This window comes from Erithacus rubecula (genome assembly GCF_903797595.1).
Source record: "Erithacus rubecula genome assembly, chromosome: 3".
In the NCBI taxonomy this organism is placed as follows: Eukaryota; Metazoa; Chordata; class Aves; order Passeriformes; family Muscicapidae; genus Erithacus; species Erithacus rubecula.
This window is the reverse complement of record NC_136689.1, coordinates 98,417,086-98,478,033: the sequence shown is the minus strand read 5'-3', so window position 1 is coordinate 98,478,033 and position 60,948 is coordinate 98,417,086. Positions and strand designations below refer to the sequence as shown.

The 60,948-nt window shown below is 40.3% G+C and overlaps 2 protein-coding genes across 8 annotated transcripts in view; both read left to right on the top strand.

Annotated features, from left to right (window-relative positions):
* Nucleotides 1-8,274: 8,274 nt before the first annotated feature.
* Nucleotides 8,275-31,756, top strand: RAB12 (RAB12, member RAS oncogene family). The gene is made up of 6 exons (XM_079300135.1): nucleotides 8,275-8,713; nucleotides 20,191-20,251; nucleotides 27,986-28,124; nucleotides 28,654-28,743; nucleotides 29,649-29,753; nucleotides 30,027-31,756. The coding sequence occupies exons 1-6, from the start codon at nucleotides 8,470-8,472 to the stop codon at nucleotides 30,138-30,140; spliced, it is 753 nt and encodes a 250-aa protein (XP_079156261.1). The 5' UTR covers nucleotides 8,275-8,469; the 3' UTR covers nucleotides 30,141-31,756.
* A 28,317-nt stretch (nucleotides 31,757-60,073) lies between these two features.
* MTCL1 (microtubule crosslinking factor 1) overlaps nucleotides 60,074-60,948 on the top strand; it is a 101,956-nt gene continuing 101,081 nt past the window's right edge. For all 7 annotated transcript variants that reach the window (XM_079300114.1, XM_079300113.1, XM_079300115.1 and 4 more), the window contains exon 1: nucleotides 60,074-60,948. This exon is cut by the window's right edge and continues 134 nt beyond it. In XM_079300114.1, coding sequence (XP_079156240.1) covers nucleotides 60,210-60,948 — 739 coding nt within the window. In that variant the 5' untranslated portion in view covers nucleotides 60,074-60,209.

Below are 60,948 nucleotides of genomic sequence, written 5' to 3'. Positions count from 1 at the left end.
GCAACTGTGTGATCAGACACAACTCTGCTATTTATACACACATTTCTGAACAGTGACATTCACTAAGCAGATCCTTTGGTCAGGCTTGCCATGAATAGCTGAAAATAACACCATTAAATAACTGATGGTTTTCAGGAATTTAGAATTTAAAGCTTTGACCCCACACAGCTGGTCACTGTTCACTGGGATGGCACAGTGTCTCTTCTGTACCCCAAACATGATTGAAAGCCAGTTTTCTGGCAGATCTCTAGAGAAGGGAATGATGCAAGCCATTAGAGTGTTCCCCAAATCATTCTTTCTTTACTGATGGGAAAAGAAACGTGCAGTACAAAGCAGTGACATGGACCAGATGAGCTTGACACTTCCCACCTCCAGTACGTAACATTTTTGTTTTGACTCTATTTAATGAATATTACACAGTGCTGTCAGTATGAATAATGGATGCTCTGAAAAAGGAGAGGAAGTCTGCAGCAAAGACAGACTGGATGGCCCCAAACCTAGCAGTGGCTGTGAAAAACAAGGGTTTCAAAAACATGGATGGGAATATTGTGCCTGTTCCACACAACTGGTAGCAACCTGCACTTCCCAGCCAGTAGCTAAAATGAAACACCAATGGATTTTCACTGTAATGAAATTATAGGTGGAAAAAACTAACCTCCCATTAGCTTAAATGGATTTGGGATTTACCACTGAAAAATAGAACACTGAGAGGGTTTTGATTCATGTTAAATTTTCTGGATCATAACATCATTCTGGGATTGCACTTTGCAAATAAAGAGAGGGGAAAGAAAAAGCTGAACATGCAGCAGGTTCATGGTTTCTAAATTTTGCTTCAGAACCTTACCCATGCTCTTACCATGACATTGCTCCCTTGTGCTTTCTATCACCTAAATATATGTTCTCTCATATGACAATCTTTACACAAAGTATTAATAGAGAGATATTTTATAGAAGTGATGAATCTCTTCACCTAGAGTACTAATTTTCTTTATTGCATTGTTTATTCAAACATTACCTTTTTCCCCAGACCTTGAAAATGTGGGTACAGCTTCATTCTTAGAGTAATTTCACTGACACAAAGAGAACAATTGTACTTTTGCAATTTTTAATCTAAATATTTCCAAAACTTTAGATAACAGTCCTGCTTTTCAACATCAGTTTCACCTCTTTATGATTTATCTGTTGAAAAAAATGATCCTGAGTCAATGGAAAAATGACATTTCATCTCTTCTTCACTAGAAGAGAGAAAGTGGTACCAAACACACATAGTAACAATAACCCAGCTTTCTGCATACTGCATATTTTATTTCAATGTTTCATTTATCATAATATGCTAATATGGACAAACTATCAATGCTCTTTAATTCTATTTCTTGTCCTATATTTATTTCCAAACCAGTCATAGAATCACAGAGTGTCCTGAATTGTCAGTGGCCCACAGGGATCATGGAAGTCCAGCTCCTGGCCCTGCAGACAACACCCCGAGTCACACCATGTGCCTGAGAGCATTGTTCAGACGCTTCTTGAACTCTGTCAGGCTTGGTGCTGTCACCACTTCCCTGGGGAGCCTGTTCCAGTGCCCAGCCACCCTCTGGGGGAAGAACTTTTTCTTGATACCCAACCTAAACCTCCCCAGGCACAACTTCATTCCATTCCCTCGGTCCTGGCACTGTTGGAATTTCAGTCTTAAGCATTATTTTCAACTACCCTGGACAGGCTTGTTTAAAGGTAGAGATCTGCTTTTTTTTTTTTTTCTATTATAACCATGCAGAAAAGCTATTCATCTCTTCCTGTCTGTCCTTAATCTGCAATTGCATATACAGAATTAGCAGGTAATTAAATATATTAGGAAGGACTGACTGTTAATTGTAAGAAAACAGCTCTTCCCACGTTGTTTATAAAACAATACTTGTCACATTTAAGATGATAATGAGCATCAGAGCTAAAGTGAGATTATAAACTTTTAAGTGAACCTTAATTACATTTTTCAATTTTCAGTAATTGCCTGACAGTAAATCCCTCCTATGCCAGTCAGACTAGAATACGAGAGGCCTTTTTGTGTTCTCCTTTAAAACACTGGAAAGGCTTTTGTAGGATTTTCTTGATACCTTTTATTCACTATGTCAGTAATTGAAGGCTCAAAACTAAGTGGCCAAGAAAATGCTTCTCTTAATCACACAACATAAGCCCTCTACCACATTTTTAGCTTTATTCTCAGTTATTTGGATTACAGTGGGAAGCAAAAGGCCTCAAATTCAGTTTGATACTATGAATAATTCACCTAATGCCTCTAACTCACTATAAAAGAGACTGCAACGTCTGCTACAGTGAATAGGCAGCACCTAGTGGTCTTGAAATGCATAAACAGATCACTTTCTTAACAGTAATTTCTGACTTTCTCTGGGATCTAGATCTTTATCTAGAGTGGATTTAACCTTTAGTATTTCACAGACAAATACAAGACAGAAAAAACTCTTGAGTTTTCAAAAGTCATTGCTTACAATAAAGACAGCTCATATGAAGACTGCATTAAAGTCTGCTACTCCTTATAGCAAGCAAAGTATTTCAATGTCTTCATCTAATTGTAATCCTTCCATATTTAAATCAAGGCCTTCCAGTTAAAGGCGTTCAAATTAACCACAATAATTAGCAATTTATTTCTCTTTAAATGAATCAAAAATTTGAAAACTATCTAACAATAGGTCTCTGAAATCGCTAAGTGCATAACTACAAGTAAGAAGAAAACCTGGTCAGTCAAGTTTATTATAAACAACCTGAGCTCCATAAGATTGCATACTTTGAAGGTTTGTTTCACATCTTATCTCATTACAGTAGCCAGAGATTATTGTATCATTAGCTTTAATTTTAATCTAAGAATTTGTTTGTAGGTCCATTTATCTTCAGGATTTGTTTTTTGCATCTATCGAGTTTCTGATTTCAATAGCAAATACATTTTACCTGGATCATTGCCAGAAACAGGACTGGGGTAGATATGCTTGCATCAGGAAAACTGCTCTGTAAATTTTTTAGTATGCTTCAGAATTTTATTGGAAACTTCAACCACAAAAAAAAAAAAAAAAAAAAAAAATTTAAAAAAAAAAAAAAAAATTAAAAAAAAAAAAAAAAGCAAGCACCAGATGTACCAGTTTGATTCCATAGATGTCAATGAACATTTTTCTGTGAATCAAGGAATTCAGCAAAATACAGTCCTCACAGCCTCCCACTGGGAATAGGGAGCTGCTTACCTTCATTGGCAGACCAGAGTTCCTGTGGCAGGAAAGCCTCACAAACCCATGGCAATAGCTACAGGGTGTTCTGCATCCCCAAAATGGTTTAAAAATGTATCTGAGCGCTTCCTTCTCCTGCTTACTTCCCTCCAGTTCTCCCCAGAGTCCCTGCACACGTAGAAATTAATCCAGTTTCCAAGAAGATGTAGAAAGCTCCTCACTCCTGCCTGAAGAAAGGCATGGATTACAAGTGTAAAGGTGTTCTCTATGTGCAAGATGTGTCAAAGGAAAATCTACTCAGAAGTGAAAGTGATCAGAATGCAGCCAATTAACCCTCACACTAATGGTGCTAGTAAGAAAGCCCCTCCCTCACATAAAATCCTTTTATTGTCTTTGTTAAAATTTAAATGCAAAATCAAGAGGCCAAGCTCAGTGGTAAAATCAAAGAGATCTGCTTAAAAATGATAATACAATAAAGAATTTTCAAAGTTGTTTACAGTAGGACTTTTCCTGATTTTTATTTGCTTTCTTCTTGGATTTAGTCATACTCAATTTGACATATTGACACTGGATGATAAATATCCCACATATGTAAGGAATTTCTCAAAAATAAGACTAATATGGATGAAATAATTCTAGTCTCAAATTAAAAGGGGAAAAATATACTAAGGAACTAAAGCAGGGTGTGATAACACTCAAAATCACTATTTTTCAAATCTCAAAATGGGTTCTTGGCCTAGGAAAAAGTTTCTTTCAGTTCACTCACACAGTAATTAAAATATTCAAGCCTAGAAAGGAACAAACATTAAAAAGGAGGTTTCTTGCTCAGAATACAAGCTGTTCAGAGAGTACATACAAAACTCACATGGGAATCAGTTGATCACTGAACTGCAAGGGAAAAATATTCTAAGTTGATAAAGTTTCTGAAAACAGGAAAGAAAAAGTAATTGTTTCTTTTTGGGAAAAAAATATAGAAGAGGAAATAAAAGTTGCAGATAGATATCTTTTCACAAGCTAATGTGGTAAAAAGAGGACAATGAAGCTAACAAAATCACTGACTTAAATATATTTGATATGAGATTGTCTTAGGACATTAATTTGGGAGGGAGAATCTGCATTCTGCTATGTACCTTGAAGAATATCTATAAAATTTTGAGCTCTCTGGGAAAGAAAGATGTTGGCTATACCCCTGTGCTTAGCATTTCTTCCAGTGTAGGAAGAACAATATGTACTACGTACTATAGCAGAAGCCTTTGAAATCCCACTTTTGGACCACACTAGCATCTTAAGCTTCCAATTCCTGTCGTGTTCATTTTGACTGCAATTGTCTTAAAAATCCTTTTGCCACCCTTTTCAAAACAGCATATTCCAAGCAGTTTACAAAGGAAATCCTTGAGACTTAACACGAGATAACCATCTGAAATTTTTCCAATCAGTCTCAAAGAGTACACAACCAAAAATACCAAGGCCTCAGTTTCCCACCCACAGTGTGGATATAACAGTATCCCTTTAGATGTGTACTGAAAAGATAAATAAATTATAATAGTAACACAGCTCAGATGTGATGGCATAGGTATCACAGGAAAAGAAAGATTGATTAAAGAGACATTCAAATTAACCATACTGTGGTAGTCAATTGAGCAGCAAGAGTTCCTTCCACTGGAACAGTGGCCAGCCAGTCAATATTCCATCAATATCCTTTAAGCTTAGAGAGACTGGGTATGAAAGCCAGAAAGATCTATCTAAACAGCCCTGCTCTGCCCCCTCTCTCTCCAAAGGAATACTTCATGTATTTTCTTTTAAATAATTCTCTTGAAATAAATTCCACCTGAATCAAATCTAGAAGAGCACAAGATATAGCAGAAGGCAAAAAAAACCTGCATGAAAGGAAGAGTTTAGGCTGGGGCATGACAGGTGACATACAGGGGACATATTCTAAAGGCTGTACAGTGGAAACTCAATGTACAGACACAAAGTGACATCTCCAAACAGCTCCCCACATTGAAGCAAGCCTTCCTTCACATTTCTAAACAAAAACACATGTATTGGCTGCCCTAAGAGTGTCTAGGATGCAGAGGAGGGATGGAAATTTTAGGTACAGCTTGCCCTAGCAGCAGAGCTGAATCATGTATTAAAATAGCTCTTTTTTCCATACATAAGCTTATTAATAAAATGAGAGGTTTGGGGACCTTTTTTTCCTTTTTGCTTCTTTGCTTTTCAAGAGAATAGAAGCTGTTTTTCTATTTCATCCCTGCTGCTGTAGCAACCCTGTGAGTTCTGCTCCAACCTTTTTTCTGCTGGCCAATACCAATTTAATTTGTAATGAAAACATGGCAACTCAGACTACACTACCTACAAGCACATCGATTACTTTTCACCAAACAATTACAAGGAAATCAAAATCCCATCTCTTTCTCTGTTTTATGAGCTAGTTTTTGATTGGGGTTTTTTTTCCCATGTTCATCTTTTATTTGTGTTTATAAATGAGTTAAAGTGCAGGCCATAAAAGTTGTACAGCATCACCAAAACTTTTTGTATATTAATATCAATATATTCTTATGTATGTATGTAATAGTATATTCTTAGGTGTGTATGTTGCTAGGATTCTACTGATGCACATACACTTAATACCTCATTTTACAGGCTCCTATGTAAGGAAAGTATATGAACCAATATAAATCTCTTTATAAAACTAAGAGCAGTTACATAGTGAATGGTAACAGATGCTGAAGGAAAGCTCTGGATGCCAGGAAGTAGCTAACATATAAAATACATGCATGCTTACCAAGATGACCCCACCAAATAGCCAAAGACATAAAAGAGAACACTGGCAATGGCTGGAAACAGACTGGAGGCACAAAGCAATTCACTTCATGTTTGCAGGTTCTCCACAGCTGTGGACTATCAGGAAAAAGCTCTTCTGCTGAACAAATGATGCAAACTACTGGTATTCACAGTTCAGTTCATTTAAGGAAGGACTGAAAATTTTAATGTTGCTGAATATCTTGTGTGCAGGCACAGGAACAGGTGGTCAGAATTGCTTTGCTTGAATTACCTTGTTTGGAAGTGAATTGATAGTACACAAAATATTGAGTGGAACTGAAGCTACTCTAATGACTAATAATGAATAATGTGCAGGAACAGTCTGAAGTCTAAAACAAACCTAGTGACCTGCACCCTTTAGGAAGAGCAGAGCAGTCTTGAGGATCTATCCAAGTCAGAGATTTGGAAGAACATTATAATTCTAGATAATTCACCTAAAGGATAAAAAAAGTCCAACTCAAACCAAAAAGGTTATCTTATGATGCTGTACTTGCTAGATTAATTCACTCTCAGTGATTAATTACCCCTTCAAATACCTATTTAAAGCATTACAAATAAAGGAGAGGGTGGGCTGAAGGCAATGCTCAAAAAGTGTTTGGATTGATATGTTTTTTGTTTGTTTTAAGGTTTAGACCATTCTACTTGCTTGAAGAACTGCCAGTTTTTCTAGTACTGAAAATTAGTGGCATTTAAGAAAAATGTTAAATTGGTTCTAGTTCTCCTTTAGTTTGTGGATTTTTAAAATTTGCTTATTTGGGTTTTTTTTTCTGTTTGTTTGTTTGTTGTTCTTGGAAAATTAGCATCACTATCAAATTGCCTCACTTGGTCAAGAAAATGAGCTGTTGAGAAAGTCATTCCTGTATGGCAATGGGTTCCTAAATGTACCCCAAATTTCACATTCCCTTGACAAATTTTCTTAGGTTACAAATGGTAGTGAGAATCTAGTAAATGGGACCAAACATCCTCATATCTCCACCAGCTTTGGCTGTGCCTCTCAGGTTCATAATACTACATCTGACATGTAGATTTCAGCTTCTCTCATGAATCCCTCCTGTGTCTGGAAGAGAAGCTGTGGATGCCCCAGCCCTGCAAGTGCTCGAGGCCAAGTTAGATGGAACTCTGAGTAACTGGTCTAGTGAAAGTTGTTCCTGCCCATATTAGTGAGATTGGAATTAGATGAACTTGAAGGTTCCTCCCAACCCAGGCCATTCTACGATTCTGCACCCTTTACTGCCAGCTGTGTCTGAAATATCTGTATTCTCTGAACTCTGGGTCCTCAGAGCTTGGAGAGATAGACATTTCCTCAAGAACTACAATGAGCAACACTCATCCTGTCATTTTTCCCCTCATGAGTTATTACACTACTTCCTATACAGCCATATTTTCCTCTGCTTGGAATTTGAACAACTGAGCTGGCACAGGTGGTTGTTACAAAAAGGTCAGTGCCCAGGAGCAAGCCAGGTTCAGAAATCCATCCCTGGATGACCCACACACACAGCATCCACTCAGGGCTGAGGTCTGCTTGACTACCTGAAGGTAAATTTAGGTGGGACAAAATTAGACAGTCACAAAAATCGGTAATTACAGAACTGGTCATGTAGGCAAGGTCCAGAGTGGGTCCAGCCTCCTGCCCAAGCAGGATCCTGGAGCACAGCGCACAGGACTGTGTCCAGAGGGACTGTCTCTGCGAGGGAGACTCGCATCCCTCTGGGCAACCTGTTCCACGGCACGATCACGGCACAGTGAAAAAGTTCTTCCTCATGTTCAGTGGAACTTTCTGTGCACCCCCTTCCCTCTCTGCCTCTTGTCCTATTTCTCGACACCACGGAGAAAAGCCTGATGTTCTTCGGACCCCTCCCGAGATATTTACACACCCTCCCAGTCGTCTCTTCCTGAGGCTCAACAAGCCCACCTCCCTCGGCATTTCCTCGTAAGAGCAGAGCTCCAATCCGCCAACGAGGACGGAGACCCCGCCGTCCCGGCAGAGGCAGCTCCCACTGACCGAAGCACGATCTGGCCGGGCAGGGGAGCGCACCCCGGCCAGACCAGGAGCGGACGGGGGCAGGCTGAGCACCCGGGGCTGCTCTCCCCACACTCTTATCTGGGCACCCAGCGTTCGGCCGGGCCGGGGCGGAGCTGCTCGGGCGGGCGCTCCCGCCCCCGGCACTGCGGCGCGGCCCGGCCGCGGCTCCGGCGCGGCAGAGGGCGCTGCGCGGGCGGACGCGGGCCTGGGCGCGCCGCTCCCGGCGGCGGCGGCGGCGCAGTTCCCGTTCCTGTGGCTGTTCCCGTTCCCCTCGGGCAGGGCCGGGCGGCGGCCGCGTCTCGTCCTCGTTGCCCCCTCCTCCCCGTGCCTCGCAGTGGTCGGCGCCGGTGGCGGGGAGGGCGGGGAGGGAGCGCGGCGCCGCCGCATGCATCGCTGATGGAGCCGGGCTCGGGGCTGCCGCAGCGCAGGGCGGGGGGCGGCGGGCTGGACCTCGGGGCGGGCTCGGCGGCGGGGTCGCCGGCGCTCTCGGGGGGGCAGTCCCGCCGCAGGAAGCAGCCGCCGCGCCCGGCCGACTTCAAGCTGCAGGTGATCATCATCGGGTCGCGGGGGGTGGGCAAGACCAGCCTCATGGAGCGATTCACCGACGACACCTTCTGCGAGGCCTGCAAGTCCACCGTGGGTAAGGGAGCGCGTCCCGTCCCGTCCCGTCCCGTCCCGGGGGAGGGGGCGCTCCTCCCCCCGGTGCCCGCCGGGCCCGGCCGCGGCAGCGGGGCTCGGTGCGGCGGCCGCCCTTCCCCGGCCCCTGTCCCGCCTTCCCCCGAGTGCGGGCCCGCTCCCGCCCGCCGGGCATTCCCTCCCTGACCCTGTCCCGCTCCCGGTGCGCGGCGGTCCCGACCCCTTCCCGCCCCGGGCAGCGGGGTTGGGCTTCCCCGGTGGGTTCCTCGGCCGTGGAATCGCACGGGCTTGCTCGGTGCCGGACTTGAGCAGCGCTTCTTGGGAAGATCGTGCATGTCCTAGTTACCTTTGCGTGTTCTGAGAAGCTGCTGGCTGTGCTGTTTCGGCCTTGCTAACGGCAAGCAGTGTAAAGAAAAAATTAGGCATGGTTGGTAAAGCAGGTTTTTGTGCTTAAGTCTTAGATGTTGCGTGTAAAGAGACAGAAGTATTTCAGGAGTTGAAAAGTTGCAATGTGTATTCTGTGTACTCTTCCAATGTATTATTCAACTACTCTTCCAGACCGCAGTCAGATTAACTCCAGATGGCTGCTATGGCTTCGTGAAGAACCCTCTGTGATGTTAGATCCGAGGTTAATGTTTTGTTTCTTGAGAACATTGCGTGTTTGGCTCCTCATACAACTAACTAGAGAGCAAGCTCCTAGTTGTGTAGTGTGCTGTCTTATTCATAGTTTAGTCATCTGTGCGAGTCTCAGAGGTAATTTAATGCCTGCTGTCTTGTAATACACAAGTGTGTAAAGGGAGGAAAACAAGCTTGTTAGTCTGTGTTGTTATTAGAGTCCTATCCTTGGAAGTTGAACTCTTGAGTATTGCAGCAAGGTGGTTGTTAAAGTCTGTGTCACTGGAAAATATGTATGCCTAGCTTAATTGTAGCTTGGAATGTGAGGGAATTTATAGCATCTGATGAAAAGTGATTGTATTGCCTTTTAGAAACTGAGAACTGTAGCAAAATGATGCACAGTTACTCATACTTTTGTTTTAATGTGTGCTTTACCAGTTATTTAATTTTTTCCTAGGCTAAAAATCCAGATGTGGTAGTGCAGATTAGCAGTGTTGTATTGATAAGTTTTTTTTTGTTTGAAGTTGACAGCTTAACCTTGTAAAAGTTAGACGGTGATAGCATACCAGAGGTATTAATCCTCAAAGGATGAGTTGTAATGAAGAAATGTTGATGGCTTGTCTAGATGAACAGATTAATTGAATTTATGGTACAACTAAAGTACAATTAATTGAGGAATGTATTCTTTATAATTTCTCCAGGTCCAGACATTGATTTTAACTCTCCTGCATCTTCTTTAGGTTGACCCGCATTAAGGGTTCCATCAAGTCTGGGCTGCTCTCTATAACTGAGGTTAATTTCCTGCTGTGAATCTTGGGAAGTGAGGGGAGGTGGTCCAGACTTCCAGGCTGGTGCCTTTTGAACAAAACTGACTTCCTAAATAACTGAGACAGTGATTTAAGCAGAGAAGCTTCCTTATTTTAGGGAAGAAACAGGAAATAAGTAGTGATATGCTGCTAGACAGAAGGTTACGTAATGTTTGTTTTACAAAATGTGCCAACATAAAGCAGCATAGGGAAATCATCTTGTGCCAAAATACATGCAGAAGGACTTGATAGTAATGGCATTCTTTCAAGGTCCTCAGACTAAACTTGAGAGCTGTTGAGATTCCCCCAGATCTTTTGACTGCTAAATGAAAGAGCTTTTCACAGTCAGCTCGTACTCTTGATTTTTTTGCGCTATAAAGTAAAAATAAAACAACCTGTGCTATTTGCATTTCATATAGATTGAAAATAACCCACATTCCAAAACAACCAGAGTTCAGCCTCTAATGCACAGTTGTAATCATAAAGCTCTTCTTTTGTTACCACTTAACTGCAGTGGTTTTCAAGAATTTGCAAGTGGAGAATGTGTTGTGAAACATCAGTGAAAATGCTGTGACTGGTCCAGTTACGTAAACTGAATATACACCTTGATATTAAATTTGAAAAGGCCATGTAACCAATCAAAAAACTGCATGTTGTTGTATCTACCTTATATTAGCAAAGCTGTATTAAAAATGGAGAGCTAGAATACATATTTACTTCCTTACCTTGATATTAATGGTCTCAACCTTGCTTTCATTCTTTTATACTAAAACCTGTGGACATATAGGACAAAAAGAACAACATTTAGTACCTTAAGCTTTTGTATGAAAGCAGAGCTACTCAGAGGACTTCTCTGACAGTGGCAGAATTGCAAATGCCCAAAGACCCTTTCTGTCTCCTGTCCCTAAGAGCTGATGTTATTGTAAAGTGGAGCATTTCTGCAGAAAAGGGATGTTGTGGATTCAATTAAGAAAGATACAGTATTTAAATGCTAATTTAAGAAGACTATGTCTCCAGATTGGTAAAGAAAAATTCTGTAATGAAAACACATCAACATGTCTTCAGTCTCAGCTCAGATGTGGAACTTCTTTGAAAGTGTTCAAAAATAGCTTGGCAGGTTTCAGCACATTATTCATAACAGCACACAATGTGCTGTTGATCTAAAATTCTTTTGATGTATTTATTTTGGGCATTAAATTAGTTCCATGGAATATTGTGTCTCCTTAAATCTACTATTTACATAGCACTAAGAATACCCAATATGCTCAAATATTTACTGATATTTGAAAAATTTGTAAAATTTGTAAAATTACTCTCTCCATGCCAGTGTCAAATCCACTGTCTTTCTGTCATGGAACAATAACTTATTCAGGGGTAATATTTGGATCATATTAGCTTTGTCAAGAAACATAAATACACTTTTTCTTTTAAAGTAAAATTTGATCTCCATTTATTATTTGTTGCCTGCATTATTCATACAAGAGCAGAATTCAAAGCTATCACTTGAAGGTTTTCCAGACTTGACAATTAAAAAAAAATACACACCAAATATGGTGTGAAGAAGAATGATCTTTCCAAGGGTAGTGAATAAATGCTCATTGCCACATTCGTAAGAAGATTCAAGCATGGGGGTGAAGAAACTGTGTTTGCCTCTGCTTCTTCCACCCCCTTATCCCACCTCACTAAAAGAAATGCATCAGATCTCCATAGTCGTGATGTTAAAGTTATATATTAAGTTTTTTAAATATTGCTGTCTCAACCTCTTTTTCATCAGAGTCCCTTTATTAAATACTCAGTGGCCTCTGCTCTCTTCCCGGCATCTCTTCAGATACTGCTCAGGCTCATGGTTCTATGTCCTACCTAATCCACCAATTCTTAGTTCATTCCCAGTCTCCCTGCTGTTTTTCTTCCAGGACAGATCTACAGAATTCCAGTACTCAGCAGTATTTCCTGTTGATCTAATTTTTCTGCAGACATTACACTTCTCTCAGTGTTTTATTATCTGAACCTGAGGTTCCTGCTCTCTCAAATGTGAGGCCCTGCACTGACTCACCTCTTAGGATGCTGATTGTTCTGGTCCCTCAAATCCACTTGGGCTCCTCAGCTTTTCTTGTACATGCTGGCTCAGTATGTAAAGTCTCTTGAGACCTTGTCTAATCTTTCATCTCTTTTCCACCAGGTCTAAACTCTTGACAATGCCAGTGCAGTTGATGTGCATTGCTGGCTGTTTTAGCTGCTGTTCATAGGAAACCAAAGTATCACTTGTAGTAAACACTAAAGTTTCGTTCTGGCCTCATTTACAAGCAAAATAATAGAGGAGTTTGTAATGGGAAGGTTTGTTGTGGATCAGGATGGGAGTTTAGTGACCTGTGATCTGTTCTGGGGTAATTGTAACCTGAGGGATGCAGATCAGTGTCATGTAAATGCAAGACTCCTCTGACTTCACAGAAAGGCACTTTGCCCTTGTTTCACCTTCATGTGAAATGGTGTGGAAGTTGGAAACTCCTGAGATTTACAGAGGTCCATAGCTTTTCCTTTCAAGTGGTATTTTTCCAATTATTTATTTTTAAAATATCCATGTCCATGCCAAATTCCTAGTGTCCATCAAATAAACAATAGCGATAGTGAAAACTTTAGCCTTGTCTTCTATCAGAATGCTCTTAAGCAAGGCAACTTCTGTCTTTAATATATAGACATTTATATATGATACACAAATATATAGATATATGCCTTTTTATCTGTATGTATGCATATGTTTGGGGTTTTTCCCACAATTCAAACCTGTCTTCATTGTCTTTATCCTTAAAAAATGTGGGCTAACAACACAAATATTCTGTTTCATTCCCATAAGCTTGTCATATAACATAATGATTTTCACTTAAAAGTACCAAACTACTCACTTTTAAAGTATCTGTCTTTTTTCAGAACTGCCCTTTAAGTTACTCCTCAGTCTTTTTAGTTATGTAATCAGTATTCTCACAGGCACTGTAAACACAGTATGTGGATTACTAATGATTTTATTTTTTTTCAGTAAATCAAAACTGTGGCTTAAAAATTAATTTAGTAATTTGATGTGATCGGAGTTGAACAATCTATATAAAATTTCCAGAAAATCATTCTGAGTCAACTAAAAGAACATTTCTTTATTTGATACACTTGTGTGTGCCTGTGGGCTCTCTGACAAGTACAATTAATTTTAATTTTATCTTTAAAGATTCCCCCCCCTTCAATAAGATGGCACTGAAAGCTTACTTTTAGTGGGGAGAAGGGAGAAAGAGTAAAAATAAATATTTCTTAGTTCACCACATCATGACAAAGTAACAGTAAGATGTTCTTGCTTTAGTCAAGAAATGGCTCGTAACTCAACATGAGAAATTTCTGCTGTTATATTTTTTAAAAAAAACAAACTAAGTTTCTATGAGGGATGAGTAATTCTGTGAGAATTGACTGTTGTTACTTTTGCATATCCAGGGTGCTAATACATCTGGTTTTATGTCTTCTTGACTAGTGCAGAATAGTGTAAATAAACCATACCAATACCTTATTAATGGTGTGCTTCAGTTTCTTGCCAAACTATAAACAGAGAGAAGCAGGAGGCTGGAAACTCGCAGAGAAAAACAGTTTTGTCTTACACAAAACCTAAAGATAATTGGGGGCACGTATGAACCTCCTTGTTTGTCTTTGGAGGTGCAAATTTTATCAGAAACCTGTATCCCCTGGAAGCTGCATTTTAACTTCAGGAGCAGTGTAATCACATGTAATGGACAACATAGAGACTCCAGCAAGTGAAAACACCTGGCCAGTCATTGTTTGCCCCAGATGTGTCAACTAAGTGTATTTTATAGTGTTTAGTATAGTCAGCAATGGTTTCCTATGCATTATCATTTGAATCCTTATAGGTGAACTAAACTGTCATTTAAAACAGGAAAAGGTGGGTAGATAATATAAATTATTATGGTTTAGGAATAGGGTTTTGTGGAGATACAGGTATTTTAATTGCCAAGAGAGTACAAAGAAGAGTAAATTTGAAGTTGAACTTTTGGGTTTTTTTCATTTGTAAACTAGATGTTAACTTCAGCTGGTAGAAATATTCAGGCACTGGGTTATATCAACACTACAGGACTGTCAGAGAGCCTTGTCATCCCTAGTCAGGACATATATGAGAATACACAAATAAAACAACAGGCAGAGTGAAGAGGCCACTTGAATGGTGTCAAATGGGGAGTTAGGTTTGCAAGGAGAGTGGAATGCAGCTGTCAGACTCAGTCTCTGCTGTGAACAGCTGAGCGTGTCATTAGCAAAGAAAAAAAAAATAGGACCATAGAATTCTCAGGGACTTCTGGAAGTTGGTTAGCAGCACTTCTAAAGCTTATTTCTGCTGATATCCCAAGAAAAGGGAAACTTGATACCCAAAACAAAATTCTTATAGGTTCTGTCTTCTAAAAATCTGCATAGTGTTGCTCATGAAATAACATCTTTTTTTTTCCATTCTGTTTTCGCTTCAGGTCAGGTGGTTGTTGACCAGTAGCTCAGTGTGTTTTTCTGTTTTATAATCAGAAGTTTGAGGATAAGTCCTGTTCATGAAGCCACAGAGAGACTTATTCCTTCCAGTTTCCTCTTCAACCTCATTCATTTTGGTACCTGCTTTGAACTTAGTATCCTAAATAGTGTCAGAATCTTAGGTTTTCTGAAAGGCCTTATGATTTTATAGTCCACAAGAATGTAAAGAAATTATAATTTCCTCCTTTCTCACTGAATTGGGAAGTCCCAAGCCTCTGAAATGTTTAGAAGCTGTATATTGGACATTAAAAAAAAAAATCACTCAACTACACCTTCAGCATTTAGTCACTGCATGTATATTACACAGAAAAAAAAGAAAATTGGTATCTGTTTCATTCTAGTCTGTAGTCCAGTTGCCAGTTGAGGTATGGGTACACTTTTATTTTAGGCAAGCAGTCTCAAATGTCTGCATGCTAATCGTTCTAGAATTACACACTTGAAGTTCTATGGACACCGAACTTTACCTGCCTCTAAAGTAATCCCCAAACATACTTTTATCTGACTTAGCACTAAATTATTCCAAATTTCTTCTTTGACATTTTTAAATTTGTAACAGGCAGTTTAAAGAGGTATTTCCACTTTGGTGTCTTTTAAAAACTAACTTCTTGCCCTAGAGTTCGATTAAAACAGGTCAAAATGGTTTGGGGCATTTTTTTCCTGGAACAGTTTCTGTAACCTTTTCTTGTCCTCCCTGTGTACTTTTTGTTTTTGATTGTGTCCTCATGTCAAGCAAGATGATAGAAGTCAGAAGGTATGCTCTTGAGCATCGTTTCATTGACTTTGGCATTTTTGGGATAGGTGTTTGTGTTACAAACCAGGACTAATAAAGATGGTTGTTACCTCAAAACTTATATGACCTCAGTTATCAAATGTAGCAGAAGTAAGATTTTTTTTTTTTTGTGTAATGCTGTCAGATGCCCAAATTCAATAACCTGTCATAGTCTTCAAATTATATGTCTGTTTTAAGGGTTAATTGGTATATGACCTCTGAATTTTTAAATTGTGTTTCTTTAAGCGTGGTCTGATTATCTTTCACTGATTGAATTACTTTGATGCAAATCACTAATAGGCCTCTGAAAATTGAATCCATTGGAATTGATTTTAGTTAGAGGGGGTTTTTTGTGCTCTAGTTGCATCTGTTTTCCCAGCTCTTCCATTAACTTTGTTGCTGGATATCTTGTCCACTGAAAGGTCACTCTGTATGCATTTAGCAAAACTGTTTCCACTTTCTTTTTCTGTCTCTTATGAAAGGAAATTAAAGATTGCAAATTTGCAAACATAAAATGCATAGTAAGAAGTTGCTTTACTATTTTATTTCTAAACAAATACTTTTATATTTAAAGACATACACACAGCTGGGTGCAGCCTATCTGAGTTTGTGATTTAGCAGACAGCCTCCAGTTCCTGTTTGGGGTGAGAAATTAATGTGTTGTAGTCAGTTCTGGGCTAGGCTTCATTTTTATAGGATTTCAGTCTCAAGTTTGAAACAGTCTCAAGTTTGGTTCATTGACAAAAGATGTCATCCTTAGTAACTTGCCTTATCTAGAACTTCATCAGTGTGCTGCTGTTTTGATTCTCTGTTCTGTTTCTTTTAAGTCTGTTTAGTTTTGAAGGGAGTGCAGACAGGTTGGCTGTGTGTTTATTAATAGACTTTTAAACCCTTCTGTCCTCGTAGCACTTTGTTTTTCCTGGAGGAGGCAGAGCTTCAGTTGAGCCCATGTTGTAATAGATGTTCTTTGCATGAAGTATGTTTTTCATCCAAAGTTCACGTGCTGCTAACAGTGATGGTGTCCATTAAATAAAATGTTCCAAGTCCTTGACTTCACACACCAGGTTAGTGTTGCTGTCCTTAATGCCTTATTTGACATATATTTAGCCTGTGGGGAGAGGAGAGCCCCCTTGCAGATTTAAGTTGTAGGGGAAGTTCAATCGGTATGTTTCAAATGCAAAATTAGAAACCCAGACCTGAGGCTGAGATCTGTATTTGTGTGTCTTTTACATTAGTTCTTGGAGAATGTTTGTTTGGACTCCTGAGAAAGGCCTTTCCAGCAAAAAATAAGGGTAAAAATGTGACATCCAAAACACATACAATTTTAATCTGTAAAACCCATGAAAAGAGAGGTGGTGATTTGGATTTACTTGTTGTCTGAGTATAATAATTTTGGAAAATTATTGATTGCCTGTTGTCCATGCAAACCTGATATATAGAGACAAAGCTGACTTTTTGATGGGAGGGGAGATTGTAATAAGCCTTTTGGTTCCCCTTGCATCACTGTGACCTGGAAAATGGCATGCTTCAGTATGCTCATAAGCACATGCACTTCTTGGATTTCTTGGCATGTGTAAATTTTGTTATTCATTTGACAGTAAATTAGCCAGCAGGCCTTTAAATGCAAGCTGGGTAGCATGCTAGCCAATGATAGTTTGCTGGTATTGTCATAGCTAGAGAAAGCTTTTTTAAATCCTTTCTTTTTATAAGATATGTTATTCAGATTTAATGCAGTTGTCAACAGTAATTGTTAATTCTTCTATTTTATTGAACTATATATAAAACCATGCCAGAGTAATTATATGGATAGCAGAACTTTTAATTTAAATATTTCCATTAACATATGTCAAGTTAAATAATTTCTTTCATTGGCCTTTTTCTTAACTCAATGCAATGTTTGAAATTGAAGTGGAAAACAAATTATTGTGTTGTTGTTTTAATTGAATTACTAATTTGTATGTAAACTCGAAGCACTGGCTTTGGCAGTCTTTGGTGAAACATGCTAATGAAACCTGACAGGCTTAGGAATTTGTTTCTTCATGTGCAAAAGGAAAGCTGCCAGATTTTTTCCTTCAGTATTGGCAGGCATGAAGCTTTTGGTATTGTGTTGATGCTTACAGAGCATTACTAATTATAAAAAGTAGTTGAGCAACCTTTGCAGAGTTCTGGCAGTCTGTCTGACTTAAGTATTAAATGATTCAAATGATTCTGTAGATGATTCTGTCTGCTTTTCCAAAACTGTTACTTATTTGTATTATTCCTTGCAAAATTTCACAGTAGGGAAATATTTAATGGTGTGACTCTAAGATAATTAATAGAAAGATCTGCCTTGAAAGTAAGAATGATGGTGACATATTATTTATTTTGAAACCATCTCTTTAATATTCAGGCTTTTTTCTACTTCATTTTTTTCATATATTGTGTCTTCTAATCCCAGGAAGTCCCATGTTGGAAACGTGGTTTATTACAACAGTCGGGTTTTCTCTCTATAGTTAATTATTTTATTTTTAAAAATATAACAAGAGCTTTTTTTTGTTTGTTTGTGTAAGACAACAGTGGTTTGTATAAGCCATTTCCATAAAAATATTTCTGTTTTGTAGTTATTGAAACTTAAATGAAATCCCTTTGGTTTAGAGAGATGATCAGAGATGATTTAGACTTTTTTTGACATCAAATGAATGGCAAATCATGTAGTATGTTGTGTATGGCAGAATGGCAGGATTGGGATTGAGATGTCTGGGTAGTTATATTCAAACTTCCTTGAGGACAGGAGAGGTTTGAGGCAAGCAATTACAGTTAATTAAGTAAAGTTACTATCTTGTAGAAAAAGTTGTGACTATTAAGACAATTGCATTTTATAGTTTAAATGCATTTATATAGAGATAAGGCTTATGACAGTAGAAATGGATGCATTTATATAGAGAAAAGGCTTATGACAGTAGAAATGGATGTGTGTTTCTTTAAAAAATATCATTTATTAGACTAGAACTACAATAATTCTCATTTCACACACTTTGGATACTAGAACATAGCTGGATAATTTCTCTTCTGCTTTTGCACTAAGACAGTTGCTTTTCAGAAGCGTACAAAAAGATTTCTTGAAGTTAAGATTAAGAAATTCTTTGAAATTTTAATAATTTCAATATTTTTTATCAATTTGCATATGAATACTTGAAAATTGCCATTAAAGTTTTAGACTATTTAGTACAAATCAGTTTAACACAATAACTCCTGGGATTTGAAAGAAATATGTTTTTGAAAGAAAATGTTTTTAACTGAAGTACAGACATCATATATTCTGAATCTCTCTCCAAGAACTCGTGATTAAGTGTGCTAGACACTATTGAGGACATGGGAAATGAGGACAAATGTCATGATGTGATGACCATTACTTTTATCAATATGCTATGTGCAACTGCAAGCTGTTAGAGGGGATATTTGTTTAGGAGAATGAAGATCAGTGATCCTTTCATTTTTTTAATCTGGCTGAACAATGTCCACCTGCTCTGCAAACTAAAAATATGGACATAATGGCCAAGTTCAGTTCCTTCTGTCAAAGTTAAATTCAGTCTCAATTCTTAATATCAGCAGGGACACTCAGCTTTTAGCAAGGGTAGTCTTTGGGAAAATGTGTCATTTTTGTTAGAGGAAGTAAAAATTACTTTTCCTCTTCAGATTCATCCCAGTTCTTAGTTTACAATTGCACAAGAGTGTTTCCCACACATTATGCATCTACGTATCTGTGTGAATTTTAAGTGTAAAGGTCTGAACCCTGTTCTCATGTCTATTTTTATTTCTCCCTTTTTGATTTAGCTCTGTTAGGAGGGATGATGTGTAGAAGGAAGAACTGAAGCAAAAATCTTCATACAAATGTATCCTAAAATGAACAGGTTCACAATCTACAAATCTTTTATATTCTAGGATATTTATTCCCTGATACATTTTTGTAGTTAAGGTGGTAATCTTTTGTGTCTAGGTATTGTTTGACCACAATGTCTTATATATTGCTAGCCAGCATAATTTTTTTAATAGAAGTTAAATCTTTCTGTATAACAAAGTATTCATGGTTCTATCTTTGATATCTAGCATGCATTCAAAATGTGACTGGAGTTTTGAGATGATGAATAAAAGTACCATACAGGTATAAAACAAATTTTAAAAGTCAAATACTCTCTTTGAATATAAGAAGTTTGCTAGTAAATATTTGCAAGATTTAACAATGACAGTCTTGACAAACTTCTTGATAAACTAGCCTCAATTCCAGCACTTTGCAGATGCTAAGCATCCCTCCTGGAAGCCAGACCTATATTGTTCCTGCTTCACAAACAGCAAAACTGATGTGGAGGGATTGGTTCTGCTCCATGCCTCCAGGGCATCTGTGCCAGTTGGAAGTAGAACAGGCTTGTCCTTGGCAGTCGAGGTGAATAGGACAGAAACAGTCATACTATGCCTGTTGTTTCGCTGTTGTGTTGGGTTTACCTGCTGCTGGAAATTTTGCACAAAGTGGAAGGTTTATGTTGTGATGCTGCCAAATTGGATGGCTCACAGACTATATAGTGGTTGTTAAAGCTCCAGGATGTTCCTGAGTTGACCATAGTGGGGCAAACCCTTCTGCTTGTTCAAACTGTTATAAGTTGATCTAAAAATAAAAAGTATCAAAAAATAATAATTACACCCTCATTACTTTTGCTTCTTATTCCTCCTTTTCTGTTTACTGTATTTTATTTATAGGTGTTGATTTTAAAATCAAAACAGTAGAGCTAAGAGGAAAGAAAATTAGATTACAAATCTGGTAAGTAAAACAAACATGCAACCAGCAGTATGTTTTAATTTTTATGTTCTAGCATGAATTAATATGCTTGTCTAATACTACTATTAACTGTTATAAGCTGGTTTAGCTCTTACCCTATTACTTCTCTCCTCCATTCCCACAAGACTTAATCAAAACCAAATAGCTCTTAGATTTTTGTGAGGGTAAAGGAGGAGAAGGAGAGATAAAGTTAGAAGTAGGGCATGAATGTAATTACTGAAATATTAATACATCACAGAGGCCTTGAGCCCCTTCTCCTGGAAGAATGACATCACCTACACAAGAAATAGGAGTTCTACAAACAACAAAAGTTGACTGTATTAAATAGACACTAGAGAAAGTATATTTTGTTTTCCTTATTTTTCTGGACTGATTAAAACTGACCTTCATTGTAACAACAATTACAAAGCAACTGTAAAGTATTTTCTGTACTGTTTTTCTAAAACTTGGTATAGGCAGTGCTGTTTCTTTGACACTGTTTTTAAATAACTTCAAAGTGAAGGGCATTCAAGACTTAAGTAAATCATATCCACTCTAAACAGCATGGAAAAATAAAGCAATCCCATGCAAATAAGACCGCACTTTTACTGGTACTGATGTCCTACTACAGAAAGCTCAAAGTCTGAGCTAAACTCTTCCTTTATGGAGTAGGCTACCTGATTTCTGGTAATGGTTCTCCATGTTAGTGTTTAACACAATTTTTATTGTTTAGAAATTATTGAGCTAACTCTTCTGTTTTGCAGAGTAGTACAACATAAACATAATTATGAGAGAATAAACCAGCTATGTTCTATACATTAATCTTGCATACTACTATGTAGAAACTTAGCTTTGGTTTATTAACAGTGTGTGATGTATAATTGGCCTTGCAGTTGAACTGTTTAGGCTGCTAACAATCCATGGGGGGGAAGCTCTAAATATTCTTTTTATTACACTTTTAGGATATTCTGGTAGTTTTTCATTCTTAACTACATGGATGCAGTGAATTCAGTTTACTAACTCCTCTTGGCAGGTCACCATCAATTCTGTCTGTCACACCATGTGTCTGTCTTGCTTCCCTCTGAGTTAACTGCTGCTTCATCTTTGGTCTCATCTGTCACCTAAAACTTGAATGTTAGTGGCATGTCTTCATTCATCTGTCCCTGTTTGGAAACCTATGACCACAAGGCTGGCAGTTGAGCCAGCAATTGTTAGCCAGGGTCTGCTGGAGCTGACAGAGGTAACAAAAAATTTTGATGTGAAGATGCTAATGTATGCCTAATATGCATTACTGTGAAATGTGCTAAGCTTATAAAAAATTTCTCATGTTAAATAAATATATTATAAGAGTGAAGTTTTTTTGGAAAAGAAATGTTTAAACCATTATTTTCCACATATTGAGAATATGCTAGTATGATATAGGAAACTTTAAAAAATGAATTTAAAAGTTGATACGTTCCTAAGATGTGATAATTGCTTCTATGGGAAGCCATATAAAATGGCAAGGAAAACACAATGTAAAGAGATAATATTTTAAAATATGATAAAAATCACAAACCTGACATCCTGCTCCTAAGTGTCACTTTCTCTCCAACAGTGGCTGTTAAAATTTTGTTCTTGTACTTGATCTTTAAAACTGCCTTGGCATACTTCCAGTTTTTTTTAGAAAAGCAATTATATAAGCACAACTTTTCTAATCCATTCTGAATTCTGTTGTGTATGTTGTTGGTCCTACCTATAAACTCTTATTATCACAGAATCATTTAGGTTTAAAAAGACCCTTAAGATCAACAAGTCCAGCCATTAACCCAGTGCTGCTAAGTCCCCCAGTAAACGCTGTCCCCAAGGGTCATGTCTGCATATCTTTACAGGGTCATGTCTGCATGTCTGTTAAGGTGCTCAGCCTGGGCAGCCTGTTTCAGTGCTTCACAGTCCTTTTGGGGAAGAGATTTTTTTCCTAATAGCCAATCTAAAGCTCCCCTAGTGGAACTCAAGGCTGTTTCCTCTTGTCCTGTCAGCTGTACTTGGGAGAAGAGACCACCCCTCACCTGGCTACAGCCACCTTTTAGGGAGTTGTAGAGAGTCACAAGGTCTCCCCTGAGCCTCCTCCAGGCTGAACAACCTCAGCTCCTTATTATACCTCCAGTTGTTGCATTGAAGAGGAAAGGAATTTATTAAGTCAAACACTTGGAAGTTTAGAAATGCAGACTTCAATTGCATGGCTGAGCATAAGTCAGTCTCTTACCTACACAGTGATGGAATTTAGGCTGCCTCAAACTTCCTGGTAGTGTTATATACACTGACTGCAGTAACTTTACCTAAAAAGATCTGTTTATTCAGTGAACAGATAATTTCTGAAGTTTTTGCTTATCTGTTTTCTTAAAATGACTGAAGTTACATTTCAAAGCATGAAATTTTGCTTTTTTTTTTTCTAGTAATTTGATGATTCTTTTTCCATAGTCATACGAGAATGGTTTTTAAAAAGTTTATTTTGGTATTTTTATGGTCACTTGACCTGTCTCTCCCCTGACCACTCTTAGCAAAGAGTTTTCCACAAAGCTCTACCACTCAAGTTTATCAGAAGATACATTACAGCAGTACAGTGTTGAATATTTCAAGAGATTAAGTGTGCAAGACGTCCTTTTGAAAGTAGCTTTCACCTGCTGCTGTTAGGAGAGTAGAATACAAAAGGACTTGTCTCCTGTGTCCTTTTCATAATGGGGAACTGTGCCCTGAGGATCACAGAGGTATGTCTGTTCTCACCTCTAGCTTCCAATCTGGTCCCTGCTTCCTCTATTTCCCCGACTTGCAGTCAGGAAAAACCTTCTACTCCTTAGATTATGCAATGATAGAGAACAGAGAGTAGTATCCACCTTTTCTGTACCACCTGGAATGGTTAGTAGCCCCTTGGTTTGCCAGAAGTGGTAGGATACAGTAAATCAGCTTCTGCCCTGCAGTTCTAGGCAGACACAAGTTCCTCTGTCCTGTGAGAAGTAATACCTGCATGCAGCTCAAGTTACAAGGTAGAGTAACCAGAACTACAGGGTAGTGCAAGTGTCCAGGTAAATCCAAGCACCTGTGAGTCAGTGTTTCTTCAAAGCTGGAAAACTGGATCAAATAATAGGAGCTCCCCACTGATGCTTTGAAGCAGGACAGGAAGGTGTGCCCTCTCAGCTGAGTAATCTGGGCAGTCAGAGACACAAGCAGCTGACACAGCCACTTCCAGCTTCCCCTCTGAAAGGAGGGACCTGCTTGTGGGAAGCAGTGCTGCTCTGCCACTGCTTCCAGTTCCTTGCTGGTAGCCAAGGGAGCTCTCTGATACCTCTACACATTTAATGCTGAAGGTAGCCAGTGACCTGGGAACAAAACAAGCTTGGTTTGCTTCTGAAGGTGTTTTAAACCGATGCATTCTCATAAAAAAATTAACATTCTGCCGGCTCTGTTTTCTCAGAGACAGTTGTCTTGGAAAGCCCCTGTTCTAGAATATATAAGAATGTAATTTCTTTGGTTCAGTACCTCTGAAATAAATTATTTACAGAATAAAAGATTTTAAATGTATTTGTGGTTTATGGGAGGAAAAAATCTGTTTGACAGATAGAATTAACTTCTAAAATGACTTTAAACCATTTTTTAAAATATTGCCTATAAATTACATAGAAGCACAGAGCATGTGAAAGTGTTAAATTAGGGTTAAGTTTTTGCATAAGTTTCAAAATATTTTCACTTCTATTGCCACTTTACACCACTACTCATAAAAAAATTAATTTAACTAGAGAGCCAGAGGCAGTTTTGAGTCTGTCCATGTGTTTGTTTCAACTGGTTTAGGTAGACACAGGGAACATTTATGTAAAAGAGAAATTACCCAAAGATATTTTAATTAAGATTAACTGTATTGTGTTTTATGGAGTTTTATGCAGTCTGCCATAGAACATGACAAGTCAACACTTGAATATGGGCTTTGTGTGATTTTTTAATTTGCTTTTGTTTGTTATAATGTATGTTTGTATTTTTGGTACAATGTCTAGTTTCTGTTTGGGAAGCAAAAAACAGTCAAGCAGTTGGATTCTCTAATTGCAGATTATAGCTGTTTGAGGAGTCATACACTGTATGTTGCTGATTACAAATTAGAAAGGCCAGTGCTTTTCATTTAGAAAATTTTCTTGGAAAAAAAGAAAACAACAGAAGAAAACTGCTTTTATTGTTAAAAAAAGTAATCTGATGGGTTTTTTTCAGTTATGCCAAGTCATTGTACAAGTTATAGTAACTTCTTATTTGAACTTCTAGAATTTAGTTTAATTGGAATTAAATTGAACTGACTTCTGTTATTGTGTTGATTCTGACCGCAGCAAATAAAGAACTAGTAGCACTCAGTATCACTCATGAAAGTCATGAAGTTATATGTTAAACAGTGGCCATCTCCCAGCTTTCCACTAGTGCCTCAGTAGCTTTCCTTACTGAAATGCTCCAGCTGTAGGCATGCACTACAACCATGAGGATAGTATAGCAAGAATAATTGTTTCCTGCCCTGCATGTTAGAAGGCATTTGAAGTTGGATGTGCTTTTAATGTTAGCTCTGCATTAGGGGTTGTCATTCTTTCCTCAACACTGGAACAATTTGCTGGAAGAATTTTCATGAAAAATATAATGGCACCTAGTAGAAGACAAGATCTTCCATGCTAAAGATCAGCTTGATACTCAAACTGAAGTTTACTTAGGTAGCCTGGGGTTGCATTTTAAACATACTTATTGAAGAAATAGTTTTCCAACTTTCACCTTATAGCTTGAAGACTAATAAAATGTAAGGTAATGTTAGAGACAGCAAATACAGCTTATTTTCTTCCACTGTTCAAAGGAAATAAGGGTTAGAATATCATGCTCACAATCAGAAACCTGCTGACTGTTTTGATTTCTACCTGCTGCAGGAGGAGAGGTGAAATGTGAGGGAGTCAGTGTCTTCAAGCAAGGCAAAGAAAGTCTGTCATATTCCAGTGTAATTGGCATGACTCAGGTGACAGTCAGTGGTCATCTGGCCATTTATTATAGGTGTGGGCAGCCAGGCTGTCCATGGATGTTCTAAACTGGCCACAGCATGAAGTGTGTCCCAAACAGCCAGCAAGCCAACTACAGATTGTGTGACATTTGGGTGAAGGACTTACACAAATGGGAGCACAGGGTGCAGCAGCCTAGGAATGCTGTAAACTTTTAAAGAGTCTGAGGGTTTTGTGAAGAGAAGAGAAGCTGATAGTACCAGGTGGACTTGGAGATGGAGCACTCAGCAGCTGGGAAATGTGGGGTTGGAGATAGCTGGAGTAGGAGAGTTTTGTAATGTTGCATAGCTCTCTTCATGGCCTACTTATCCAGTGCACTGATGATGACTGCCTTCAGGGAGGGTGGTTGAACATAAGTGTTTGTTCCTCCTCTGTTTTTATAATTTATGTACTCAGTGATCTAGTGCATTGTGATGGAATTGCTAAAGGTCCTTAGCACTCAGCTGAAGGCACAGGCAGCTGACTCTGAAATACCCTCTTTATTTCTATTTTCCACAAGGGGCACAGAAAAGAGGGAAAAGACTGGCCAGCAAAACAAACTGACAGACAAAACCAAAAAGCTACTTTTCCCATTACTCTGAAAATAAAGATAGAATTGATTTATTCTCCCACATGAGATACGCTGTTCCACCTGCCATGTAGTTATCTGTGAACGATGGAACTAAAGTCTCCCATCCCTAATACACTTTTATCAATAGGCTGCATTAGCAACAGGTGGCTGGGGCTGCTCTGTGAGATCATAATTCTCAGAGTTCTCTTCATAAGCACTAGAGCAATGTTATCCATATGTGGAAAATCAACGGTTCATACTAAAATTACTAAATTTTTAACAGACTGTATATCTAAAGAATCTTCCAAAAAATGAATCTGACTGTAACAAAGAACTAAAGAATGTAGTTACTTGCTCTGAGTAATGTTCTTATATATATATATGTATAATTTCAGCTGCCAGAACTTGTATTGCTTTATAAAAAATGCCTCATTAGTGATAAGAAAACAACCAATTAACCATCTGTAACTGGTCTGCATTATTGCTGGTGCTGGACCTTATTAAAATAGGCTACCTATTTTCATTTCATAGGGTCCCAGAGGTTAATATGAATGTAATTCTGAAGTTCTGAGAGTGGGATTTGAATAAAAATAAAATAAAAATAGATGCAATGAATTTTTCTCTTCTGCCCTGTGTTGCAGTGTCATTGGCTTGCAGTGAAGTATAAGTCATGATTTTCCTACAGGCTGTGAAGCAGAGGTTCCAAATCTTTTTCTAATGGACACTGCTTTACTTTGTAAAATCACTAGCAAATATTTGTTGCTATCAAGTACACTTTTGGCAATTTCAGGGGCAAATTAAATACTCACTTTGTAACTTGCTTGAAATTTCTAAAGATTTTATGCAGAGTAAGATAGATTTATGGTAGTTATTCTACTGCTTGTTGTGCATAGAACTTTAAAGGGATTAAATCTTCAACGACAATCAGTGTCATTTTGTGAACATGACCTTTTTTTTTTTCTTTTTTTTTTTTTTGGTAACAGCTATTTCAGGTCTCCATTGTTAATCTCATTCCCAAGTTCATTCTTCTCCTTTTGTCTAAAATGTGACTGTTGAAGAGGAATAGTTTTGAACTTTTGAGTCTTAACACACATGCACACAATTTTTGTCACTCCACTCTTAATTTTGATCCATCTTTTGACTTGTTCTAACAGTGAAATTTCAAAATTATCCATTGACTTTGGGGGCTGAATTCAAGCAGCAAATGCTTGATCCCTTTGGAGCATCATATAAACTACTTTCCAGTTGAGATGCCAGTCACATTTTAAGACTTAGGATATGCACCAGCCGTTTTTTTAGTATAACTGCCAAAAATCTTCCCTGGGCAGGCTTGATGATGTGATTAAAAGCAGTTCAGAAGTTTTCACGGTTCAGTAAAAAATAACTCTTCTGTCTCATCCACTTTGGAACAGAAGCCATAGCTGCTATGGGTGACTTAGTGTCATTGCTGGAAGTTGGTCTCCAGTGTGAATGCACCCTGTCTGAAATACCTACAGTGCTGACAGTGAACATGGAAATGTTACTTGCACACCTCAGATAAAGTAGATCTTTGTGTGAAAGCCAGGTATCTAGTGCAAAAGTTGTACCACTTAGTGATTGCTCACTCTTTCCACTCACTTCTGTGCCAGTAGGTTTTGCAGTGATTTTAGAACCATGGTTGAATTGCTGTGGTTGGTCCAAAAAGAGTTTGAAAGCTCAAATAATAATGATCAGTGCATTGCTCATTTTATAGTTGGGTCTGTGGATGTGTTTAGTAAGCATGTATCCATTTATTTTTTTCATTTTTTCAGGGCTGTTAAAAAGCCCAACCAAAAGTCCACAAAACAAACAGACCCCAGTAACACAAAATCTTTAAGCTTTATCTCCTGGTACATTTTAATTGGATAACTTCACTCTCAGACTCATGTAGAAATGTTTGGTGGTCTTTCTTCATGAAGTTAGTATGGGATAAGTAGTTTTAATATGAATACTTTTTATGATTGAAAGTACTGCTCCATTTTTTTCCTGAAATTCTTACATATGAAAGGAAATGTAGTGTCTTTAATGAATGTGGGAGTGTTATTATTAAAATGTAAACAGTTATTCTGTACTTTACAAATTGGTGAAATATTTGTGCCACTGTTTGCTGCTGCTTCTTAGGGACACAGCAGGTCAGGAGAGATTCAACAGCATTACCTCAGCTTATTACAGAAGTGCCAAGGGAATTATTTTGGTGTATGATATCACCAAGAAGGAAACATTTGACGATTTACCAAAATGGATGAAAATGATTGATAAGGTATGCCTTAAGTATTTTCTTTTTACATACTTTTTTTTTTTTTTAACAAGGATTTTTTTTTTCCCTCAAAGAAATTTACAGCATCTGTTTAGGATTAATAAACTACTGTCAGCTAATTTTCACTGATTACTTTTAGCCAGGATTTAGCATTTATGTGGTTTTGTTAAAAAATGGTTATCCATTCCTGCTTTCTTGAACTAGAATTGTCCCAGTTAGGAGTGTTAGTGAAAATCTGTAACATTGCTCATTTACCTTTGCAGTGGAGGGAGGGGGGTTTGTTTCCTGGCTGTGAAATAAGGTCATTGTGTTCATTCTTAGATAAACTAGAGCAGCTAGTTCTCCAGTCACATTTTAAAAATGGAATTTAAAAATTTAAAATTTTTGAAAGAATGTTTGGGAAGAACTTAGCCTATAAAATTCATCAGTGTGGTTCCTTATTTAGTAGTAGAATTGCCCTTTTTTGTATTGTGTTTGCATTACAAAATCTTATGTTTCTAGGTTTAGTTAATTAGAACTGTTTTAATTGCAGTATGCTTCAGAAGATGCAGAGCTTCTATTAGTTGGAAATAAACTGGACTGTGAAGTTGATCGAGAGATTACTCGGCAGCAGGGAGAGAAGGTAAGGACAGGTCTAGAGGCAAGGCTGTTGTTGCCTTGCTGCTGATGGTCCGTGGCTACTCTTGTTCAGACTTGGATGCAGGGAGCATATTGAGAGTGCTGATGGTCTCTCAAAATCCACATGGTGTTTATTTGCATATAATGTACAGTTGTAAGTGTTCCTGCTGGAGTGGTATGTTTTCTGTCTAAAGAAAGAGTAAGCTACAAGTCAGCTTACACTCTACCAGTAGTGTAGGGAATACTCCTTTTTGGAAAGAGGACATAGTGAAGACATGAAGCACAAATGGAGATCTCCACTCAGGAAATGTTTGTGGGCCTTCTTTCAGTACTATTTTTGAACAGGCAACAGCCTTGCTCGATTACTTGGTTCACCTTTGTTTTCACATTCCTTTTGTTCTCTTGCAACCCCAAAAGTGTTAAGGAACCTGACAAGAGAGTATGTTTGTTGTAGTGTGATACTCAGCACCATCTTGACCAGAACAATGTCAGTATGGGCATACACAAACATTTGGAAGTGAAGGCTTATTCCAGACTTTTGGAGTCAAGGCTGATTTTTGCATCTGTACTTCCCTTTTTTTACATTTTCAATAATAGAGATTAGCTGTTCTGACAAGTTCTTTCTTTTTGGCAGACTGCAGCAATATGTGTCAGCTGAATACATTAATTAAGTTTGGAAAAATGCAGAGCACTTCTCCAATAAACCTATTTTAAGCAAAAATTAGCTATATGTTGCAATATTTTTGTACCATGCAGATTCAGGATTATTAATTGAATTAGACTTCCGTCACAGATTTGGGGAAAGCTGTGTTTGGGGGTTTTTTTAAGGTTTTATGAGGAGGATATATTTGCTATCTATGGCTGTTTGCACATATCCTCATGGAATTATTTTATTTTCTTTCCCATCAGTTTGCACAGCAAATAACTGGGATGCGGTTCTGTGAAGCAAGTGCCAAGGATAATTTTAATGTGGATGAAATATTTCTAAAACTTGTTGATGACATTCTGAAAAAGGTAAAATACTCAGGTGGTAGTATTCCTCTGGTCACACAAATAGTCCATGTTTAAATAATGACTGCACATGCTTGGGAGGACAGAGAGCAAGTACATATTGTTAGGTAAAATTTTTGGATAATACACAATGGGCATGATGCAGTTCATAGACTGCTTACCACTGCATTTCACTAATAAGAAGGCCCTGAAATTGAGGCTTTCTGTCAGTGAACTCTTGAAATTATTTCTTTCTATGCAGATGACTGTTTACAGGTGATTTTTTTTTTCTTTAAGATGCCACTGGATGTTATAAGAAATGAGTTGTCCAACAGTATCCTGTCCCTGCAGCCAGAGCCAGAAATCCCACCAGAACTGCCTCCTCCAAGGCCACATGTCCGTTGCTGTTGACTTGTTACTTCCTCCAGGGTGAAAAGTATGAGCAGGAGGGTAAAGAAAGTATCTGTACTACTCTGCACTACAATCATTTGGCAGTTTCTCGTTGCACTTTGTTATTCGAGTCAGAGCTACACACTAACTTGTAAATATGCAAATATGCAATCCTCTGTAGGATTCAACTATAACATTTAATTATTATCCCTCTCCCTCACAATGATGTTTCATTCATTGCCCCAGTGTTATAAATACTGTACAGTCGGTGGGGGTTTGCCACACATCCAGTTGAGGAGGAGGAGAAATTAAATCTATACCTATTCTTGACATAAATGTTGTAATAGTTCTTTGTTATTATAAACAGGCAGGCAGAAGCTCTTCTGGTATGAAGATAAATATATGGTGCTTTGCTAACTATTTTAAAGACAAGTTTTTTAAAAACAGAGGACTTTATGTACAAAGCTTCCATAATCAGCATTATGTTTCCTTTTAATGTAGTGAAAACATTTTTGGCTGTAGCATCCTCTGCTGACTGGACTTATTGAAAAGCTAAGTTTAATTTTTGGCAGTCTTTTATTTATTTTGTTTAATGCTGCACCCTTTCTTTGTGTACTGAGACATCACAGCTGGTGCAGATCTAAGATTGCACTTTGAAAAAGCATATATAATTTTCTGCATAAACATAAATTTGGCTACAAGAATCATTAAGTTTCAATAAAAGAATGGAGGTATATCAAGCTCTAAAAGAAGGTATAAAAAAGCAATGCTGCTGTCCTAGACAAATTCTTTCAAAAAAAAAAAAAAAAAAAAAAAGATGATACATTTTCCTGTGTTAGGGAATATATATATGTGTATTTTTGTCTGGACATCTGTAGGGATGGGGGAAGGGAACCTAAGGTAAAATTATTTTCTTTCCTAAGGGTGGAAATTATTCCCATCAAGCAAATACTGTGTTAGGATTTTGTCTGATAATGAACTTGTGAATTATATCTTTGGTATATCTTTTATTAAATGCACTGTTTAGTTTAGCTGTGGTAAATCAGTAGATACATATTTGAATAACTTGGTGTGTCCTGAATGTTGTGGTATTGAAAAACATTGTGGTCTTTCTAAACTAATGAAGTGCAAATAAAATTTTGTATTTATGAATGACAGTGGAACTGCACCTGTTATTAGAATGGCAAATACCAAGTGATGGGTAAAAGGTAGAATCTGGAATATGGAACAACACTTGTGTTAATTTTTTTATGATTTAATTTTTGTTTGACAGTTCCTTTAGGTGTACTTGGAAGAGCAGCAGACATTAGTTGTTCACCTTGGTCACTGCTCTGTTGGGAGAGCTGCTGATGGCCTGGCCCAGCTGATATCTTCAAATAGCATGTGACTGCTTGTCATGCTGTCTTAGCAGGTGGTCGCCAGACTATTAATTACACTGACAACACAAGTATAAACCAGTCTTTTTCACACTACAGCTTCTCTACTTTGCATTCTCTGGTGCTGGAACCCATTTTGTCACTTTTGCCACTCTTCTAGCCAGAATACTGGCACTGAACAGTAAAGTATACCACTGACTTAAACAGCTTCTCCCTGTTTTATGGGAGAAAAAAAGACACAACAAACTGTTAACACACACACACACACACACAAAAAAAAAAAAAAAAAAACCCCAAAAAAAAACAACAACAACAAAAAAAAACCAAACAAACCCTTATTTCACTGAATAAGCTCTGACATTCTGAATTCAATGCCATGCAGGCCTGTAGCACACCTGGATTTCTACTGACAAATTGATGAAAGCATGGTTGATATTTGTGCTTATGTCTTCTGCCACCTTGTGCCTAAACAGTTTGCTTTTTTAAATAGTAAACTTACAGTTTACTATCCTGTTGGTAAGATAAAATGAATTTCTTAAGCACTTCTAGGAGTTCAGATGATACTGTGGGCAATAGCAAGGAAGGAAAATTTATGGAAAGAGGGTTTTAACTTGACAAACATTTTATTTTAGCTGATATGTTTTTATTTGTACTTAGAAACTTGTGGTTTTTTTCCTGCAGTTTTGAATTTAATAAAAATTAAGAAATTTGACTTAGATAAACCTTCTTTTTGTAATTCTGTGCTGTTTGTATATAGGCAGATTGGGATCTCAGTCTCTTGTACCAAAAATTAAAAACTATTGCATTTAAGAAGGACATATTTATTTGAGTGCTTGAATGTATTTTATTATTCATTGGAAATCATAAAGTTTTCAGGAAACCTGTTTGCTTTTCTTCCATTATACTATGAAGAGGGTTTTGTCTCCTGATTTTATCTCTACAGCTTTTATATGAATCAAAACCAGTTTATTTGTGCCCTAGCTCCCCCCAGCTAGGTAGAGTGGTGAGGGGAGGGGGAAAACCGGTTATTGATGCTGCTCCCTTGTCTCATATGGAAGTTCAGCAGTCAGCCCAGCCTCTGTTAGAATCTAATGATGGATTGTTTGAATGGTCTGCACAACCATCGAGGATCGCAGGATGGAAAAAAAAAAAAAAGAAGATGAGCACTGGCACATCTGTGTTAGCAGATCACTGTTCTTTAGAAGCCCTGGTTAGGGGGGAGCCATTCCCACTCTTCAGGGAACGTGGGGGGACTGTTTCCTCCTAACACTGAGCCAAAAAGACTTTTTACCACTAAACTCATCAGGTGCTGCTGAGGCCCTTTAGTCCCTGGCAGGTTCTTCATGATGGACAAAATAAACATGAGAGCATTTTGATAAGCAAGCATGGCAAGCAGAAATCACAGGATTGTCATAAATTGGTTAGTATCATCTGTTCTGAAAAAGTGGGGGGTTCTTGACTTTCTTGAATCAAAGAAATAATGAAATTTTGAAATTATTAAATAGGTTGTGGTCATTGAAGGGTGGTTTGCCAGTGATTGCAATGTGGTGAGGATTTAATACAGTAAATTCCTAATACTGTATTACATGCAGTTAGCACTGTGTCTTCCGCCAAAACCAAATTTCTTATCTATCAGGAGATTGAAACAATATTTGATTGTGTCTCTAAACTTTTAAACCTGATTGTAATGGACATTCAGCCAGTGGGTTAATAGATCATTTCTTCACAAGTGAACAGAAAACAGGAACAGTGGAAATTTGTCTCATGTCTAATAGTCACAAGACAGGAAAAACTGAAACCACTGGCTTACCAGGACATCTTGAATTGTGCACTGTTGTGCTGTGTGTGCTAGAGAAATGGTGACAGTCAAATCTTCCTTTCACTAGATTTCTGTGCTCCTTCAGAGCAGAGATACACAACTAATGTCCAGATTTGGTACTGCTGTTGAAAGATGAGAAGAAGGTGGGAAAAAAAGGACTGGAAGTTAAAATACTGAAATTAAACTTCTCAGAACAACTCGAGGCCATTTTTTCTTTTTCTGTCACTTGTTACTTGGGAGAAGTGACTGGCCCCACCTGGCTATAGCTCCCTTTCAGTAATTTTAGAGAACAGTAAGTTTTCCCCCTGAGGCTGCTTTTGTCCAGGCTAAAGAACCCCTGGTCCCTGAGCCATTCCTCATAAGCCTTGTGCTCCAGGCCCTTCCCCAGCTACACTGGACACTCCAGCACCTCAATGTCTATTTTGTTGTGAACCTGAGCACAGGATTTGAAGTGATAGGAAGTGGTCCATTGAACACTAGCAGCAGCTACCTCAGGACCCTTGGATCCCATCCAGTCCCATAGACTTGTGTGGGTCTTAACTGGTGTAGCAGGTCAGACTCTTTCCCTCAGGATTGTGAGGGCTTCATTCTGCTCCCCATCCCTGTACTCCAGCTTAGGGGTTGGGTGCCTAAAGAGCAACTGGCTTTACTATTGAAGACTGAGGCAAAGAGGACATTAAGTCCCTCAGCCTTTTCCTCATCCTTTGCCACTGTGTTTTCCTGTGCATCTTATAACGGGTGGTAATTCTCCTTAGCCCTCCTTTTGTGGCTGATGTATTTATGGAAACATTTCATTGTCTTCTATGGCAATAGCCATAGCTGGGCCCTGTTGCTTCCAGTTTTCTCTCTATATAACTTCAACACATCCATGTAGTCCTCCTTAGTTGCCTGCCCATTCTTCCAAAGGTCATAAACTTTTTTTTCCCTGAGTTTCAGCCAAAGCTCTGTTCAGCCAGGCTGATCTTCCCTGCCAGCTCATCTTTCAGCACAAGGGGGTGGCCTGCTACTGCAGCTTTAAGATTTCCTTCTTAGAAAAGAAGTTTCGTGTCCAGCCTTCTTAGACTCCTTTGCCCTTCAAGACTCTCCCAAGGGGTTCTGTTAACCAGAGATTAATGTAATTTAATTTAATCTGTTATTTATGCCACCACACTGGAGCAGTAATTTCTGGCAGCAAGGGGTTTGCCTGAATTGGTTTGTGCTTTATCATTGTTTGTGAAAGTTATACCCTAAAATCATCATTATTTCAAGTGGTATATTTAAGAAGGATTTAAAATACAGTGGGTCTTTTTGATTTAGGCAAGGATTTTTATTTAATCCAGTTAGCCTTGAAGGCCAGCAATTTTCTTACACACTAGTGCTATTTTTCTAAAAGGGGCTGTTTTGCTGGCTGTCAGTGCAGGCATTAGCTCTGGGATCCTTTTTGTTCCATGCCATTACTTCTGCACGCCAAAATCTCTCTAGTTGGGAAGACTTACAGCTGGTACATTTCTGGGGTAGGAAGGAAAGCAAGGTGCATAGGAAAAGAGGAACAGAGCAACCAAACTAGTAAAAAAAAAAAAAAAAAAAAAACAAAAACATGAACAAAACTCTTGTCTAGACAGGGAATGGGAAATGCAGCCTGTTTCCAGCCTGATCACTTTTCTGTATTGGGAGTTCATTCCCATGAGTTCATCTCTGCAGTCTGGGAAAGACAAAAAGAAACTGCACCAACCAGCGTGGATTCATTCTCCCTTCTTGTGTTGGCAGTTTCTCACTCAGAAATGAAATAAGTGGTGGAAATGGTAGCAGTTTTCCTGTAATGGAAATGTCTCATTGCTCTCCTGATGGCAGCTAGAGTCATTCCTTGGGGAGAAAAGACACAGATATTTGAACTGTGCCTCTCAAATTACTACCATCGTTTATACAGATTCTTGATTGTGCTTATTGCACAAATTCCTTTTAAATAGTTCTGTTAGAAATGTTAGTCCTTAATGGTTTTTATTTCTTGTTGAAGGACGTAAAACCAGTTTGCTGTAGTTTTTAAAGAGTTGGATTTGTTCTATCCTGGCTGGGTGCCAGAAGGGCTGCATTAAACACTGTTCACCGTCCTCTTCCTTCTGGCTTCTTAGAACATTTCCGAGGGTCAGATACGAAGGTGGATGAATGTTAACAGTGAACAGGGAAAAGCTGAGGTGTCAGAGTTCGTGCTGGGCTGACAGGAGGCGTGCCGGTCCATGTGAGGTTTCCTGGCACGGCTGGAAATGTGGCTGGGAATTGCTGGCAGGGCAGCACTGCTGGATATCGCCCATTAGGGGTCAGCGCAGCTCCGCCGGTGGAGGAGTCTCTTCTGTCCTGATGCCTGAGCAATTCCTTCTCCTCCCGAGCAAACGCCTCTTCCGTCAAACTCCTGCTTTTCCAACGCTGCAAATGCAGCCAAAGAAACGCCAGGGTGTTGCTTTGCTACACGGAAGGAAGTACTGAAGTATTAGAAAGACACTTTATTTTCTGTATGCAGAACTATGTTTTCTTCAGTATCTTTTCTGATAGAAAAGCTGTTCTTAGCTAACTTCCAGTTAGCTAACTGCGTGATACAGTCTGTTCAGTTTTACTTCTTGAGGATCCCCTCCAGAGACTTATTCAAAAATCAGTAAATATCCAGATGTGCCTTCTTAACTGTCTAATAAATTAATCCAAATGTTCAAACTCCACCCTCAGTATGATTTATTATCTTGCTGTTGCTCAGGACTCATTTATTTATTTATTTTTATTAGAATTTCCTGTGGAATCTGTTCTCTGTACTTGATAAGATTGTCTGGAGTGAAACTCTGGCATAAAACTCAAAATATAGGTAAAATTGTCTCTTGTCAAGGGTGTTTTTTTCCTTAAAGTTGTAAAGGTAAACTTTTTATTTTTATTCTAGGTACTTCAGAGTTCTGTTTCAATTAATTATTCCTCAAAGATATTGTTGTGTCACAGATGATTACAGGGTCAATATTATTAAAAGAAAATTTTATGTCAGTCTGGCCATGTGCCAGCCCTTGCAATAGAATTCAGCTTCCTGTAGACCCTAGCAGATAGTTCTGAAATATTTAGTTTTATTTTAGTTAAAAGTTTTAAATTTTATTTCCTGAAGATGATTTTGGCTCGGAAAAGAGGAATCCTGGTTGGTGTTGGCTATGATTTTTGTTGTGATGAGGGCATTAAGATGCTTGTTTAGATTAAAGTTGTTATGCTTTCTTCTAACCCAGAGTTCCTTATCACATTCTCTAAAGCTCCCTTATGCTGTATTTAGGGATTATAAAACCTACCATGTGTATCTGAGTGTGTTAGTACACACAGTCCCACAGACACCTTCCCTAGCTGGTGTAACAGCCTGGGTCCCTAAAAGCTGTCCAGCACTGAAGAAAGAAGTCAGGTTTTTTCCTCAAGGATAGTGATGCAGATTCACAGTAGCCATGTACACACAGGCTTTGTGGAGTTGTCCAAGCTTGCCTGGAAAGAGGGAAAGCAGTAGTGGAAGGCAGTAGAGGGAAATAAGCCAAAATGTGTTAACTGCCAAGTTATAAAATTACTTTATGCTCCAGGCTTCTGACTGTAGTCCTTCTTGCAGGGTGCTGCAGCTGCCCCTAACGGGGTTTTAGTGGCATGTCAGGGGGAAGGACACAATCCAAAGAGCTCCAATAACCACTGGAAGGAAGAGGAAACCAGAACTTCAGTTTGCAGCCAGAGATGACCTCTGAATAAGGGCATTTCTTTCTTTGCTCCAGTGCAGTTTTGATTTTTAAGAACAGATAAATGGAAGGGGCTGCTCAAGCCTCATTAACTTAATCCCCTGTGTTATAGAAAAACATTAAACGGTGGCTTTTTCCCCACTGCAATCCTAAAATAGACAAGGATTTACAGAAAATAAAGTTTTTCCCCTGCTGGGCAGGAAGTCTTGATGGTAAACTTCTGCTATCCCTGAGCTGATGAATCATAATAGGAAAATGTATTCTTTTTTCTCAAGGATTCGGCCAATTGCTTGCATTTTTTTAGACCCATGTGGATTATTGATATCTTCAATATACTGTGGTGGTAAGTGCTGCTTCATAAAAATAGACTATGGGAAAAAAGAGCCTTTTTAACTTTCAATTTATCATCTGCTAATTTGTTTCATCCCCCAGCATTCTCTTACAGGAATAAACAGTTGAACAATTGTTTCCTTTCTACCATTTCTGTGGTAAAATAACTTCCCATAATTTTAAGATTTTATATCAAGTGTTTCCATCAGTCATATCCTTTGGAGTCTTGGCAAGTCCTGTTATCTTCAGTTGTTCCTGTTATTGAAGTTATTTCGTACCTTTAAATATCCTTACAGCCCTCCTCTGTACATCTTTTCTTTTATCATATCTTTTCAAGAGGGCCAGAACTGAATTCAAAAATGTTATTTTAACATCATTCTACACAATACCTTTTTATCATTTAATCAACAATTTATCCAGAAGAGGACATTTGTTCCATGGCATCTTAGTATCTCTAAGAGCCTTCAGCAAGAGATGCGTAGAATGGCTTTTGATAAATTAAATCAAGCAGATCTCCCTTTTCATGCAGTCTGGATATAGCAGATATTCTTAGATCCCCAATATTGTTTTTCTACATGACTTATATTCTTGGATTACAGTGTCTTATCAGCTGTCCTAGATCAATGTCCCTCTGATGTCCCTTAGAGACTTCTTCTCAGTGGAATGTGCATGGGAGGGAAGGAAAAACAGCTGGTTTTTGTACAAGACATCTATAGTCACCACTCCAAAGAAAGCACAGGCAAGTTACACTATTTCTGTCACCTTATGTGCAGATTAAAAGCAGTTCAAAAGCTTTGAACATCTTCATATTGACACATTTTTAAGTTTAAGCCTGGTTACATTTAACATCCAGCACTGCTGGTGCTGGATATAAATCTGTATCAAAATAACTCCCTTTTGCAGATTTTTGTGAACTCTGTGCATCCAGACAAGGATTACTTAAACTGGCAACAGAATTTCTTAATTGAAATCAGTTTGTTATTCTCAAAGTCTTGTTATAAGCAAAAATGGGGACATGCTTTATTTGAGAAGCCAAAAAAATTAATTTTCATGTAACTGACATTTTTGTAGTCTTAAATAAAATGCAATAAACAGTTACTAAAATTTTACTCCAGTTACTAAATTTCACTGTCACTATTATCCAGCAAAATTAATACTTCTGACTGTATGAAAAACAATCAGTTTAAACTGTTGCAGAGAAATGCACACAAGCACATGCACACACACTGAGTGGGGTGTGGTGTTGATGACTGGGTTTCCTCCTTTTCCTTGCCAAAAGGAATGTGATTTTGGCAACTTCTTCCTCACTCTGGGTTCCACTTGGGGCTATTTTCATGTTTGCTGATATTGTAATGGACCTTGCTTATTATTCACTGGTCTGCAAGTGCATCTCATCTGCATTTACAATACACAGTGCATTTTACATGTGTTGGATAATGCTTTCTGCTCTCTTTCGCTCCCAGCACTAGTTTTGCCCAGCTCCAAGTTGTGAGTATCTTTAATTTACCATTGATGAGTATTTGCATCTTTAGTATGATTCCAAGCCCCTCTTAACAACCCAGGCCTGTATTTGTCTAGACCACATCCAGTATTCCCACTTGGAAGGCCTTGGTGTTATTCCTACATAATTGCACTGTCTGCTATATGTGTGAGTCCTAAATACATCTTTCATTGTGGAATAGCTGGCTGTCACCATTGTCTCTATAAAAACTTTTACATCATATGATTAAAATAAGTGAAAGTACATAGAATGGGGAGTAGCTGTCTGGTCACTAGAAAGAAAAAATGTAGGTATGCCTTGTATGGGTTCAGAACCATGGTGACTCAAGCTTTTAAGTGGCATTTTTTCTAACTGGAGCATTTCCCAGTATCTAAGGAAGAAATTAAGAAATTAGGACAGGAACCAGGAAGCTGAACAAAACATGTGAAATGTGAGAGGGATATGAGGTTTCATGATAAATGCACTCAGGCAACCAGTGAGATACTTCTGCATGGGCCATGATGAGATCTGGCCTGCAAGAGACCAGGGTCATCTACTCATAGATCAAGCTGGAAAATGGAAAAGCACTGTCTGCAAGCCTGGATAAGCATACACTCATGCTTCAGCGGAAGGAAAAAAATGGAAAGCAACGCTTCAAGTTGAATCTCATTCTGTTAGGCCAGTCCTTATTTGTAATGTCTTGATCTCTTTCATAAGACAGCTTGGGCAGGAGATACTACTCTATAAAATGCTAGACAACATCTTGAATTACAAAAGGCAGGGAGAAAAGATCTGATTCTGTGGTGAAGCCATCCACTCAGAAAATGGTTTTCAATGCAAAAGTAATAACTGCATGCTATTAGCTGTAATCTTAAACTAAGCTAATATAGTGTTGTGTTTATTCCCACTGTGTGGTTTCCTGTGAGTCTGGTCTTTTGCATCTCCTTAATCCCTGCAAATGCTACTTTGTGCATTTTCCTTTCTAGCACTTTGCTTTTCTACCTGCTGTCCGTGTGCCACATGAAATTTTAGTGAGCATGCAGGATTATCTATTTAGCAGTAGCTAGCACTGGCTGGCATTTGCATGCTACCTCTTTTCAATTCAGTTACTGACTGTGCACAGGGCAGTAATTGCAGTTTCAGAAAGCTAAGGTTAATGAGTAAATTGAGTTTTATGTCTTCCTGGGTCATAAGATAAAAATTATGGATAAAATGTATTTGTATAGGAGAGTGGCTGTCGTGCCAGGCTGTGCTGGAAGCTCATAAGGAAAGTTTAGGTGTCTGCTGAAATAGAAAATATCATTGATAATGAAACTCAAAGGAGGATGCAAGAGAGCTATTCTGGGCAATTCAGCTTCTCTTTTCCCCCTTAATGGACACAGCATGCAATTTGGCCACTGATAAAAAGTGAACTTAGTTTTTCTGCAATAAGACCAATTTTTGCTATGCACTGCACAGCTCTAAGAAGGTGTCATAAGTAAATATCAGTGTCTGAGAAACAAAAACAACAAAAAAGAGAGGTTTGTCTAATGAAGGGGTCTAAATTAAAATTAGACATTAGCCTCTATGTGCCTGCCCATCTCTGGATAGGTGAAAAAGCAGTCCCTGCAGTACATCAGTTATCATTTTGATGAAGAGGCATCATGGTTCTTTAATTGGATCAGTCATCCAGTTCTAATCAGCTGCCATCTAAAAGTCTGAAGTCCTATTGAATTAATATGGAGCTCTTTTGTATGTTTCAGTTCTTTAAAATATTTTAACAAGTCAGTGGTTTCAGAGAAAGTCTAACTAGTCCAAGCTCTACCATGACAAGAGGAGGAGGTTATGCTGCAATAAATAAATAAATAAATAGTTTTCTGAAAGCAGCGTGCCTTTTAAGGTCCACATCTCCCTCTTATAGCAAAACATAAGAGTAATTAACATTAATAAGAGGTAGAATGCAAATGTGGGTTGGTGTGTGGGACAGCCAAACCTCATGTCTCAAGTGCTGCTCACCAGCTAGTAACTCAGCTGGGAGTCAGATCTGTCCTGCCTCTCTTGGGCCATTCAGTGCCTTACACTTTCCTTCTTTCCTTAGAGCCCCTCAATCTCCTGTGAGGCGCTTCAGCAAAGATGGGCCTGTGCCCTTCTTCCTCTGGCACACTGCAACCACAGCACATCTGGACAGCCTCATCCTTAAAAGCTCTTCATTGGAAAGTGTCTCAGCCATGGCTGGCCCCTTGACCTTCTCCTCAATGCATGACCCATCATGTCCCTTTTGTCTCATTTTACCCCATACAAAGCTGTGTTAGTGAGGGTTCAGGAGCTCAGTAACCACTTAGGGCTTCAACCACTCAGCCTGGCCACTGCTACCTTAGGGAAGAGAATTGAAGGAGTGTTTGTGGAGAAAACAAAGAGAAAATGGAAAATGGATGGGAGTATGTCACAAGGTTGGATTTACGTGTGAGAATTGATAGAGGGAAGGGAAGAAGACCTAAGACTAGTCAAGCAAATATTAATGAGGAAATTGCCCTCCTTAGTATTAAACCTGTATTGTCAGGCTGTCAGATTTAAGGGGGAAGTGCCTGCCTTGTCAGTGCTGGCTGAGCCAAGCTGAGCTCCTGGTGTGCCCAGATGAGCCATCAAAGCAGCCTCTTGCCAGTCAGAAGGGAGCTGGCTGAGCACTGTGCAAGTGGCACACCAGCACCTCTCTGGCAGCCCCAGCAAGCAGGGTTTGCCAGGGAGCAGAAGAATTAGGAGGAATGGAAAGAAGGAAGGAAGGAAGAAGACAGGCTGAAATGGAGGAGAGAAAATGAAACAAATGTTGATAACATTAAAAAGCATAGTCTAGACCTTGCCAACAAAATCATTAGCGTATGAGTGGAAGCATCTTTCAGCTAGAAATGGTCTGTATGTACTTTGTTACTAAAATATATATGTCAGGCTACTTTTGTGGTGGACAGAAAGCTTCAGCCCTCAGCTTTTGTTGAAACTATGTCAACTACAGCAGCAAAACCTCTTTTTATAGCATTGCAATATTTGACATGACATTCCAAGTGATGTGCAAGACAGTAGAACCAAAAGGGAGATACATCAATGTAGGTAAATGTTTTCTGCATTTTCTGTCCTGATTTCAGCTGGGACAAAGATAATTTTCTTCCTAGTAACTGGTACAGTGCTCTGTTTTGGATTTAATATGAGAGTAATGTTGAAAATACACTGATGTTTCCAATTGTTGCTGAACAATTTACAGCACTTTTTGGCTTCTTGTGCTTGACAGTGAGAAGGCTGGAGAGGCACAAGCTGGGAGGGGACAAAGCTTGGACAGCTGACCCCAGCTGACCCAAGGGATGTCCCATACCATATGGCATCATGCTCTGTATATGAACTGGGGGGGAGCTGGCTGGGAGCCACCATTCAGGAACTGACCAGTACCAGTTGGTGGTGAGCTATCACACTGTGCAACTCTTGATTTGTATATTCCAATTATTTTATCATTATTATTATTGCTTTCTTCCTTTTCTGTCCTATTAAACTGTCTTTATCACAACCTATGAGTCTGAGTCTTCCTAGTCTCTCCCCCACCCCATTGGTAGCTGGGCAGGCAGTGACTGAGGGGCTGTGTGGTGCTTAGTTGCCAGCTGGGGGTAAACCACTACAATTGGATGAACCTGCTTAATGCCCATTGCATTACACCCTTTTCTTCCTCCCCCGTGGAGGAAGCACCCAAGCATATGTCAGGTAGTCTGAAAACATTGCTGCATTAAAAAGAGCAGTGTCCTTGACACCTCACCTCTGATGGAGATGCAACTTAAGAATCCCTCAAATTCTGAATTGGAATAATGAGAGCATTTTCTCACAGATGTTTATATTTTATGGCAATGCAGCATAACAAAGGTATATTCTGGTATTTCTTTGCCTCCATACTTTTTTTTTTTCCTAATTTCCACATAATATTTGCTATATTCCACTGTTTTTCTGGTCAGATGAGAGTGATCTCTTATAAGGACTAGTAGTTATTTTTTAGGGATTTCCAGAACCATATTTCCTAATATTTCCATAACCAAGATGGATGTTTCTAAGGGAATAACTACATGAGTGCTCACAGCTGTGTTCAAAGCATAGTGCAGCCAAAGTCTGTTGTGAGTGCATATTACACACCCAGAATTCAGTTCCAGACAGTGTTGGGGCTGTATTTTAAGAGATCATTTTAGTTCCTAGGCCTCTTAATGCTAATAAAAATTCTTGCTGTTGCAAGATTAGTCAATGGCAAAACCCATCTGGAAGAAGATTTTTTTTCTCCCACTGAAACTGTGGGTGGAGGTCTAGGTTTGCATCCTTTCTCTCTTAACTATTCTTTATTCCTGGCCAAAGCAGAGTTGGTTGGGATTGTGATCCTGAGCCTGTTTAAATAACCATTTAATAAATGTTCTGGTTTTCTCATTATAGGAACAAATTTCAGATCTGAGATTTGAGTGTCTCCATAGCTTTTTCCTAGGCTCCACATTATTATATTAGCTTGTGGCTCTAGTCCTGAAAAGATTGTAATTTCATCCTCACATTTCAAAAGGTTAATCTCTTCTCATTAACAATAAGGAGTCACATCACTGGCTAAAAACAAAAAAGTAACATACATCTGAATTTCTTACCCATGTGAGCAGTGGAAAAATGAACAGGAGTGGGAAGGAGTCATCACATCATGTACTAACTCATCTAAATCTGGATTCTTAAATTAGATTCCTCCAGCAAGTGGAATCAGGGCGAGTCATCTCTGTCACTGTTAGGAAAGCCAAGAGAGAGATGAGGCTCCTAATTTATTTATCAAAATATTTGATTGTATTTTATTATGTGTTAAATGCCTTATAAAGGTGCTGTGATTGTCTTGCCTTCTTCCCAACCTCTCAGCCTCTTAAACTGCTGATTTACTGATCCTGCTGAACTTTCAGAATTACACCAGAACCACTTCTCCTAGAGCAACAGGAAACAACAAAGAAACTTGAAGAAAGCCAAGACGAAAAAAAAAAAAAAGTTCAGAAAAAAATTCCAGAGATGAAGAGGAGCTGCAGATGTGTGTCACAGCCACAACAGTAGCTGCTGCTCTCACCCCACATGGGCTGTGAGAACTTAATGAGCAAAATTGTCCATGCACTTAATAAATACTCGGGCTGAAGGACTGCAGAAGGTCATGTTTTAAAGAACTAACTGCAGACAACTGATGGGGCTAATAAGGTATTTCTAGGAGGCAAAAGTGTGACTCCAGAAGAGCCATAGGTGCAGGAGCTGTCATGGGAAGGGCCACCAAGCTCTTGGTCCTCACAAGTGGATGCCCAGCATCCCCTGTGGAGCTGTATGGGCTCCACTGCTGCACCAGCTTTCCTGCATTGGCTTCAGCAGCCTAAATGTTGCAGGAACCTTTAATCTGAGTCTAGCTAGATGAAAGCAGCTACACGTGTAACTAGCAATGCCATAATGGCAGCTTTGATTACAGTGTAGGTATCTTCAAAAATAGATGATCTTGGGAATCAAGGTCAGGATGTGATTATGAGAATTACTGGCTTTCCTAAAAGTGCTGACGAAAACAAAAATGCAAACTGAAAAACTTATTGATTCTTCCATTTTAACCCTGGTGACCAGCTACATCAAACTGATCTGCCAGGAGCCATCACAGGCAAATCCACAATAAAAGAAACACCACATGGATCAGTGGCAGACATCAGAAACCTTCCCAGAGGAGAGGTAAGGAATGCAGAGCTGCCCTTGTCGCTTCTCCTTCAGTAAATGACTACTCAAAAACCCTAATTAAGTTTCCATCGTTAAATTGTGATTTCCATTTGCTCCCTGAGGTTTAAAAATAGTGAAAAGATTTCAGCAATTGATGACACTCTCAGTTGTACTAAATTAGAGTGTAGAGGAATTAGGAGTTGCTGCTGGTGGTGTCATAGTAATGGTATCTCCTTTTCTTCTTGCCCTTGCACCAGGTTGCTGTTCCCCACCACCACGCTCCGGGCAGCAGCCACATACCAGAGAGGCAAATCACACGCCAGTGGTGCTTGGTGGTCACAGTAAGTTTTTTATCACTTTTGAATTCATCTAGCCCTTGAATCCCTTCATTCAGGCTTGCCCATGAGCCTGTGCCTCCAATCTTTTCTCACATAACGCAGGCTTGTGAAAAGAGGTAACAGTTTTGCCTTTATGTGTGTTTTTGACAACAGCTTAACTTTACTGACTGCTATGGAAATTCTCTGGATTTGCACTGCTGTGAGCTAAACTGGGCTCAGGGGATCCGTGTATGTGGGTTATAAACTCCTTAATTGCATGTGGGCAGCATTGTCCTCTGACTCAGAAATATCCTTGCCTTGGGAAAAAATAATATACTCCCAAAAAATTATTGTTGTTCTCCATTCACAGATGCGATCTCTTCAACATTGCCCTGCATTTGTCTTCACAAAATTTATTGGATAAATGGCAAAAAAGGCTATTAGTTGTTTCCACTGAAATATGTGAGTGACAAACACATCTGTTATACAGTAATTGGGCATGTTTTTGATGGAACAGTGCCTGATTCAAGAGCATCTCACCTGCTCTTAATATGAAGGCAATAAAAACATAGCTATGTGCTGTGTTTCTGGCACAGTTTCAGCTCTTCCACATTACTTAAATCGTGACCATATATTCCAGTTAGCTTAGGCTTCAGGCTTTAAAAGCTCAATGTGAGTAATGAAGGGAAAGCAATCTGATTAGCTGGTGGAGCTGACTAAAAGGCACCTTCATTACAAAGGAGCTTAAAAAAGGAATAAAACTACATGAAATGGATTAAAAGTATAATGATAACGGTGGTATCAAACAGCATAGCAAAGAAAAATATCTGCATTCAACTGATATTAATATTTAATAGATGGTACAGGGATGTCCATGGCTTTATATTCTTCCATTTTAATGATCTTTACCACAGCTTGAGGTCCTTTGTCTTGTCCCTTTCTACTGACATCAGCTGGAGGAGACAAAGATTAAAACAAAGGTAATTTCCCCATGGTCGTTGCTTGGCACTATTTTTGCTTTGCTCAGCCATGAGCTGAAGTTTAAAGGATGAAGTGCTGTCACTCAGGCTGATTTTCCCCTCCACCCCATTTTACCAGGGTTAACCACTCACCAGTCACCACGGAAACGTGTGGCTCCTTGGCCACCCCACAGCCTCATATTGGGAACGGCACCATAATCTCATTAGGAGGTTGAATTTGCCATTGAAGCTTGAATTCCCATAACAGGAGGGGAGTGGACTAATGCAATTAAGCAAATTAGCATTTTGAGCCATTGCATGATATCTGTCCAGTAGCCTGGGCAAAGACTAGGTCATTTTCTTCCTACTCCAGTCCTCTCCCCACATGATGTTCAGGGAAATACTGTAGTCCCCTCTCAGCTGTAAAAGTCTTTACAAATGGGAAGAAAATTGTTCACTTGACCAAAAACCTGAATTGTTTGCCTTTCTTTTTCCCAGTGCTCAGATACCAGTGGTTCTGATTATTTTCATCAGTGTAATGTTTATGCTTCTAAAGGTAAAGTAAATAAAACCAGTATGTTTGGTTTTGCTATTTTCTTATGGTATATGATGGTGGTTACCAGAACAGAACAAAACTCCTGTTTGATTTCAAATCTATTTTAATGTGAAGTATTTCTTAAGTGCTATGAATAACTCTTTTAAAATACACCAGATTTTCGAGAGATAATTCCAGCATATTCAGTAATTCTCTAGAAATGCGGATTATTAAATGCCTAAAGCAGCGCTTTTCTGCCTTTTGTTGTGGGGTTTTGAGGCTAATCCAGTTCCCTCCTCCCTCCCTCACCCTGCCAAGTAAACAAAGCCACAAAAGCGGACTGTAGCAGGAATCAGGAGCCATAAATCTTTGAATAATATCCTGGCACATGAGTTTCAAAGGCAACACATTTCTCTGAGAGCCCAGGGGAGAGTGCGAGGTAGACAGGGAAGGAAGGGAGCAGTGGTACCCTCCTGAGGATAATGCTGCTGTGTCCATCACATTTCTTCCTGGGGAGGTAGAAGTTGGAATGGCACGGGTAGGATCCAGGAGCATCTTACGCATATCAATTACCGGGGTTATGCCGCTGGCTGCTCGCCTGCCTTCATCTTTGAATGGGAAAGGCAGGAATAACAAGTGCATTTTAGTAGATGTTATTGTGCTACCACTCATCTCCTCACAAACAAATCCCAGTCTGCCACCAGGCACTGCAGTCAGGAGGAGTGGAAGCATGGGTTATTACTAAATAAGGGCATTGGCTATACCCTCAACTTTATATAATACATGGTTCCTACCCTAAGCTGCTTACAAAATAGATGTATATTATGTAGGCAGAATACACAGTCCCAAAGGATAGTGTAATCTTAGCATTTTTTCCCTGAAAATGCGAGGGACTTCAAGACTGAGTCAGTGCTGAGAATATCTGTCACAAGCTTGAAAATAGAACGTAGTGTAGATAATGCTGCTGTTATTTGAAAGGCGTCACAAAGCTGAGCATTTCAGTGGCTACAAACTCCCAAAATGTCAGAGCTGAGCTGGTACTGAAGAGCAACTGATATGTGCTGAAACAGAAAATACAGGGCTGAGGCTCACAAACACAATGAGCTCTGCACTGTGGTGGCAGTAGCCATACAGTTTGAATTAAAGTATTTTGCTATTTATGCTTTCAGATCAGATAAGGAAAAATTAAAATAAAATCAGAATTCATGTTTTTAAATATTGTTTTTCCTCCTGGTACCACTGCAAAACAGAATCAGGGGTTGAATTACTTTCCTGTGTGAGTTCTTATGTAACACTGTAAAGTAGTCCTGTTTTGCCTATTTGGTTTTTCTCTTTTATCATGTTTGGATTAAAATGTAGCCCTAATCCTGCATATCCTGCTTTGAAAAGCTTAGATCTGTAATGTATTGTACGGTATTCTTTAAAAGGCTTTGCTCTTTACTGTGTGGTAGCCTTGAGTTAACAATATAGATTTCAGTTCTTAACCTTATGTTTGATGGTTTTGCTTGGATTATATTCTTCATCTAATGTAATGTAAAATTTCAAATATGCATATTTAATTGGGATGTATTCTTGAAAGTTCTTCAGGGGTAAGCACCATAAATGAGTCATTTTGGGGAGGAAAAAAAAAAAAAAAGATGAATTTGTATCCATCATGAAAGGCTGTGTCTGCTGCTCCTGCAGTGGATGAGTGTCACTTGCTCTTGAGGAGGTAAGGCAGGAAAGCACTGCCAAATAGCCATGACTAGTTTTTCCTGGTCACTTCTTTCATCCCATAGAGAGGTAATAAGTTCAATGAGAAGCTGTTATCTTTTTCCCTCTCCTTCCCTGTTCTCTTTATGATGGTATATTTACTGGCACTAATCACTGTGATTTTCCATTATACAAAGGTTTCAACAGGTAGTTTACACAGCTCACCTCAACTACAGATGAGGCATAAAAAACACCAAAATGCAGCTCTGCAGCAGCATCTCTGCCTTGACCTACTGCCTGACTTAAACATAATGGTTTCAAACCCTGCAAGCCTCTGGCATCTTTCTTACCCTGATTATATTTTGTGCTTGGTAAAAAGCATGAGGCACGGGTAGCCCCATGAAGATGGGAGGATAAGATCTTAAAAATTATGCTGCAGGCAATGAGGATTTGAAGAGAGGTGTAATGTGGCCCAAAGGACAAAGGGGATTTTAATACTCTGAATGAGCAGGAGTTAGAAGAGAAAGCAGGAGATAGAGATAAACTAAGGCAGGGACATGCTTCAGGGAAAGTGTAGTAAAAGAAGAGAATCTAAATGCCGAAAATGAACCTTCCTTTTTATCTTCTTTTTGTGTTTCATACAGTCACATCAGCACAATAGGTATTCATCTAGACCATAAGATCCATTCATAACTTCTTCATCTCTTCAGGGGTCTGTTAAAATAGTACATAGCTTTGCCTCCTGAGATAGTGAACTCTTGTCTTGAATGGAAAAAGGATGGTGTACAGAGCCCAAAATTAAAGCAACTAAAGGGAGCTTTAAAGGTACAAAATGTGATAAAAATAATCAGCAACAATTGCAGATGTAATGGATATTACAAATCCTTCTTGGCCTTCAGTGAAGAACACGAGTTTTATAAAAACAGATAGAAACATCTCTGCAATGTGGAGAAAACAGATTTTTAGTACAAAAGTCCAAAGGAAATAAGAAGGCAACCCATTGTGTGACATACAGAGGCACTGCCACATCCAAATGTATTGCAAAAGGATGTACAGCAAAAAGGATGAGTCAGGTATGAATTCTTCATTCAGGTGATGCCTGTCATACCATAATGTTTTACATTATTGTTCACTGTTTATTGCTAAAGGGAATTGTCCCTGTTTTAATATCAGCACTTTACCTGAATAAATCCCACATGCCTGTTTTTTGGGAGAAGTAATATTGATTCATGTAGAGAAAGTGACTAAGAGCAAAGTAGAATAGCAGGGAAAAAAGACAAAAATAATGAATCCTTAGTGTTCCTTTGCAGGAAAGGCTCTAGCTATGATGCAAATGATACAAAATTAATGTATTCATGAATTAAAAATGAGAGGTGGCACAAACATAAACTCATTGTTGAAATTGTCGTGTTCCTCATGAATTGCCACGTTATGCTGAGACTCCTTGGGGGAAAGCTGCTCACCCTCGAGGGGTGAGAGGCTTCTGCACCACTGAGCACAGAAAGCAGAGGGACATCCTCCTGCAGGAAAAGTCTGTGATGTGTGGGGTGGATTTGTTAGAGGGAGACACAGGCAGCAGGTGTTGTACACAGCCACAGTCTCCTGGAGCCTGCACTTCCTCCTCCCTACCCTTCCTATTCTTCATCCACTTGGAAAGGGTGTGTGACAAGTGGAGGTGAGGGAAGTGCAAATCATTGTCAGGCTGCACTGGGGTTCCAAAACTTCACCAATTTTCCAAATATACTGTAACAGGTATTATGTCTTAGACCTAGCAGTATTTTATTAATTTTTTGAAGGTAATTTTATCTGTAATCTTGCTTTTCTTTTTCTCCTCATGCATATTTTGACTCCTTCCCCCCATATTTTCCATTTTGCTGTGTGGTGATAGATTTACAGATTTCTGGGTGTGCAATGTAATTTATAATCTGATGCTAGTTATCTGTAAGGTGTGCCAAAACAGGCTCAGCACAGATCTTCATAAAATGATGAAAGGTTAATCCACTTCTCACCTCTGAGTTGTTCTCAGCACACACAGCTACAATGCCCACTGGCAGGGGCTTCAGATAATGTTGACCAACACATTTCTTACTTTTAACCCACAGGGTAAATCCTCTTCAAAGCAAACTAAAGGTATGTTTCTAATTACTGAAATATTTGTTTTTAACTATTGAAATATTTCTTAACTGTCCTAATAAATAGAAAATAGTGAGGATGTTCTTGTGATGAACCAGCTGATCATTTTGGGTCTACAAACTCTCTGAGCTTCTCTCTTGACCTTCTATCATTTTCCTTCAAAGTACAATTTTTCTCTCCCATTCTGTATTTACTCCTATTGTTATTATAAACTTCATTCTCTATTTGTTAGCTTAGTTATTCTAATTGCTGATAAGCTATGATGCAGAGTATGTGTTTTTGCTTATATTTTAAAAATCCTCTAGACTTCTCTCTCATACAAAACTATGAAGAAAGGCTCATCCTTGTTCTGAGTCCTACTGCACATGTTCCACTCTAGTGTACATTTCTTTTCCATATCACTCAGTTCAGCTAATTCTAAACTTTCAGAAACCTCTTTATCATATTCAAATAAATGTCTTCAGCATTTCTCAAACACATACAAAAGCTATATATGCTAAATGCATTTTAGAAGGAATTATTTGCTCATCTCTATTTCCCAGTCTTGCATGGGTCTAAATTTAGTTTACCACAAAATTGTCCATTATGTAATTTCATCAAGGTTTTCCTAGAGTCTGTTGCAGTCTTCAGCTACCAGAATAGTATTTTGCTATGAGCAAATTTGGTGAATAAAGATTTTCCCTTTCTTTTCTAAATTGTTAATAAACAGGTTGAAAATGCCAATTGTATTGTGATATTCCTTGACAAGTTCAATGATTAATATCTTTCCATTTTTCCAGTTATCCCTACATACTTTCCACATTGCAGCAAATTGTTAGCACATGACAAGAGGAATTGTCAAGAACCTCCAAAGTCAGATTTTATCAAAACTCTTGAGAAAATTTTGAACTAAATGGTTTATTGTGCACTTCATCAGCTCTTGATGTTTAGAAGACTGTTAGATTTTCTATGGAAGCCTCAATGGCTTAATTTTATTATTTTTAATTAATGTCTATGTTGCATCCAGTGCTGAATCATCTCCTGCTCTCACACAGTGCAGCAGCTGGTTTGTGATTTCACTTCTGTGCTGACATCCCCTTTTGGAAGGCATAGCTTCCTACTCTTTTTTTTCCTCTGGGCTTAATCTAGTCTTACCCAAGCAGTCACAAGCTGTGCTGCCATAGTCAGTGGATTTAGCTTTCTCCAGGGATACAAACAGCAGAGGCAGCACGTGCAGGGCTCCAGCCCACACTCCAGCCTGCACTCCTGGACCATTCACCTGGCCCAAGGTACCCAGAGATGAGCAAAGCACACAGCTCACCAGCCCTGGGGATGGAGAACATGAGCCCTTGGGACAGAGGGCCAGCCCACAGCAGGACAGGTGGGAGAAAGGGTGGAAAACTAAACCCAGGTCCCATCTCCTCTCAGCACGGGGCTGGAGGGCTGTGAGATGTGAGCAACACTCCTGGGACACCAGCTGCTGTGGCATCCCAACAAGTGCCTGTTCTTAACAAGGAGCAGGATAAAATTAACTTAGGAAGTTGCAGCATCAGTGTAAGGACAGCAGTGTGAACTTGTAATTACTCGCAGACCAGGACACACATCCAATAAACTGAGGTTTTGAGTTATCTTTTCTTTAATGTAAAAAGATCTTCATATGAATATTGGACTAATTGTTGCACAGGTGAGGCATGTAAATGCATTTAACATCACAAGGCTGGTCAGTGCTAGCACCATGCTGTCACCTCACAACATTAAATAAAGATTAGCAGAGCTGTAACTCCATTGCCAGGAAAGAAGTTGACAAAGACATATTTCTTCCCTAAGAAACTGGAGTACAGACTCTAAGCTTACTTATGAGGTAACTAGAAAGCTTTTCTTCTTCCTTGTTTTTCCTGCTCTGTCAAGGCACTTCAACACTATTCAGGTCCTGACTCTACAACCTGAATTGCAGTAAATCAATTAGTTATCAGATTGTATCTTATTCTTTGTAAAACACCAGCATTTCTGATACCAAATTATATAAACTGCTTTCATCTAGCCTCAAAAAAGAAAACGCTTGAAGTGTTTTAAAGATACAACATGTCAAAGTTTTGAGCCTTTTTTGAAATTCTAATAATTCAGTGCTAAGGACATCTCTTGGATGTGCTACAAGTGTCTGCTGCTCTGAAAAAATTTTTCAGAAAATATTAACTCCCTGATTTAGTGAACATCTTTATTGTTGAACCTTCTGTTACAGGTAAAGGGAAACACCATTCTCCTTTCTGCAACTGTTAAAAAACAAACTGTAATGCCCTACAAGACAAGAAAACAAAGCTGCTTTTTTGACTTCTGAGTAGGAGGTGCTAGCTTATTTATTTAAATTCAAAATTATAGGAAATTACTTATATTCTGAAAGAACATAGAACCCCAAACATACTCCTAATACCATTCCTGGTGAGTTATGCTGTGCTGAGATCATAGGTATTGTATTCTTTCATGTATTCCTCAATCAATGATCTGTCTTCCAAGCATTCCTCCAGTGAATGGAAATCAGTCTTACATGCTTTATGCTTCTCTTTATGTCAGGATAATGCATTCCTCCTCATTGGCTCTGCTTCTTCTGAGCCTTTAATTTTGTTCCTAAACACTGTTTGCATTGTTTCCTTAAAAATCACTGATTCCTCAACCCATTGTAGAGCCTTCTCAGCTGAGTCTAAACTGCAGCAGTGTGCTAACTCTGTGCTTGCCTCAAAGGTGCTGCATAACTGAGAGCTTGTGTGTCTCATGGGAAAGCAATGACATGCCCCAAATTTGGATGGGAGAGTTAGAGAGGAAATTCCATGTGGAAACACAGGAATTGTGAAGCACACTTTGTCAATCAGCGGTTCTGAAGCCTAACAGAACAGCAGATGCACTGAGGACAAAGGAACTCCTGAACCTTCAGTCAGAGTATTTGTAAGAAGCAATTGTTTGGGATTTTCAGAGGCAGGAAAAAAACTAAGGAGCAGCTGCCTCAAAAAACAGTCTTAAAAAAATGGCTACAGCTTGAAGGGAACTGGCACAAAAGCCACAGGTCCTAAAGGTTTGGGATAAAATGGAGGTAGATTTGTAGAAATTACTGAAAAAGTGGTAAAACAAAAAATACAGTATGTCTGCCCATGCATCTTAGAAGGAATTGAAGTGCAAATGAATGAAAATTTGAGGGTTAGTTTCTTCTGGGAACAGCCTCCTTAGTCATGGTCGAAAAAAAATTGTTGCAGAGGTGCTAACAGTAGGAGGAAATAATACAGTGGGAATGAAGCACTATGGAAAAATACTGACTCTAATTGCTAAATTCGGCACAGATATATCTAGGAAGTTAATCCTACTGAATGTTTTCTATATTAGGATATTGGTTACTTATCAGAGGTCTGTGTGTATGCAGAATTATATTTTCTGTAGCTTTCTTCAGCCAACTGTACCATTAGAAATGGATAATTTGTAATATTCTAAGACTGACATTTTGCTCGGTGTAAGGTGACACTTTCCTTGCAGGATATCCAAACTAATCACACTGCCAAACAACAGGCATCTTATTAGTCTGGTTCCTTGGCTTTTAAAATGTCTCATAATTCTGTGAAATATTTCTGGTGTTGAGATTCTATCAAACTGTATCTTGCAAACAGTGTATCCAGTAATGCATATCAATTTCAATAACCAGAAAATGTGAAAAGCATCCATCTTCAGTAAGTAACAAGTTTATGACCCATCTTTCTTTTTCCTCATTGAACACCTGATAAATTAATGCTACCTTTCTGTGCCACTTCCACACTGGCTATGGAGGAAGACCCAAAATGAGCTGTTCCTCTTCAGGTGCCTGTGGTTAGAGACAGCCCTTTATTCTCAATGATTCTTGACTTATTTGGTCCCTCCCCGTTGTATCTTATCAAACATAAGTGATCCTTTGAAAGTTAGGGAGCTGGAAAATGAGTGGCACACGGTGGTGTGCTGCAGACAATGGCAGATCCCAAGTACTTCTGCTGGAATGGGGAATGGGTGATACATTTCTAATGTGCATGTGGGTGTTTATTGACATCACAGGTGGTTTGTGAGGAGAAAAAGTGCAAATTTTTTAATATTGGAAACCACACTTTGTTTAGTTCTAAAAGAGACAATAACTCTAACAGCAGGGTATGTGCTCCTTGGTACAATAGCATGTTATATAATTCTGGAGGTTATTTTCCCACTGGAAATGACAGTTGGATGTACTCTGCAGAGATGGGACCGTGGGTAACAGACCAAGTCAGTCATCAGCATGAACCTCTGTGACTCTCAAGCAGGCACCAGACTGGAAAAACTCTGCCTTTGTGGTGCTGAACATAGAAGGCTTTACATTCTGGCTCTTTGACATTTCCTTGGATATTGAATGAGGAACAGTGCACACTTGGGAACACCCACCTGTAACAGGGTTGTAGATTTCAGCAGTGACTAACCCAGAGCTGGAGGAGCTGGGAGAGGAAATAGCTCCATGTTTGGGAGGAATAAGGATGTCTTCACCTCTGGGAACCTCTGCTGCTTGCAGAGGGAGGCACAAGCTGCTCCCCACCAAGGGTGCAAGAGCCACATTTGCTTCCAACCTGAGCCTGATCCCAGGAAGTTTCTTACACACACACACAAAGTCTCAGCATCAGCAGCAATTACTGACAGCAGCCAGCGAGCCCCAGCAACCCCTTGGTATTTAAGGGTTAATCTTTAATCCCTGCAGTCTGAGAAAGCTTCAAAGTCAGACTTGTCACTTGCTGCCCTGACACATGGCCACCTATGTAAGAGGTGAGGTGCTGCTGTTCTCTCATCAAAGCTGATTGCCTCTGTGATTTGTGTGGACCCCAAAAATCCTTTTAGAAAGCATTGGTGAAAAATGCACAATGCCCAGGGGCTCCATTGCTGGTTCCAAATGAGCAGGCATGGACAAGGAAAAAGCTCTGGTCATCCATGAAGTTTTATGGCTGAAATTAAGTTTACCAATGGAGTTAGGAGACTGTGGGGTTGGCTAAATGGGTTTTGGGGGATCACAGTTTTGGATGAATGTGCCTAACATCTCATGCTCAATCCCTTACAGGAGCTAGTCATGCAATTATTTTCATTCCCTGATTGAGTTATGGCAATTAGTAATATTATTACTGTAGGACAGAAGCTCTAGTGAAGAACTGAGACCTTTAATAATCAGGTTTTGTACAAATAAAGGGCAAGAAGTGACAATCTAGATGTAACTCCCGGGATCAGGAACAAAGCTTTAGAAAAGGTCTTTGGGGCTTTGAATCCCTAAGGGAGAGAGAGCAGTTGAAGGAGAGCCTGCAAAAAAAACCCCAAAAAAGTGGATTTGTGAAGTTGAAAATGTCACACATTTTTCTGTTGAAGCTACACCTCATTGCTGTTGTTAACGTGTCTCTGTAACACCTACTGGCCCTGATTAGGATTCCTCTGGGATGGTATAATCACAGAGCACAATGTGGCCACAAAGAAATTACAGCTCATGGTCTGCAATATATAAAGGGGGAATAATGATAGACTCAACCAGGTTTAAGCTGGGTTATCCATACATATGGCCTGTATGGATGCATTTGTGTCTTCATTTACTATTTTGATTTAGCTCTGTAAACAGCAGTGCTCCCTCATAACTCTGAGCCTGGCCATTATAAGTTGGCTGCTCTTACGGTGTCTTTGAAGAAGATCTCAAATAGGGATTTGCAATAGGATAAAATAACAGCTTAGACTTAGGCTACTGTAAGATGGGCTGGCTGAGGGGCAAATTTACATTTAGATTGAGCCTCTTCACATCTTCTCTAAGTAATTGTAAACTCTCTTGTGCCTCAGCCCAAGAAAAGAATTTAGGTAGTCCTGCACTGCCAAAAACTGTCTTATGCTTTGTAAGATGTGTGATAGCTAATCTAAGTAGTCAGGCTTAGCGTCTACTTTTCATAATTATTTGTGCAAATACAGCTCAGTTATCAAATGTCAGCATTAATCAGACAAAGGATATCAGCATTGCCAAAATAAACATGTTGTAAAAGTGTTGTGTCTGATTATTTGTATTATTCAACCAACACCCAGATGTCCTATTATGTTAAGAGCTACACAAGCATATAAGAAACCATTCCACCAGGAGGGAGTGCATGACTAATTTACGATAAGAGAAAACAATTGGACATTACAAGCAAATAAAAAGAAAGAGAGAGGAGAATTAGGCGGGTCGTGGTAGTCTGTGGCTGTGTGTTCCTATAAGAAACAATAATGAGTTTTAAGTAAAGAAGAAAAAAATGTTTTGATATAAATAAATAAGTGATATGATACCAGTAATTCTTACCAGGCATTTGCCTAGCCCAGTGGAGATTTCTCTGGAATGTACTTAGCTTTCATATTAGGGTCTTATCCTCATTCACGCCATGCCTCTTTACACCATTCTCCTAGGGGTCTCCAACAGGCATTGCATGACAGCAGAGGACAGAGGAACACAGCCAAAATCCTGCAGCTGGCCTCATACCACACAAATCTGCCATCTGCACCCAGCCAGGCACATGCCCAGGGAGGGCTACAGGGGCTGCATTTCTTTGTTATTCAACGCCTTATACTGCCAGCACAGCATAAAGGGATCCTGGTGTGACTGATCATTCGTCTCCCTCTAATGTGTTACACTGCAGCACGTTTCCAGTGCCACAGCCCGACTTTGTTTGAGCATTAATGTGAATAAAGCACTTTATTAAGGTGCCTGCTTGAGCTGGTGCAGCCCGGCACAGTGAATGTTACTGTATGTGTCAATGAGAAGAAGGTGCACAGAACACAAAGATACACAGAGTTTACAGAGGTATCTGCTCTCCAGACTCCTTTCCGATCTGAGGTCCTGCCTTGCCTTGGGCTTTTCATTATTCTGAGTCTCTGTTTGTCAAGGGCACCTCCTCAGAAGTCAGGGTCAGTCTTAGTCCTCTGCCTGCAGAGCTTGTGGTCGGTGATGCACAGTGATACAAAAGACATCTTAAACGTAAAACACTTAGCAGTTGAAACAAAGTATTTAGTGGGGGAGAAAAAAGATAAGATAAAATAAGATAGAAAATATATTTATTAATGTATTTGCAATGTAAAATTTACAAGGTAACCATAGGAAACTTGGTTCTGTCAGGCACTTAAGTGTGTCAGATTAATTCTCCCAGACAATTCCCAGCCTTTTGTGAATGTGCTACTTTTTTCACATCCCTGATTCTTTTCCCCTCCAGTGCAAAGAAGCCTGGCAGTGTCCCTCAGCTATTGTTTGTAGAAAAGTGGCTTATCTTGAGCCATACTTTTCCTTTCATTTTCCTTTTGAATTGAACCATTCTGTTCATGGGTCAAAGTCAAAACAGGGTACTCATAAATTATCACAGAGCAATTCCCCTTTCATCACAGGCATAAACACTTTGCAAATCAAGTAGGTGAAGCTGGAATTCCCATCTATTCTTGGAATTTATAGCCAAAACCAAGTGAGAGTGGTGACATAGTTATGCAAAACAACCTTTCAGATATCTCCCATGTAGGGCAACCTATAATATTTAGCGTTTCCATAATAATTACTATTTCTCATTATGAAATTCAGTACTTGCCATCTCTTTCACATTCCCATCAAGGAGAATTCCCTGAACTGCCCAGCAGTGTACTGACAAAAAAAAAAAAAAAAAAAAAAAAATCATTTAAAGAAAACAACTAGGAGCACAACAGCTCCATAGGAAACACTGATCATATGTGATGGCCTGATAGAAATGTAACAGTCGTTTGTATTTTACAAGCCATTTTTCTAGGTCAGTTGAGCCACTTCATATTGCTTCATATTGCTTCTATATTGTCTCACGCAAACACTGTTTTACACGGAGGGAGAATAAGGGGACTTAACACCTGCGAGTGGGTTTGTTGTGTTTGACTCTCCTCAAAGTGTTTTCTATAATTTTTAAAGAACTTGGCCCAGCGAAGTCTAGTAGCTCTAGTAGATGTACATACCGGCAGTATGGACAAGTGTTGCCAGTGCAATCTTTGCCAATATAGGTGCTTTGCCGTGTGACCTGGAAGGCGCATTTGGATGCGGGAACACAGCCGTCTGGCAGCGAGGCCAACGAGTGGAGAATAAAGAGCGTTTATAAAAGTGGAATTGTCAAGAGATTAAAAAAAACCACTCAACACAGCATGGCATCACCGCCGGGCGCCCCGGAGCAGTTTTCATCGCCTGCCCACTCGCGGAAGGACCACACCGCCCTGTCGAGGAGGTCTATCCCTCAGCCGGGGATGGGGAGGGACCTGGACACCCTCTTTCCCCTCCACTTTCTCCGGGGCTGGAGCCGCCCTCGCCCCCAGCCCCGCCACATCCCGCCCATCCCCGCTCTCCCGGCTGGCACTGCCCACGCCGCCTGCCCGGGGCGCTGTCGTGGGGCTGCTCCCACTTCCCGGAGACCTGTAAATACAGTTCTGATTTGAATTTTTTTCCACCTTTGCAGCCTTTGCAAAGTAAGGACTACCTGTTGCATACTCATGCGACAGCGCTATTCCGCAGGATAAATCAGTGTTCCCCTCGTTTACCGGAGAAAGGACCGGGAATGCCCGAGCGGTCCTGTCTCCTCCCCGGGCAACGTGGGCTGGCCCCGGCCCGGCCTGGCGCTGCCAGAACCAGCTGCCTGGTCTCGCCTTGGCCACTCGCCCCGTGGTACCCGGTGCCCTCGGGCTCCAGTAAACCTTGGGGCTTTGCCTTTCGGGGTAATGCCTTGAGCCCAGATGAACGGAGCGGGGGATCTGGAGCGCAGCAGGATGCTGCCCACCTCCCATCCCCCCAAAAACGTCCGGGACTGTCCTCCCCTGAGCGTGCTGCAGTCCCTGACGTCCAGACATGGATGATCCGAGCCTCCCCAAGGATTCAGAAGCCAAGCACGCATTTACCACTTTCGTCTGACAGACAAGGCAGCCACCGCGGCTGCTCCAAGGTCCGCTGTGCCCCACCGAAAGGATCGGACACATCCCGGCTGGTGCTGCTCTGTTCTCCCCATTCAAGCTGTGCCTGTTTCCCACGCCTGAGCCTCTCCTCCCTTTCATTTACTCTCTAGGTGCTTTGCAAATGTGAGGGCTGCGATTTCATGTCCCCGTGCTCCAAAAGGACGGGTCAGTGCCTTGTGTAGTTCAGCCAGAGCCAGGAACTTGCTGATACCCTCGGATACTCGGCTCTGCCTCTGGGTGAACCTGTATCTGCCTTGAGCAGGGAGATAATGCGGTGGCTGTTGTTTTGTTGCTGACAGTCCCTGGAGAGAACGTTTCCATGAAGTCTTAGCTCGGGGGAAGAAAAACCAAAACAACCGAAACGGGCAACGCTATATAGCGTCATGACTGGGAAATCAACATTTCTCCCTAAATGAGGCTTTCTGATAGGAAGAGGCTGGCAGAGGCGTCCCTATAATAAAGCGTGCGAGGAAAGTAGTTTGCCGGGCGGGAGGAGAGCAGCCTGGCTGGCTGACAGAGGGGGCGGATCCTGCGCACGGGCGGGCAGCGCCGAGCCGGAGCGGCCCCGGCAGCCGCGGGGCTATTTCAGGAGCCGGGCGGAGGCGGCGGCTGGAGCCGGAGCTGGAGCCGGGGCAGGGATGGGGTTAGCGGCGCCGGTGGGCTGAGAGGGGGGCTTGCAAGCGGAGGAGAAGGCAGCCAGGAAAGCACGCCTTTGCCTCGGATTGAGGGGAAAAGGATCGGTTTTTTGGGCTGCATCACAACTTGAGCAGTATCAAGCTGAGCCGGGAGCGGGAGGAGGAGAAGGAGGAGGAGGAAGAGACGGCTGCCACCGGGGGATTTGGGCTCGATTTATTGAAACAAATCAGTGCTCGGGAGAGAGCGGCGAGGAGGAGGAGGTGGAGAAAGTGGGGGGGCAGGAAGAGGGGGATCGAGAAAGAAAAGTGTGAGGGCTGTGGCTGGGAGAAACAGAAGTGATGAGAGAGCGAGCAGGGAGGCTGGAGGAGGCTGCCCGTGCTGTCGCCGCGCCCCGCGGGCATCGCCGCTCCTGCCGCCGCCGGGAGCCCCCGCGGCCGCCCCGCCGCCCCCGGCCCGCGCCATGGAGGCGCTGAACGGCCCCGGCCCGGGGCCCGGCGACGCGCTGCGGCCAACGCCGCCTTCGCCCGGCCACCACCATCCGCACGCCGAGAAGAAGCGGCTGCATCGCGCCCCGTCGCCCGCCAGACCCTTCCTCAAGGACCTGCACGCCCGCTCCGCCGCCAAGCCTCCGCCCGCGCCCCCCAAGTCCCCCGGCCTCCCCGCCCGGGCGCCCTCTTCGCCGCACCCGGGCGTCCACCAGCCCTCGGCGGGGCTGCTGGCGGCGCCGGGCCGCCTCTCCCGCCGCCCCGCCGCCCCGGGGGGCAAAGCGCCGGCCGCCGCCGCCACCGCCGCGGGCAGGGCGGGCGCCAGGGCCGCCCCCTGCGCCAAGCGGGCAGCCCGCGGGCCGGAGCCGGGGCCCGGCGGCCGGGGCGCGGGGCGGCAGCCCGGCGGGGAGGCGGCCCCGCCGCCCGGCAAGGGCAGGAAGGCGAAACGGGGAGCCGCGGCGGGCAGCGGCCATGCGGCAGCGGCGCTGGCCCGCGTCGGCCACACGGACAGCAGCTCCGACCTTTCCGACTGCCCCTCCGAGCCGCTCTCCGACGAGCAGCGCCTGGCCCCGGCCGCCAGCAGCGACGCCGAGTCCGGCACCGGCTCCAGCGACCGCGAGCGGGAGCCGCCCTCCGCTCATCCCTCCGCTCATCCCTCCGCTCATCCCGCCGCTCATCCCGCCGGCCCCGGGCGCGGAGCTCCGGCTGCTCCCG

Coding starts and splice junctions, on each gene's coding strand:
- RAB12 (XM_079300135.1), top strand. CDS start 8,470: ATGGAGCCGGGCTCGGGGCTGCCGCAGCGCAGGGCGGGGGGCGGCGGG. Junction 8,714..20,190: donor GGCCTGCAAGTCCACCGTGG/GTAAGGGAGCGC, acceptor TTTTATTTATAG/GTGTTGATTTTAAAATCAAA. Junction 29,754..30,026: donor TTGATGACATTCTGAAAAAG/GTAAAATACTCA, acceptor TTTTTCTTTAAG/ATGCCACTGGATGTTATAAG.